Source organism: Micropterus salmoides, unplaced genomic scaffold (assembly GCF_014851395.1).
Source record: "Micropterus salmoides isolate LMB-PRFRI ecotype aquatic unplaced genomic scaffold, ASM1485139v1 Ms_hic_scaffold_3, whole genome shotgun sequence".
Taxonomy (NCBI): Eukaryota; Metazoa; Chordata; class Actinopteri; order Centrarchiformes; family Centrarchidae; genus Micropterus; species Micropterus salmoides.
Genome location: NW_024042261.1, coordinates 8,499,695 through 8,557,761, shown reverse-complemented (window position 1 = coordinate 8,557,761; position 58,067 = coordinate 8,499,695). Strand labels below are relative to the sequence as shown.

The 58,067-nt window shown below is 40.5% G+C and overlaps 2 protein-coding genes across 6 annotated transcripts; both read right to left on the bottom strand.

Annotated features, from left to right (window-relative positions):
* Nucleotides 1-633: 633 nt before the first annotated feature.
* Nucleotides 634-19,226, bottom strand: LOC119882664 (tubulin-specific chaperone cofactor E-like protein). Of its 5 annotated transcripts, XM_038692817.1 has the most exons (13): nt 19,135-19,226; nt 17,592-17,718; nt 17,350-17,420; nt 15,158-15,338; nt 12,709-12,848; nt 12,201-12,382; nt 10,833-11,089; nt 8,454-8,580; nt 7,560-7,676; nt 7,341-7,452; nt 6,974-7,060; nt 6,505-6,609; nt 634-5,713 (listed from the first exon to the last, which is right to left on the bottom strand). In XM_038692817.1, exons 4-13 carry the CDS (start codon nt 15,303-15,305, stop codon nt 5,507-5,509), a joined length of 1,482 nt encoding a protein of 493 aa, XP_038548745.1. In that variant the 5' UTR covers nt 15,306-15,338; nt 17,350-17,420; nt 17,592-17,718; nt 19,135-19,226; the 3' UTR covers nt 634-5,506. The 5 variants fall into 5 exon arrangements, with proteins under 5 accessions (XP_038548745.1, XP_038548746.1, XP_038548747.1 ...); XM_038692818.1 differs by lacking the exon at nt 6,505-6,609; XM_038692819.1 differs by lacking the exon at nt 15,158-15,338.
* Nucleotides 19,227-26,538: 7,312 nt separating this feature from the next.
* Nucleotides 26,539-50,551, bottom strand: LOC119882653 (alpha-2-macroglobulin-like). Its single transcript, XM_038692799.1, has 35 exons — nt 50,451-50,551; nt 49,922-50,102; nt 49,666-49,822; nt 49,255-49,307; nt 47,806-47,826; nt 47,035-47,197; nt 46,876-46,960; nt 46,421-46,562; nt 45,226-45,343; nt 45,019-45,128; nt 44,766-44,933; nt 44,380-44,607; nt 43,596-43,659; nt 43,336-43,481; nt 42,567-42,716; nt 42,107-42,247; nt 41,929-42,019; nt 41,673-41,823; nt 39,669-39,894; nt 38,565-38,691; nt 38,284-38,405; nt 38,122-38,173; nt 37,714-37,797; nt 34,999-35,175; nt 32,924-32,999; nt 31,669-31,825; nt 31,325-31,399; nt 30,842-31,004; nt 28,602-28,789; nt 27,826-28,038; nt 27,463-27,581; nt 27,103-27,193; nt 26,951-27,019; nt 26,763-26,868; nt 26,539-26,628 (listed from the first exon to the last, which is right to left on the bottom strand). The coding sequence occupies exons 1-35, from the start codon at nt 50,534-50,536 to the stop codon at nt 26,585-26,587; spliced, it is 4,344 nt and encodes a 1,447-aa protein (XP_038548727.1). The 5' UTR covers nt 50,537-50,551; the 3' UTR covers nt 26,539-26,584.
* Between the last annotated feature and the right edge of the window lie 7,516 nt (nt 50,552-58,067).

Genomic DNA, 58,067 nt, shown 5'->3' with positions numbered 1-58,067 from the left:
CTGGGACTGTCACCAAATACTGTGATATTGATATCTGCTGGGTATAAATACAGATGACATCGTGATCTTTTTCCTGTTTCGTAGTTTATGACCCCCGGGAAAGTATTGCTATTAATAATTTAACAGTAGTATACGGTGGGTAGTAGTACTAACAGTAATGGATTTAAGTAAGTCAATACAAATAAATAGTTAATATGGGATAAGTACCCTCTAGCACAGAGAGAATTGCCGTTTATCTTTTGCCATCACAGTGCAATGATACTTGTTTTATATGGGCTATTTTGCCACTAATATGTTATATACAAATCAATTTTTAGAAGAAATTATTAAAGCTCACTGTTTTTTGTGACGCTCTGAATGTCTAAAAATTAAAGAAGTACGAAAGAAAAATGCTGTTAAATGAATACATTTTATATTAGTTCTAATTCAATCTCCTAATAGCCTATATCATATTTGTTTTCTTTTAAGCTCTCCAAGTTCCAGCACTCAAGTAGTTATTCAAGCTGGAGTGTGCGAGCATCTGCATCAAAGCGAATGAGTCATAAAATCATACTGCAGTATAACCATCTGTGTATGAAACACACCCGGACCCCTGACATGCTGCTGCTGTGAATGAAACAAAGTGTCACACACTGAGGAGGGAAACTGTCGTTTATTACCATTCAGTGACGCGTCTTTCTCCACTTATACTTATACAAGAAAGATGATTCATTCTGTTCCATTTAATACTTCATATAGATTCCTACAAAAAATGATTATGCTTTAATTGCCACAGATTATGAACAGTCCCGTGTTACATATAGTTGAGTGAATTGATTAGCTTAAATACTGGTGTGTAAATCTGAGCGGGATAAAATCTGCACATTTAGTCCAACCAAAAATCTATAACACTATAATTAAAGACAAATACAGCCTTCTGAAATCCATGTGAGCTCTGGTGCACTACTTTTAGCGGCAGATGATGACTCAAGCAGTGTATTTACTGATATACCCAGTAGCAAGTATCTATTTAGTTCCACAGGTTTCCTTTCAAACAGGATGTGCTGTGTTGAAGCTGCCAGATGTCTAGCATTATGTGTCGAGTATTTATCTAAGCAGAGGAAATATGGAGCTTTTCAATGTATAAATGATCTCCATTTCAGCAGGCAAGCCCTAATCTAACAGAAGAGTTTTTCTGTTTTTGAAACAGGTCTTCGGCTTCTCATTTGCTTAGTTGTTTCTTACAATACAAACAGACCGCGCTGGTTTTGAGGAGTAGAGAGGGAGGTAATGGGTTATACTGGATCACCCTCAGTTACTCATCAGGAGGTGTTCGACTACTTCAATTAATTATTTCATTCATAAAAAAAAACTCGACTCATTTGAAGCAACAGTGATATTTTTGGAAATATGCTTATTTGCTGTCTGGCAGTGAGTTAGAAGATTAACACCACTCTTATGTCTGCAGGCTAAATATGAAGCTACAGCTTGGTTAGCTGAACACAACAACTTGAAACAGGAAAACAACTAGCCTGGTCCAATACAAAGGTATCACAATCCACATGCTCCTCCAAAGCTCATAAGTGTATACAGTACATGACTAGTTGTGGTTTTACTTATGGGGGTTATGTGGTAAACTATTTAAAAGTGTAGACTCCAGAAAGTGCGCCAGGCCAGGCCAGGCCAGGCCAGAAATAGTCCAGCAAATAAACCCCTGTTAAATCGCAACCATATTTACACTTGAGTTTTTGAAAGGATTAAACAAACATGGTATAACATGTTTATTAATCAGTTTTAGCCAGCCAGATTTAGTTACCTTTAGAGCCAGGCTAGCTGTTTGCCCACTGTTTTCACCCAGACTTAATGCTAAGCTAAGTGTCCCCCAGCTTCATATTTGGCATTATTTTGGCATATTATTACAGACATCGACCTTTTTATCTAATTCTCTCCAAGAAAGCACATAAGCCTATTTTACAAAATGTGAAAGTACAGCATCGCTTTAAATGTCATATTTATCTCTGGATTATGCGTGAAAGTGGAGAAAGCAATTAGAGTGATGGTGATGGTGGCAGCAGAGCGGCAGTTTAACAAAAAGCGATTCACTTCTTACTCAAAACTACAATCACCACACGTCCGGTGGTTGTAATGCATTCTGGTCTATTGAGGCTACTGCTGGTGGAATTATTATCTCTTCCTATCTGATGATGTCTCCCTGTAAAACTGTTGACAAATAAAAGGCGACTCACAAAGGCCTCACAGTATGATTCTGTGGGACTGATAGCAAAACCAGATGTTTTAACAATTAAAACACAAAACAACACAATGACCAAATAAAATCTATACAGGGCCAATATGTGTTAAAGGGTGTTGGGGTGGAATTTTAACCTTGTTTTCAGCTTGTTACTATGAGCAATGAGGTTTTGTTTACACGCATCACTGTCTTCCAAAGTTAGAACAATTATCATCATGTTATTTCACATGAGAAGTCTCTGTATTCTTGGTTTATTTTGGTTCTTCTCACTGTTCTGAATGGGCGGGTTTCTGTTGGAAAAAGGTGATGCTAGCCCACTGTCAATCAAATCCAATCAAACCACACACTCCTGATGCGTTTTTTGTTAAACTTCTAATAACTAATCTAATAATGTTCCAGAGGAAATTAACAGACACAACAAATAACATGAAAACATACTACTCTTAAAAAAAACAAAATCTAGATGGTAACAATAAATTTACAAATATTTTCCTTGGGCTTAATGTAAAATAAATTTCCATCAAGTTCATATTCCATACATCTAAGCAGGCATAGTGACCACTGTCCTTGCAAACACATAGTCAATTAATAACATGCATACCAAAAAACCACCCACCCTGCAAACAATTACACACCACACTTCAAACAAATCTCACACTGATCAGCACAGATACTATAACTTAAGTAGGTGTCAGCACTGCTGCCTCTCTCCGTGCTGGTTGCTATGGCTGTGGTTCATGCTACTCTAACATTTAATCAGCACTACTGTGATAAAACGGGGGAGACAGGTCCCTGTAACTCTTTTCATCTAACCTGCTGAGTGTCATTGCTACACCTCCTTACTCCTTGGTCTTATTATACCACACCTTCAAATATTCAAGTATAGCAGTTGTGTTATGAAATAAAACTGGTAAATTATAACATTAAGGAGGGATATAATGTTGCATTTACACACTTAAGATATTGATATCTGGGATGTAAAATCAGAAAAGCTGAGTTTTCTATCAGCAGTGGATGAACTGAGGGTACACACGTTTGTTTCCAAACTACCCCTACATGTGAATATTTAATTTTGTGGCTTGAAAATCAACAGTGTCTATAGCCATAACATTGGGCACTGTCGGGAATCCCCTATTCTGCTAAATTGCTTGCTATAGAACAAGTCAAAACCATCAAACATCAATGCTCCTCTCATACAAGATGGAGGCTGTATAATAAAATCAATACATATTGTATATATTCCACATAATAATAATACTCTAATGAGCTATCTTTGGTGGAAGTATTTCTGTGCAGGATAGAGTGAAATGACTACACTAATGTGGAGCAGATGAAACACTGATGTAGGCATAAAGGAATGTTTCACTGAATAACGGGCAGTTCAACGGTGCGTTCACATGCACCGTTGAACTGAGATCAGTGCCTGTTCAAGGAAAATTACTAATTATATTAATCTTGGAAAATAAATATGATTAAACATTTAAAGGTCCGTAAAACAAGAGCAAAAAAATGGAGCACTGAAAAAATGGAATGCTAACCTCTTAAAAGCATAAATAATTATCTGAAATAGATAACAGCAAAAACTACTACAATCACATAGCCATGTAAGCTAAATGAGGGACCACAATAGGCTAGTCCAACGCCAGCATTACTGCTGACACAGCAATAATCCGCCTGTCCATCTAATGCCTCCATTTCACCCTCATGCATGAACAAGACCCCGAGATACCTGATCTCCTTTGATTGGGGCAGCAACTCACTCTTAAGCTGTAGGGCGCAATCCACCGTTTTCTGCTGGAGAACCATGGCCTCAGACTCGCGACCACTTCACATTCGACTGCAAACTGCCCCAGTGCGTGTTAAAGGTCACAGTCTGATGAAGCAAACAGAATCACATCATCTGCAAAGAGCAGGTCCACAAATCGGACACTCTCCTCCACCCCGGCTGCACCTAGACATACTATCCACAAACAGAATGGGTGAAAAGGGACCACCCTGACGGACACCCACTGAAAATGTGACTTCCTGCCAAGAATACTGACACAGCTCTCACTCTGGTTATATAGGGAACGGTACCGGTACCCCATACAGGATGAGGAAAACATCAGAAAGTTTACACTGTTAGATATCATCAATTTAGGATCATTGCACTCCTAAAGACATATTATCATCAACTGGGTGTAATTTTACTTTTTGATTTTTTCTTAACCTGCCTCACCTATTTCCACTTTCTTTAAAGTCCCCATCCAGCCAAAAATGATGTGGATGTGACGTGGAAACTCCAGCAGTTGACCGTTAATGTAATGAATGTAATGAACAATATTAGCACATTCATAGATTCTGGAATTTGAATGAGGGAGAAGGACGAAATATATTTAACCATTTCTAACTTGTTTGCGGAAAAAACATTTTAGACACAAATTATTCAAAGCGAGTACAGTAGTAGTAGTCTTAAAACCTCTGGAGGGATCTTTTAGGATTTAAAATCTGCAGTTTCTATAATAAATTTTGTAGAGATTGTTGATTGTCATTACGGCTCCAGAAAGAATCCCTTGCTTTTTGTTATTGGTATTTTGTAAAATGATCTCAATGTGATGTAGCATCTTCTAACTTTGACAATTATCCACAGAGATATGGAGAAAAAAACAAGAAAATGGACCCAAAAAATGCTAATTTCATCACCACCCCCTGCATTAACTGTTTTTTCCTATAACTGCTGCTGCTGCTGCTGTTGCTGATATTGTGCCCACTTTAAAAGAGCCATTAAACGTAGCAGTCCCTCTCCGCTCAGCAGCGCTGCCTCACTAATAACCAGGGTACTTTTGCGACAAGAGGTCAAGCCACTGGGGTTGGATGCTTGCCTATGCAGGTACTATTACATGCCGTGTACTAAAAGACAGAGCTGCTCCGCCTGTACAGCAGTGCCCTCTCCTCTGTTTAAGCTTCTAGCTGACTGAGAGTTGCTCTCTCCAGTGTGACAGATCCAGTGGATGCCCCTCAAAAAAAACCTTGAAACAAATTAAGACAAAATTCACTCCAGACTGGCTGCATTTCCAGCCAGAGCCTCCCAGTGACCCACTGTAGTCCACCATGCAGTCTTCATGAAGGTGTTCCCATCACTTTCTTGTTTTACTCTCTCCATTCCAAGTGGGCCGCTGATTCTGTTCCATATGCATTTCACAGTTATTTTGTGATGTCAGTTAACCAATCAACAAATAATCCTATAAATCAATCAATTAATAAGTCACTCTAATCAGCCAGTAGGACACCAGCTGTTCACTTGGTCTTGGGCACCACCAGTATTTCATCACCGTCTTGGATGCTGTAGGAGTGGAGAGCCCGGGTGTTGTACTTCATTTCCTCCGGACCGAAGGCGCTGAACTTGTCGATGTAATAGATCCTCATGTTGCTGGTGGACAGCTGGACCACTGTTGTCAGCTGCTTCTTCAGCTCAGCAACTGTCTGGTCCAAACGGATGTTTAGCTGACACAAAGACAAACAGTTTCTACAATTTAGGCATTAAACTGACATCAGACATTTAATTCAAAAGTGCAAAAATACAAAAAAACAACGTCCGGATGTTTTTAAAATTCTGCAAATAGTGGCTTTAGGACATAGCTACGTTTATACTGATAAACACAAGATAACCCTGGCACAGGGTGCACACCATTTCATTTTAACCTGCTTCCCAGTCTTAGTATTTTTCCTCTAAATGTGCATAGTTTGTTATTAAAAGTGAATTTGTTTACACTCTTGGAATGTCCAGAAGGGGCAGAGACTGGATTACCTGAACGCAGACACTGTATCTTGTTGAGAGAAATTGTGTCTACAATTTTGAGAATGGACTGGTTAATAAAATGTCATGCAAACCTTGAACAAAACAATGACAATGCTATAAAAATAGAGCTGTCCGGTCCTCATAAACACTACCGTTCTCTAATAAGATTTATACTAAACTTTTAGTATTACTTAAAATTGCACAAAGGGCCCAGTGGAAGAACTACACTACTACTTTTACTGATTGGGAATACGTAGGAAATGTTAGGGACAACATGTTTACTGTTGCATTGTTTTTGGTCTTGTGACTTAACTAACGACTGTTAGCAACAATTTGGCGCTCCAAATGTTAGCTTTTACAAGATATATAAGCTAAAAATCAGAAATGTTAATGAGAGACTACATTCCGCTGTAAGCGAGCTAACAAACTGGCATAAATCAGAAACTCCATCAGTGGCAAAATCATCACTTCAGGACAAAAACAAGGCAAAAAGTACAGTTAAGCCTTCGTTCGTTGATCTTGAATTGGTGGCAACAGGAAGTCTGGCTCTGTCAGGTGAGTGGAGCTGGAGCTTCTTTGGTCCGAGAGGATGCTGCACAAACTGCGGAGCATTATAGACAATGACCCTCATCCTCTCCACGATGTACTGTTCATGAGCACCAACATCAACAGCAGACTGACCAACACAAACCATCACAGATGTCTCTCTTTCTTTTTTACCGTCTCTCATGGATTACAATTAAGACTCTCTGATTTACGGTACATGTTGGGACATTACGTGCAATGACCTGGAAATAATCATTATCATTCTGAATTAACTATATACACTTACCAGTGCTTCAGATTTGATATTGAACATTCATAGTTATATGCCACCTCCCATGCACAACTCACAATATGAGCAACTTACTATTCTTACTGCTAATCGTTATTACATTTTTTGACATTGTGTATTTTGGATTTACATGTGGAATCCCATGATGTGTTTGATCGATTAGTCTTTCACAGCGGAAGGTTTCACAGAAGTTGCAGTCCTCATTGTGAGCCTCTGACTGTGCAGAACATAGAAAAGGCTACATTTATTTATTTAAACGTTTCAAACAAGTTCATCGTGTCTCCAAGCACAAGTCAACACAGAAAGAGGGTGCTCATGACACATCTACGTCATTTATATTTGACCGTGCCGTAACTAACAACCTATCTGATTTAAGTACATACTTAGTACATATCATGAAAGTATAACTGGACAGCTTGATGTGTTGAGTAACTGAGACAAGCTTTTCTACATTTGTACACTATTCAGAACCATACCTCATTACATGCTTAACGCACCTGTTCCACTTTTCCCTCACAGTGAACCTCCACCTGGGCACGGCAGCGAGGTCGGAGGTCAATCTCAGCAAGTGGTTCCAGCTTCCCGTACTTGGTTACCAGGCAATGGTATCTGTGGAGGAAAAGAGCAGGTTGTGCTGTCAGTCAGAACACACACACACACACACATGAGACAAACATACTATTGTAGTCAGGGTAGAAACAGAGAGTGCAGCATACCTGTAAGGCAGCTCCTCCTCAGGGTAGTCTAAGTGGTAACGAATGAAGAACCTCTCTGCGTCCTCTCTCTCACTATCAGTCACAACACTGCCATTTAGCAGTGATATTGAAGGGAGACTAAGGGGAAGCACATACTGTATTATGCATTTGGGTAGCAGGTATTTATGACTCTGAATATGAAATGTACCAGATTATTGCCTTCTGTTGTTCAGATGCAAAACAAAACATTTGATCAACTATTAAGCGATACAGAAGCCCTGAGAGGCAAGTGAGAAAAATTAATTCTGGTGATCTATTTCTCTCCTATGTTGTACTTAAGAACAAGTGAAAAAAAAGTTCTGCCAGGATAATCTTTCTAAGTTACTGTTTTAGTATTTGTTGTTTTAAGTTCTAAGCTTAGCCTATTTATAATGTAATTTTTTACTAAGTTGTGATTTATGCATTACTAAAATAAAAGCATTTTTACTACAGTGGTAAGTTACAATATAACTCTCAATAACAACTAAATAGTTACACATAGTTACACATGCCCCAGGTTAGGTGTAAAATTACACTCACTAATGATGAAACAGCTGTTTCTGCCCCACAGTATAATATTTCATAAAATGCACCAGTGCAGAGCTAATTCACAGGGGCCGACGTGATGCCTCCCTTCACTTTTTAGATATAGACATTCAGCTCTTCCTTAGATCTTAATAAAACTCTGTTTCAACACATTCATTTCTAATAATATATATATATATATCTCATATATATATTCACAGATGAAAAAAGGAATTTAGAGATATTATCCAGGCAAATAACTTTTTTAACCTGTTCTTAAGCCATAAAGGAAATGGATCACTGGATTTTGTCTCACTTGCCTCTCAGGGCTTCTATGCTTCCTTCACTTACTGTGCTATCATGAGGCTGCGTCGCTCTACGTTGGTGTAGGTCTGCAGTAAGGGAATGCCCTGCAGTCGCACTTCCTCCAACTTAGGGAAGAAGTTCAGCTTCTCAATGTCGGCCCATCGGTTGAGACCTGGCAACACACACAGACATGTTAAGATGAAGAAATAGCGACAGTAGACAAGTATTGGCTAAAGCTGTATGGTGTCTTCTGTCAATAACTCTGTCCAAGCTATTTGCTAAAGCTTTACTGTATAGTATGTTAAGTAATAGCAGATGGGAGCATGTATATATATATATACACACACACACACACACACACACACACACACACACAACCTGATCAAATGACACCCACACTGTCCACTAATGATTAGTGATAAATTCCACGACCCAGGCATCCACAATGGCTTTTCCCTCGAATGTACAGTTGTTGTTGAACTTGACACACTGACTCATGCACACTGACGCATGACATGTCATGTGTGCTTACAGTAGTCAAAACCTAGTCTGAGCACTGCTTCCTAGCCTAAATCGTCCTAAGTTAGCACCCCACAACATAGACATTTGGATGCCACATACTGAATCCATCTCACATTTGGTCCTTTGATATGGAAACACAACAAACTTTACTGATAATCAGCCTCAAAAGAGAGGACCCAGCTGGCTACCTGGCTGGTGACGTAAAATTACATTTGTTTTCAGAAGCTGTGACTATGCTGGCCATAAAATAAATAAATAACACAGATTTTAGATGCTTAGCTTTTCATCTGACAGAGACACCAGTCCCAGTCCTTCAACTGGCTGACAGTTTCTGCAAAGGGCAAGATAAGTAAGGTAAACAAGCACTGCTAAAATGTGAAAAGTATGCCTCTGCTTACAGAATAATAAGGTGATATTCTTTATTTGTCATGAAATGCCATGAAAAGACCAAAACTCATAATGAATGTATTTCAACAAGTATTGTGTGTGTATCGAAAGCTTGATATTTCTCATTCCTCTGTGTCATAGAGCTCCACTGAGCCGCACTAGGGTTGGGCGATCCATTCTATTTTCTATTTGCACAGTACGGTGTTTCCCACATAATTACCGTGTAACTGTGGCACCACGCACGCGCAGCAGGGAGAAGGAGGGTGCAATCGATAGCAGCAATGTCAACCTTGACGACCCAGCTGTATTCTAACGTTAACATATCCGTCTCCGACGGTGTTGTGTTAAGAAAATAGATAGACTAACTTCTCAGAAATGACTTCAATGCATTAGTTTTTCTTTAAACACACGACTCCGTTTCAATGTGTTTGTGAGAGAGAGGGAGTGAGAGAGCGAGCAAATGGAGGTACTGCATGCAGCTCCACAGTGAGTTATGATTTTACTCATATTAAACAGTATATGTGGCGGTGATATTGTGGCGTGTCCCGTCACCACAAATAAATGGGAAACACTGCAGTGTGGTGCAGATTCTAGAGACTGTTTTTATGCCATCTTACTTCTGATAGTGAGTTAGTTAAAATCGCCTTAATATCGGCGCATGAAAAACCAATCGCTGATCATCCTTTCAATCGTCACACACACACACACACACACACACACACACACACACTGTAGTTTATTTTGACTCAATTCCACATACTGTTGCTGGAAATATCCCCTACAAATTTACTTTGGTTTGTTATAAACTATAATGCTCAGCAAATTTTGGAAATTATGGATTCTTTTAAAAACTAAATCTTCAGTAGGAAGTAATGGGTTTTGAGGCTGAGAAACATAGACAGGGTGGGAAAGTCGATATATCAAACTATGGACTTATTTTTGGTTCTGGTCTTTTCATGGAATTTGTTGACAATTAAAAGTAAGTATGTTAAATCTTGATCTTTTTGCCACCAGCAATCTTTGCTGCCTTATAATCTCTTGTTTCAACAGTGCACTGGTAACCAGTGAAATGAGCTCAGCCTGTGGGCAGAATATGTTTTCGTTTTAAGAAAAATAAGCCTTGATGGCTGAATCAGAAACACACCACTTGCAAGAAGGATGTTTTTCTGCCTTAGGTAAAAGAGATATGACAAAGTGATGTGTTGTCGTCAATTTGAACACGTCTTTGGATACTGTTTTTGTCTCATCCACTCTCAAAAGAACTCTAAAAATAGATTCACTGCTGATACCCCCTCAAAATAGAAACAATCCCTGAGATAAAAGCTGATGTAGTGAAGAATCTAATGTAATACTCTACAAATAACTCTGAGCTTTTAGCATACAGTGACAGCTTGTGCTAATTCTATCAGCTGTTACTTTACATTACATACTGAACCATTACATACTGAAGCTGATACTCATTCTGGAAAATCTAAATTAGAAGCGCCCAACAAGTCAACACTCGGATCCACTGACCTGAGTTGTGCAGGTTGATGCTGCGTAGGTTTGGGAAGAGCCGCTGCAGGATGTCCTTGCCGTCCTGAATGGAGGCCAAGTTGTTGTTGGCCATGACCAGAGTGTCCAGGCCGGGGAACATGGAGCCAAACTTGCGGACTTCGGCCCAGTCCTGGAGGCTGTTGTCGGTGATATGAAGCAGGCGCAAGGAGGGGCAGGCCACACTGGAGGTACTCACACTACTGTACTCGTTAAGGCACAGGAACAACTCCTCCAGCCTGCAGGACAACACAGGAGAAAACAGGGTGGGGGAGGATGAAGAGGACTGTTGTGCTGTGTACAATGGAAGAGACTGAAGAAGTGGCCCTTCTGAAGACAATGGAAGGACTCTCTCTTCAGCAGAAAGCAGCTCCTTAACAACTCATGAAACTTGCCCCTAGTTTGTATCATATTATTACTCTTACTTCTACTTACAGTACTCTTACATTTGAATATGAATACAATATTACAATAAAATGAATATAATATCTCATATGTGATTTTCCATCATACTACATTTGGTGTCTAATATACTACACATATATAACACCAATATTTCATTTTGCTAAGAGACGGAACTACACTGTTAGGGTACTATAAGTAAATCGCATTGCTTTGTAATTTTTATTACTGCTTCTAAATTGCTGTTGTATAGTTTTTATTTGTATTCTTTTTTAAATTATTATTTTACTTTGTATTTCTTCTTTAATTATTTTTTCTCTATTTAATTGTACTTCTCTTCCTTTGTGCTGCTGCACCCCCCACATTTCCCCTGTGGGGATCAAGAAAGGCTTATGTGTGTCCGTTATATATGATGGGTCTAAAATCTTCAGAGTCGGATGGTTACTTTACAGAGGGTAGATGGTATCAAAAAGAGGCAAAAACAAAAACACAAACAAGAAAGTAGTTTTAAAGACAGTTTTCACAGCGTGTTCTGTGGATAACCAGGGTCTTTTGGATAGATTTCATTCACTTCCAATAAATTGGGTCGGTGACAGAAATGTCAGAGGCACATATGTCAAAACCTGGACAAATAAAACAAACTATTTGCATGGATAGATCCCACTAGTCTTTGAGCAAACCGACCCTCTAAGGCCAGCAGCCCACTTTAGTACTGAATTACAGTAACTTCCAGTGTCACTCTCAAGAATAGGCAGACTTTTGTGTCACACAATTGTTAAACCAGCTCAAAGTGGGCAAGCCAGTGAAATGAAGTGCAATGTCTACTCTTCATTCTCAAAAGCACAGCAGTGAAAACTTGTCCCCATGCTCGGCTTCTGCGAGACACCCCAAAATCACCTCACAAGCCTGTGGAGAAATGAAGAAGCAGTTAGAAAATATTCTTCTTACTCAGGTATCTCCCTGGTGAGTCGCACCACGGTGTCCCAAGACACTTGGGTGTTGTTGAGGACGAGGCGTCGGACCCGGGAAAAGGCCTCAGCACACTGCGGCTCAAGGGTCATTCCTGCCAGGGGGTTGGAGCTCAGGTTCAGGAACTCCAGGTTGGGGATGTTGGACACGATTTTACTGATCTGAAAATAAAAAATTAAAAACACATAATTGTCTTGTCTGCTGTATAGTCAAAAAATGTTGAACCTACATATTTTAAACAGAAAACTAGAAGACTGATTTCACTTTTTTGGATGACAGTGAGGCCGCAGAATAGTTACTGGTCATTAGAATTTGTACCTCATTATCACAAATACATGATTTTAGTTAATGGTATGACATATATGAGGCATTGAATACACACAAAATACTCGTTAGTATGAGACATCAGTTGTCAGTAAAATATAGAATATCACCAGCCTTATCCTTAAATGGAAATGATCTACTGTAATAAACCCAGAGACAGCACCTCATGCCAGTTCTGCAGATTGTTATGTGACAGGTCCAGCTCAATGACATGGGCACAGAAGGCAGCAATCTCAGCCTGGTCTCCTGCCCTACGGATCCCACAGCTATTCAACACCAGCATACTGGGTAGGTTCAGACGGTCTGGAGGTGAGGCGGGAGAGGATGGAAGGAAATCACAATAAGGATGAGTCAGACAGGGGGAAAGTTCATTGAGAAAAAGATTTTCAAGGATTTCTTTATTTGGGTAAAGCAGCCTTGAGATTAAATGTAATGAGCCAAAAGAAAGCTGTAAAATGTCAGCTAATATTTCAGTATAACAGTTAAATGGAGAACTCGTACTCTGTTAGACAAAGCCAGTTTGTAAAGGCCAATGCATTTTGGGATCAACTGTGATTCACAAATGTTAAATAATACAGTTGTGCTGACGCTGCAAACAAGAAGGAGATGAGAACCAACCACTGGGACATGATAACAGAAGTTCCAAGAATAAATAGCAACAAGTGTAACTATTGTAAAGCTTTACTGAAAACAAGCTTAACAACACTGTTTAACACTGTGCCTCTGTCAAAAGCCCTGGTTCATTATTCTTCTACCTGAAGTAAAAGAACAAAAGGATGGATCTTGCATTTATGGGTCCACCAAAATGCCTCAAAAGACAAGAATGCAATGCAGCAACAAGACATGGGCTGAATTCAAATGTCTAGATTAGGCACTGGTCAAATACACAAGGGGCCTCAATCTGACTTTCTGCAGACTTCCATAGAGTCCGCTTGGTGTGCAGATTTCACCAGACTTGAGCAGAACAACCAGTCTACTGCCTACACACAATTTATAAGCTTTAATATTTATTTTTAAAGACATAATGATGAGGTTTATAAATGCATAAATTGTGAATACCAGTACTATTAAAAACCATTCAAAATTTGTTTTTGAAATAGGTTACAGGGTCAAGAATTTTGATTTATCACAACGGAAGTGAGTGAAGTCTTCAGTCCATCTAATTGCACACTTCAAGCGTCCTTAAAGACTTGAACACGACACGGTTAATGAGACAGAAGTTCACCGGGGCTCAGTCAGCAAATTCGGAGGGTGCACATTTGAATTCAGCCTTGCTGTATTTTTAAGTAATGGTAACTGGCAATCACTCACAACTGCTGCCCTTTCTACCAACATATACACTCACCGGCCACTTTATTAGCTACACCTGTTCAATTGCCAAACAGCCAATCACATGGCAGCAACTCAATGCATTTAGACATGTAGATGTGGTCAGAACAACTTGCCAAAGTTCAAACCGTGCATCAGACGGGGGAGGAAAGGGGATTTAAGTGACTCTGAACGTGGCATGGTTGTTGGTGCCAGACGGGCTGGTCTTTCAGAAACTGCTGGTCTACTGGGATTTTCTCGCACAACCATCTCTAGGGTTTACAGAGAATGGTCCAATAAGGAGAAAATATCCGGGCGGCAGTTGTGTGGACGAAAATGCCTTGTTGATGTCAGAGGTCAGAGGAGAATGGGCAGACTGGTTCAAGATGACAGAAAGGCAACAGTAACTCAAATAACCACTTGTTACCACCAGGGTATGTAGAATACCATCTCTGAACGCACAACTCGTCCAACCTTGAAGCAGATGGGCTACAGCGGCAGAAGACCACACCGGGTGCCACTCCTGTCAGCTAATAACAGGAAACTGAGGCTACAGTTCACACAGTCTCACCAAAATTGGACAATAGAAGATTGGAAAAACGTTGCCTGGTCTGATGAGTCTCGATTCAGATGGTAGAGTCAGAATTTGGCATTAACAACATGAAAGCATGGATCCATCCTGCCTTGTATCAACAGTTCAGGCTGGTGGCGGTGGTGTAATGGTGTGGGGGATATTTTCTTGGCACACTTTGGGCCCCTTGGTACAAATAGAGCATCATGTAAACGTACCAGCCTACCTGAGTATTGTTGCTGACCATGTCCATCCCTTTATGACCACAGTGTTCCCATCTTCTGATGGCTACTTCCAGCAGGATAATGCTCCATGTCACAAAGCTCAGATCATCTCAAACTGGTTTCTTGAACATGACAATGAGTTCACTGTACTCCAATGGCCTCCACAGTCACCAGATCTCAATCCAAGCGAGCCCCGTTGGGATGTGGTGGAACGGGAGATTCACATCATGGTTGTGCAGCTGACAAATTTGCAGCAACTGCGTGATGTTATCATGTCGATATGGACCAAAGTCTCTGAGGAATGTTTCCAACACCTTGTTGCAAGTATGCCAGGCAGTTCTGAAGGCAAAAGAGGGTCCAACCCGGTACTAGGAAGTTGTACCTAATAAAGTGGCCGGTGAGTAAATAAGATAAATGTAACAAGCCTCGGCCCATTCTACAGAGGCGCTAGTGATGTAAGAAAGTGAGATCAACAATCATTAGCCAATCACTATTCACCTCCAGCTCACCTTTCATAGGGGAACCCTGAGGACCTGTGGTGGGCACCACCACCACCCCCATACCAGGCCCTCTCCGGTACGGAAAGTTCTCTGGGCTGTACTTTTCACTCATCACCTCCACAAAGGAACGGCCCTCCGTCTCCTCTGGAGGCTGCATGGCTCCGTCCCGTTGAACAGCCCCCCCCCTCAGCTGGTCAGCAGTGTAGGAGACAGACATCCATGCTTTAACCATGCAATCCAAGCCCATTTGCTACTATATACATTATACACTACTGCCAATAGTGATAGGGTATGACAAAAATGGCTAGAATCATAAAAGATAAATTATTTAAAATGATTAATTAGTTGTCAAAATAGTTGTAGTCCAGACTGGTTTATACTACTATGTATAATCTAAGATGTAAAGACCGGCTGAAAGCTGGAGTGAAAGCTTGGTTCCCACAGTTTCCGTGCATTACGGCCCATGGTGTCTTTTAAAAGAGTGATCTGCACAAAAACGACCACATTCAACATAAAACAAAACCTTTGCTGCTATGATTCTCCATCATGTATTGTAATGATGTTCACTGCAGTCACATGTTTCTCTACTGCAATTAAAAACACATTTAACAGCGCTACTTTTGCCAAATCAGATAATTTTTGATTATTTAATAAAACGTTGTTGAGTGAGAAATTGCATTCACAGGTGGTGTCTTCCAATTGCTTCTTTTTTACAGGAATCCACACTAAGGCCCAATCCCAACCTCCACCCTAAAACCTAAACCCTGAACCTTCACAGACTTACATGACGTCACCGGGTAAGTGCTTGAGTGTGAGAGGCTGCAAGGGCCCAAAATGGTATAGTGGGACAGCACTTTGCGACATATCACATTACCCTGACGACGCCAAAACATGTTAGGTACAATTGTGGGTTTGGGACTATTTATTTTACATGTTCTACATTCTTCATGGCCGAGGCACTAAAGGGAACGACTGCCTGATTTGAACGTTTTCCAGGTCATTATAAAATACAAACTTAATTTCACTTTACAACCTGTTGTAATGTGTCAAATAAACCTACCTTCTACCCTCTAAATAATCAATTGATCTTTTTTAACAAAACAGCATCATACACTTACACATGAACTTATTTTCCTTGTGGTTGAGCCATGTTAGTTTACTTTCTAACGCTTCCAGGCTTCACAAGGTAGCCCATGTTTAACGTCACAATGCTATAAACTGTGAGTTATTTCCTCAGGCAAAGTCTGCAGAGATGCGGACCTACGGAAAGTGTGCATTAAAGGAGAGAGCCCTCATGCACTTTGCCATTTGAGTCTGAGAAGTCTATGAGTCCATGAGTGTGGAAACTGGGATTCATATCTCAATAATCAGTAGGGCCCAGCATTTGGACTTCATTATGCAGTTCATTTGCTGGTTTCACACAGCAAAACATTAGTCTAAAATGTCAAACACTAGTGTCCCGTTGAAGACAGCAATCAGTCCATTCATTTCAGTCATTCACTTGCAGTTTTACAACAACTCTTCATTCCATCATGAAGCTTTAACCTGTATAGATCAGCCATCCATACAGAAAAACAAGGATGGCGAGGTCTGATAAAGGACTGCATTTCTTTTTAAGAGAGGTATGAATAATGATGGGAGACACGAGGAGGCGTCCTCAGCTCTTTATCAGCAAACAACAGAGACACATTTAAATATCCCTGACTTTGCCCAGAGGAGAGAAACAAGAAATCTGATCTTCATGTTGAGCCTTTAAAAATAAAAATAGATTTGTGAAGAAACCCCTTTTTGACCTAACTTATAACTTCAGTTGCTATAATTAAAATGACAAGCATGGGTGTTTTAAAACGCGTGGCCTCGCTGTGGAATCTGCTGCAGGGAAGCATAAATTATGTAGTGGTTTTGCTGGAATAAAAAAATAAAAGGATCTTGTTACAATATACTATTTGACAAGAATGGGCGGCAATAAATTCTGGTAATGTATGAAAGCACATTGTTACTCTTTAGCTAATAAATCAAGTTATTTCAAATAACGTCATAGTTATCTTTACAGACATATAAAACACAGAACCAATACAACACACATTTTAAGTGTTTGACCCAGTATCCTGTTTAAGCGAAATCACACCTATTTCTAAACCTTTTCTTTCCTCTCTAACTGTATATGTTTATAGTAGAAGATATGGCAGAAGGCGTCTTACCTGAAGAGACGTTTCCCTTGATTTGACCACTATCACTACTCGCTGTCTTCTTCTGTGGTTGTACTGATGGCCTGTTAAAGAAATCAAGAGTTACCTGATTCATTTCGTATCCACTAACATATGTATTTGTTCTTTCGCTGCAACTGAAACTAATTAACATTTTCATTAACTTTTACACAAGACAAAGCTGTTTATTTGGAAGATGAAAGACAGGCCCTATGTTATTGTCAGTAGCGTCTTACTCCAGAGTGGCTGGTGGGGCTGACAGATGTGTCCAGAAGAAATGCTGGTCAATCTTTGGTCAGTTGCCAGGATTTGCTCTGGACAGGCCCGAAAACAGAGGACTTGGAGGGCGTTCACCACATGACACTAGAGAACAAACAAAGTCAAAGATCATTTTCCGCCTTGTTTTTCACTAACCAATATCAATATAATCAAAAGAACGTGGAAGCACATTTAGATTTCTTAGAAGAACAGCAGAGTGCCATTGTGAGCAGCCCAACGGCTTTCACAGTGCGAATATACAAAGGGTTAACAAGATAAAACATCTGTCAGTGACAATATCCTAATGACTGATGATTGTGCAGTAAGATAGTCACTTTAGTGTAGTGTAGAAAATAAGTTATTAGACATAAATATTGTTCTGACTTGCTTTCTTAAGTGGTAAGTCTGCTAAGCCGGTCCTTTATAATTCTGACAATTGTATGTATCTCTGCCTGTCTGTAAAGGCACACATCTTTCATAAAACATAATAGCATTGATTAAGCACTAAGTTCTAGTTCTTCCGCAAAATCTTTTTGACAAAGCAATAATTATTTGAACGAAATTTCGACAAACAAGACATGTTTCATACAATAAAAGTTGATATTTTACTGCAATATTGTGTTACTTATTCTACTAGATTTAAATTTCCGACCTGATATGTAACGCTTGGTGATACGTAAAATGATCTTAAATGGTGTTGTCACGTTTTACATCGGCCGATAAAGTGATTTTTTAACGGAATTCGGCTCTTCTGTTTTCTGGCAAGCCCGCTATGCCAAATGCCCTTTAAAAGTATCCTAACTGTATTCTTCTTTGCTTATCGGTAATTGTACACATCTAACAGTTCTTAAAACATGACGGCCTGCGATTCAACACGGAATTCTTGTAAATTCGGTATATACCCTTTTGAAGAGGCCATAGTTATTTTGACAAGATTTTAACTTTTATACGTGCTTTATTAGCTACAGCCCCTCACCAAGTAACATCTATCTGTGTTACTTGGTGAGAAGTGGCCCTAGCAACCACAGGCAGACCGATTATAAAAGTAGATTTTTTTTATTGTTGTCAGTGACACTTCTTCTATGAGATCTACGCCGAACTGATATATATCTGTTTGTGATTAGTAAAACACTTACAGTGGTGTTGTTACGTTATAGGTAGGCCAACAAGGCACAGACAACTAAAAATTGACAGGTTTTTGAATGGGGTTTGGCTATCTTCCTAAAAAGTGTATAGCTAACCCTCTACAGAGAATAACAACACATTTTCCCAGTATATCTCTGGCTAAAGGAAACATTTCACTGGTGAATAATAAGGTCAAACTGCCAGTTGTTGAGTAACAGACAGTGTCCAGTCCAGACTCAGCATAGTCTGACCCCCAGCAGCAGCTCGATGGAGCCCGAGACGGATTACAGATGGTTACGATATAAATATAGTATCAATAATCACTAGTTGATGACACTTTGCTAACAGAACGTCTAAAAAAAACCGCATAAAATACAAGGTCGTCGTTTTACATACCTTTAATGTCTACTTTGAATTTTCCTTGTGATAAAAACAAACCAGCTGTCATTTTGCTCTACCATACATCCCGGAAGTGACGTACTTGTGAGCTGAAAACGATTAAAAAAAAAAAAAAAATTTATTAACTTCCTTTCAAGTAGCAGCATTTTTAGGTAACACTATATGTAGTTTTGTAGCATATTTATATGGGATGCTATCAAATTGTTTAGAAATAAAAAACACTAAAAACTGAGGTACCCCGGAGAAGGCGTCCAATATGATGTCATTGTGTTACTGCTGATAATGATATCTGTCTTGTCCCGTTTCATCTGTAGCTGGCCTGACACTGCAGATGCCCTCGTTATGTTGATAGCAGTGGTGGAGCAAGTGTTACTTCCGCAGTAAATACTTTACAGCAGGTCAAAGTTCTACTCAACCACCTCAGTGAAGTAAAAGTTTGTTGGTAGTATCACCAAATGTACTTAAAGTATCAAAAGTAAAAGTAGCCTAGTCGTTGTGCAGTACTGTTTTACTATTTGATGTTTTGTGATTAATATCGCTGCTGCATGAATATGTTGCATTTAACTGCTGTAGATGTTTAAGGTTAAGCAAATTGTAGCTACTTTGTATAGTGAAGGCTAGTTTAATCTACAGCAATAATCATATTCTGTAAGATCATCGCGTTTGCAGCGTTGTTGTCCTGTGAGAATCACCTATCTATGAAAAAGTTTTCATGAGCTCAGAGAAACAGGCCTGGTAACTAGTAACTAAAGCTGTGATGGGTAAAAAGTATAATTTATTGTAGAGGACTTGAAATGTAAAGTGGTCCTGTTGTTGGGCATGCAAGCTCCCTGGGATGGCTTGCTGTGACACTTATAGAGCCATTGTTAATTTTATTAGTAATACTGGTTAGCATCCTGCTATGACAAGTCAAAAGGTTTGCTATGAAAAAGACCTCATTTTGAATAGCGTAATGTGGTACTAAACAAATGACTATAGGGGAATTATTTTGAAACTAGTATTTGTGTTTCTTCTTAAAGCTGCAATATTTAGACAAGGCCATCATTGGAGAATGAACACATAGATAAAGGTCATAGAAGTGGTATTAAAAAAATCACAGGAGACAGAATAGTCAGTGTCAACAATAGAACACATTCAAGAAACAACATATGATATACATAGAATAAAATGAAACTATAATTCAACTTTAGTACCCCCAAATGTTGATTGATACAAGGCAGTTAGTGTAAGTCACATTTCTTGCCTGTGATGACCAATATATTGTCTATGGGACAGTTTAAGAGGATGACGGCATGTAATATAACTACTCACATACCATGGGTGACCTTTACTCTTTTCACTTGTGTAAACCCCAGAAATTAGATCTATACAACAGGCCGCTTGGAGATTTTAAAGCACCGTTCCTTATCTTAAACATATGCATTAAAACAAGTGTCATGTTTGTATATAGTTGACCACAACTAATATCTGAATTTGTCAGGAGAGGAGTGAGTGGTGAGTTTTCTGTTTGGAGTAAACAGGGTGATGACCAAAAGACAACAGCGCCACCTTCAGAAAATCAAACTGCATCAACAGTAAATCCGGGGGGGGGGGGGGGGGGGGATGTAGATACAGTAAAAACAAGATGGACGATCTGAATTTAATTTAACAAACAGCAAAGAGGCACAGGTTCCATCACACTGAGCCCATCCCTGCTCTTTTACAAAAATAGCCCTTCAGCCACTCTCAGGATCTGAGCTAGAACTTCATCACTGTGCACTAGCGCCCTCAAGTGGTTGTGTGTTGAATTGAAAGATATTTTACTGATCTGATATACCATTGTCTTGAAAGTGCAGACCATTATTTAGATTCACTTGCTGGCAGGAAGCTGCTTTGAGGCGGCTTTGTCATTGTGTTGGTTAACCTTACTGTCCAGTTTTATTTCAGTTCACTGAATTCAAGTGTGGATACTATAAATGACTGATCTTCAATGTGTCAGTGTTGATTTTGTAGATGATCCTCTTTGTTAATTTGGTCTGTCCTTTTACTGACAAACTATGCTGATAAATGCCATCATAGCAGGGGTTGGCGTCTTCATTTTCAAACATGGTGTCACAGAGTGTATTCATGAATGTGGACCAGTTAACTATTTAGCTTAATATCACTGCTAACATTTGGTCTACAGACTTACTATTCAATAAAATCAGACTGAATTGTTAGTGGGAAGATCTCCAGCTTGAATAATGGGCCTTGTTATTCTGTGCAATACATACAGAGAGAACTGTGCATTAATGTGAAGGAAAAAGTATGTGAACCCTTTGGAATTACCTGGATTTCTGCATAAATTGATCTTCATCTAAGTTACAATAGACAAATACAGTCTGCTTAAACTAACTCCACACAAACAAGTATATCTTTCCATGTTTTTGTTGAACACAGTGGAAACAGTCACAGTGCAGGGTGGGAAAAGTATGTGAATCCTTGGACATAATAACTGGTTGACCCTTGGCAGCAATAACCTCAACCAAATGTTTTCTGTAGTTGCAGATAAGTCCTGAACAATGGTCAGGAAGAATTTTGGATTATTCTTGGGGTGTGTGGTGTGAATCGCTCTCTTGAGGTCATGCCACAGCAACTCAGTTGGGTTGAGGTCAGGATTCTGACTGGGTCACTGCAGAAGGTGTATTTTCTTCTGCTGAAACAATTCTGTTGTTGATTTACTTCTGTGCATTGGGTTGTTGTCCTGTTGAGCTTTAACTGGGAGACAGATGGCATAAAATTCTCCTGCAAAATGTCTTGATAAACTTTGGAATAAATTTTTCAGTAGATGATAGCAATCCTTCCAAATCATGATGTCCCCTCCACCATACCTCACAGATTGTATGAGGTTTTGATGTTGGTGTGCTGCACCTTTTTTCCTCCACACATTGGGTTGTGTGCTCCTTCCAAACGACTCAACTTTGGTTTCATCTGTCCACAGAATATTTTGCCAGTAGTGCTGTGGAACATCCAGGTGTTTTTTTGTAAACTTCAGACAGCAGTGGCTTCCCCTGTAGGGTCCTCCCATGAACTCCATTCTTGTTCAGTGTTATGTATTGTAGAGTCGTCAACAGAGATGTTAGCATGTTCCAGAGATTTCTGTGAGTCTTCAGCTGACACTAGGATTCTTTTTAACCCCATTCAGAATTCTGATGGTGCTCGTGCAGACATCTTTGCAGGACGGCCACTCCTAGGGAGAGTAGCAACAGTGCTGAACTTTTCCCATTTATAGACAGTCTGCTTACTGTGGACTGATGGACATCAGTGCTTTTAGAGATACTTCTGTAACCATTTTCAGCTTTATGCAAGTCAACAATTAATCTTAGGTCTTCTGAGAGCTTTTTTGGTCGAGGCACGGTACACATCATGCAATGCTTCATGGGAATAGCAAAATGAAAAAATTTTTATAGGGCAGGGCAGCTCCAACCAGCACCTCTAATCTTGTCTCATTGATTGGACTTCTGGTTGGCTGATTTCTGACTCCAGTTAGCTTTTGGAGAAGTCATTAGCCTAGAGGTTCACATACTTTTTCAATCTGCACTGTGAAGGCTTACTCAATGTGTTCAATAAAAACATAATTTTGTGTGTGGTATTAGTTTAAGCAGACTGTGTTTGTCTATTGTTGTGACTTCGATGAAAATCAGATGACGTTTTATAACCAATTTATGCAGAATTCCAGGTAATCCCAAAGGGTTCACATACCTTTTCCTGTAACTGTATATGGTCAATACTTAGGCCTAAACTTTAATAATGTTGTTGCAATCCAGTTTACACTAATATTTTAAGTGTTTAGGTTCGCAAAAGGGGATGCAGATGCACCCCTGAAAAACCTTTCCACGAGTGACATTTGTGTTAAAACTGCAAACAAGTCATATCACTTCATGTCGTCATGTCAAAACTACCTGGGGGTCAAGAGCTGGGGGATGATGGACCTGGGACATCAAAGTGACTGTCATGACCAGATTCTTGTTGGTCTGCATGAGACTTGCACAGTTTAATCTCGGCTCCATCTTCAAGAACTGCAACTTACAGTCCCAGACATACACACAGTACATTATGTGTATGTATATATTTTCATACCTACCTAATGTTGATAGTTAGGAGTTTATACTTTGCTGTCCTTGTTTTAGCTGTGTGTATGTATCTTAATGTACAATTGTTTGTGGCCACTGCGTGCTTCTACATTCCTGCTACCACCTGGGCATCCAGAACAACTTTGGCTGTCGCAGCTTCCTAAAGTTTGCCAGGTTGTGCGAGGTGGACGAGCAGAAGCACATCTGCACCGGAGACAATGTTCTGACAGTGTTAAGTCTGCTTTTTGATCAGCTTCCCGTTCATCTGATTAGTTAGTGATTAAAATAAAGCTAACTCTTAACAGGAGGTGGGCAATCTGTATGACATGTTCCACACAAGGAACTGTCTCCACAGAAGAGCCTATCAGTAGTGGTCTTGGCTAGTCTTGGAATTAAATCCTGAGTCCTCAATGTCCAAGACCAGACCGAGTACAAATGCGGTCGAGTCAGAGACAAGACCATAAAAAAGTGGTCTTGAGACCAAGACCGGTCTCGAGTACTACAACACTTCTTGTCACGTTGAGAATGCTTGCTCACACTCATCCTCCTACCCACCCATATTTATCAACATGAATCCCAATTATTATAGGTAAACAGTGTTTCCCACTGAATGACAGCGTAACTGTGGCGAGAGACACCGAGCGAGAGGTGGTGCTGGGCGGATATGTGCTGTGCGCAGCTCTGTAATCTTATAACCTACGATTTAACCCATAGCCTAGCAAAAAGAAAACGATAATTGGAAATCAACATGTGGCAGGTCACCACAAATAAATCAATGTGTGGGAGACACTGAAAAACACATTACATTTAGTGCAGAGGTCATCCAGCTTGATTATCCCCCTTATTAAGGCAAGTGTGTCAGCATCTGTGACTGAAGTAAAATTAATGATATTGCTGTAGGCTGCTGATAAATAACGTGAGCCTACACGCTGCAACATTATCCTCACTTTGATCATTTCACAAGACTAGTAACAGCTTGCATGACCGTTCAAGACAGACTACGCATATTAGCAAGTTATGGCATGAGAGAAAAGGCTTAATAGCCAATGATAACTTGGTCAACATTTTGCTAAATGTGGCTGATGGATTTTATTGTTTGAGTTTAAGAACGTGCGTCGCTTTAAAAGTTGCTGCCTCAAGGAATTGTAGGACGGCATCATCTCCTTTCCTTTCTATTAAAATGGTCCGGTGTACCCTATGCTAAACTCCTGGCCCTTTTATCACATCATCCTTTCATGCAAGTTTTGACATTAGCTTCAATAAACGTTAGAGTCCGTTATTGACAGATACAGAATTTTTGGGAACAGCAGTCAGGTAAACTTGTGTTCTTGCCTCTCAAAGTCTGATGTCAGCAGATAACAGTAAGTTAATGTATTAGCCACAGTGAATCTGGTTGTCCTGCTAACCCAGCTGGGAAGTGCGCTCTGTCTGTGTTTTGGTTGCTAGACAGACTTTGTCTCTGAACAATGTTAGACTGAAATACAACTTATTACGTTTGATAACCCCCGACCGGCCATGGTGTTTATAAGCTGCACATCAACTTGGGTTCACACGCACCTGCATGAAACTAAACTCGCCCATTCTAGCAGCAATATAAGTGGGACTAGTCCAGACAAGACAGGCGTGATGGCACAAATTTATTAAAGGAGGGGCCCTGATGGAGCTGATAATTTATATCCAACACTTGCTAGATATTAAGTGCTATGCCGAAGTTCTTCAGTAGATCCAGGCTCCCCCAAGCTTTTTCCAGAAGAGCAATAAATGGAGAAAAAAAAAAAAAAATAAAAAAAAATTAGGACCACAAAGAAATTGAGCACCGTGAAAAATGTTCAGTTTAATCATTTTATCTAATGTTATTACACAATTTTTTCCTTGCACAAGTATTGAATGAAAACTCAAATATGAAACTTCTGTTTTGTCCAAGTGGAATTACTATTATACCTCTGGTGGGCTATGAGGCTATACTATTAGGCCTACATAAAATTACAACTAACAGTATGCCATTAGATTAAAACTTTATTGAATTACACTAACATTAAAGTAGTTTCTCTTCAATGTATATGCAAATTTCTACAGCACAGGATGCCGTTGTGCCAGAATAAGCTCCTTCTAGCCCCCTCCAGAGTGTAATATGTTCCCCTTTACTAAAGTTATTGTAATGTTGTTCAGTAGTCTTGACTGTACCAGTGGAGCTTTATGTCTAGCAACACCCATGGTTTAGGACATTAATTCAAGAGGCTTTTTGTAGGTCTGGACAAGATAAATCTGCCACAAATTTTGCACATTGAAAGAAAACGTGGCTCGGGGCTGATCTTTAGGGGACACTAGCATGCCATTTTGCGACAATGTTTGACCTGGAAGTTTCCCAGGACTTTAATTTTGTGCAAAGCTTCGTGAGTTCAATGTTATTACAAAGAAATCAGAGCAAGTTCAAGCTGAGTGAAGAATTTAAGACGACTGCAGATGGCCAAAACACCACCCTTGAGATTACCTTGTGCTTGTTAAAAATTCAACAATCTACACCTAGTCCAGTACCCAGGTAACTAGTGCCTCGTTTAAATTTCAGTCAAATCTTTCACTCTTGAACACAGCAAGAGGCACGGTGGCAAGCTGTTCAAAGAATTACAGCTGTGCTGACTGTCAAGATGGCCAAGCATTTATATGGTCCTAACAAGTGTTTGTTATAGCTTAAACCCTTTTAACAGGTCAGGGAGAAAAGCAAAGTGAGGAAAATGGGGTCCCAACTAATTTTCAAAAGAAAAAGGTGAGTACAATCAACTATACTGGACCAAGAGGGCCCTCAGGCTACTTTTTATGTAGGGCCCAGAATTGTGCTATGCCCCTGCACTGAGGTATAGTAGACAAAAGTATCATATTTGTACTCTGTCAGGCTCATCTTTTAATCAGCAAAAACTGAGTTGTGCATCTAACCTTACTTGAATGAATCCTATGAAAGCCATCACACTATGCTTTTTGTATGCAGTTCCACTTCCTACATTAATCTGCTCTGCAGATGAAATTATATGATAAACTGCAGAAAGGCACAAGACCAATTTTAAGTGGAATATTTTTATCACTATTTTATGTCCATTGTGCATGAATGTCACTTTAGAGACAGTTAAAGTACGGTACAGTGGCTGCATGCCAACAGGCAAACATTCATGTTTGCGTATGTCTACACAAAGCGACATCGAGTTACACGTCACATTCTATAATAAAATGCAGGCCTTTCATTTATACTGGAATCAGATGACTTGACTGACTACTGCAAGAGAAGAGACTAGAATTCACTATGAAGACAGACAAGACATTTTGCTTAATTTTGTTTAATTATTCCTCTTGAATTTTTGGTGATTTTAAGAACGACAAGGGTAGATGTATTTTGTCTCAGCCTGGTCACCTGAGGGGGAAGAGAGAAACAAAGAGTCAAACTTTTTATTCAGGTTAACATAGTACTCAAAATTAGTATTCAGATACGTTTGTCAGTGTGGTCTCTGTAAATGAGCATTAGAGAGGACTGAGTATCTGACTTACTTGGCTGGTAGTAGTCATAGATCTTGACCACGGCTGGCTTCAGGTTCTGCACTGGGAGCTCCTGTAGGAGGTCTAAGCTGTGGTTGATAGGTATGTCCTTTGTTAACTGTTGGAATAAAAACAGACGACACGTCAGTCACAAATCTGGAGAGCATCATCTATTGTTCCTCACTGTGAATCCCTCTCACCTCCGTTATGTACACCAGAACGTGATCTTCCTTTTCTTCAACACGATCCACCAGCAGGGCACCTTTGAGCTGTGAGGAGACCACATTCAGCTGGGTCGTTTATTGAACACTATTCATTTCCTACTCAGGTTAAAGTCACTGTAATAACTCACCCTCCTCAAAGACTCTGGGTCTGGGACAAAGCCAGAGAGCATTTTGATGTCCAGGATCACCATGTTTGTAGTGCTTGCTGTTCCACTATATCTGCAATGCAACCAGAAAAATGTGATGTTAGACTTCATCCTTTTCTTCATAGTTCTAGTAGTTGAATGCAGAGACAGAAAGCCTTCATTTACAGTAGAGATATGTAAAGAGATCTATCTATATATCTTTACATATACAAATATACCAGTAATCATTTCTCACAGTCTGTCCCCCAACAGTCAGTAGCTGGTAGATTCAGAGGATTGTCATAAATTACAGTATTCTTCAATCATTGCTGTAACATGGATCTAGTGTTGTTGATTACTTACAGGGACTTTAGCTTCAGAGTGAGTTTGGGTCTGAGAGATGTGCAGTTGGCCTCTGGTTTGACCTCCACACTGAGAGTGGTGACAGCAGCAGGAGTTGGGATGTTATAGTGAAGAGAGATCTGGGACACAGGGACATGTGTAATGTTCATTTAAAGTGAGCGGTGTTAATAGTTAGATTTGACCCTTTATTTGGAGCAAGAAAGCACATGGGAACAAACTATACCACCCATTAAACTGGAGACATTGGTGGGTCTAAAGTTTGTATTAGTACTGGGATGCTAACATTTGGACATGGTTATGTTTGCAGTGTTGTGTTTGTGTAGGTCAGAAACAGGAAGTGCTGCAGTGACAGTGATCACTGACCTGCACTGAAGCACATGCAGAGCCCTTCACCTCCAGGCTGTACTTTCCTGTAACTTGCTGCAGCAGCTTTTCCTGGTAGAGCAGTTTGTTGTTCTGATTCACATCAAATGTCAGCTGGCCACTGGGAGACTGGACTGTCACTGTGCTGGAACCCTTTGTACTGAACACTGCAGTGGCGTAGAGAGCCAGAGCCTGGAGAGCCACCACCGTGTCCTACAACACACAACAGTTACTTTATGGGCTTAGAACCAAATGGAAACTGACTTTGAATTCCTGCATATGCTAAACTAAGTGGATGAACCATTTATAAATTTCAATGCTGATTTTAGTACAGGAACAAATACTAGCCATCTCTAAAGGTAATATTACAATTTAAAATGTGACAGTATGCTTAGTTTTAGTTAATGGGCTATAACACTGAGAATATGTTATGTCATATGGTGAAATCATGTATGTTGCAAGTGTTATTTTGAACTTAAGGATTTAGTTCTAATAGATTGAGAAAATTATCCTACTTAATCAGCTGACCACCACATTTAAAAAGCTAGTTATGCTGAAAAATGTGTTTTGACAAAGATGAAAGTAGGGCTGTTTACCTAGCCAATGCAAGTTGGCCTTTTGAAGTTGCACTGCTTTCACAAGAGTGAATTCAGTATTAAGTCACAGCTAAGACACAGACATTTCAAATAACTGCTCCTACCTTGATCATATTCAGATGAACAGGCCAGAAGAGAATACTGTACATTTACTGTGAAGTCCAGCTGTCTGGGCTGTACCTGTGTGGAGGAGAAGCCTCCATAATAGTTCTGCTGGCCCGTCAGCCATCTGACGATGCTGGTGGCGGCGCCCAGGTCTTCAGCAGTGGGAGAGCCGCTGAGTTTGGCCAGCAGCACATAGGAGCTGATCTCCACAGACAGAGAGGCTGACGTTTCTGTCGCTGTCTGAGACCAGTAGAGGAAACCTCCTGAAAACAGCCATCCACAAACAGACAAACAGGCACAGGGTGAGCCACATTCACAGCAAGAGTGTCACTGTTGAAAAGTAGTGGGGATATAAGCACTCAGACTAGGGGTGTGATGATGATACACAAGAGCAAGATTATATTTTAAAGAAACATGAAATGCCAATATACACTGAACAAAATTATAGACACTTGTTTTTGCCCCCATTCATCATCATGAGCTGAACTTAAAGATCTCTGTACACAAAGGGCTATTTCTCAAGTATTGTTCATGAGTCTGTCAAATCTGTTAGTGAGCATTTCTTTTGCCGAGAATCCATTCACGTCACTGTGGCATATCAGGATGCTGATCAGACCGCATGGGTATTTGCACAGGTGTGCCTTAGGCTGGCCACAATAAAAGGCCACTTGAAAATGTGCAGTTTCACTGTATGGGGGGGGTGGAAACCAGTCAGGATCTGGTGTGACCACCATGTGCCTCACAGTGCAACATCTCCTTCGCATAGAGTTGATCAGGTTGTTGATTGTGACCTGTGGAATGCTGGTCCACTTCTCTTTAATGGCTGTGCAAAATTGCATTGAGGTTGAGACCCCGATGAGGACGAGCATGCAGATTAGCATCCCTGAAACAGCTCCTGACAGAAATTCTGTTATGCAAACAGATTGTTGCAGCAGCTGTCCAGGTGGCGGATCTCAAATCACAAAGATGCTGGATAATTTTGTTCAGTGTACAAGCAGGGTTATTGAGGTCCTACCCAGAAAAATTAGAGCACTAGACACTTCATTTCCTGCATTCTGGCAGGTGTGGACTTGAGTCACAAAAATGACTCCTTTAGACTTGACAAAAATCAAAGACTTGCAATTTGACAGTGACTTCACCCTTTTGAGTTGAGCTTACTTGACACTCCATGCCCAAATATAAAATGTTAAGAAAAAACACTGCGCAGCGCATCAACATAGCACGGATCTCAGACTGGAGCGTGTGGCTTCCTCCATCAAGGAGGACCAATCACCGACCGTCACGGCTGCCTGCTCCACGATCTCTTGTCCCTGGCCTTGTACACCCCATAGACAGTATATTAATGGATGAAGCCACCCTGCTGGTTTGAATGGAGAGCAGTGAACACATTTGACCAATACTACAGGGTTACTTCTGTTGGCACCAGTGTACTGCGCATAATTGTGCAGCATAACGTGGTTTAATGACAACAGCAGAAGTGCTGTAATTCTGCTACATGGAACTATCCATGCAGGCTTTGGTTGGCTTCACCATTTCAACTGGCTTAACCCTTTGTGTACACCCCAGTACCCAACAATGGGTTGTGTAGTAAGCTGAAACCGATAGCGCCAGATGCTGTTTCACACCACCACTTTATAAATCCAGCACACCCCTTTCACAGCTGAGGCGCTTGTCCCTCCCTAAGGTGTGTTTAGTGTTGTTTTACCGGATCGGTGCTCGTAAGATATCCATTGTTTTTTGCATCTTCTAACATAGCAATTTATAGTTTTGTCACTGCATCTCCTGACAACACACCATGGTTGTATTTCAGCGTTCTGTAACGCAACTTCGTCAACTCGAGTAATTCACTGTCACGTGCTCCCCTCCTCCCACGCAGGCTAATGCTTCAATCCATTTTATTTTTAGCTTGTAAAAACTTTTGAAATTTGGTGAAGAGCGCATTGTGACCGGAGACTTGTAAAATTATTACTTAGTCCCACATCTGCATTCTGGAGACACTTTCTGCTCTAATTTATGGCAGAAATGTCTATATGAAATTAAAGAAATTCAGCTGGTGACAACTTAATATAATGCAGTAATCTGCTGCAATTTGGAAGATGCACATTTGTTTTACATTTAAGTTGCATTGCATGTTTCATTGTGCAAATAAAACCATCTCAAAGCACTCCAACACCTCTTGTTGACATTTATACAAATGCTTAAAAATTGAGACGAAATATGCCATTCCAAAGTGTGGTGGGGACATCCCAGCATAAATGACAGCTGTGATTCACAGGAATGAAGCCAGAAGGATTTCCTTCAGGAGGATGACTCACCTTGGTTTGATGAAACAGTGTCCAGGTGCTTCAGAAGGTGAGCACGGGTCTCCGTTTCTCCTGCCAGGGTGAAGACGTACGCCAGCAGAGCTGTAGTGTAGGTGTTGCTAAAGTCACTGATGGACTCCCTGAGACAAGACAGGCTCTTGTTCACCACAGGATCCTATAACAGATTCAAAGAACACATTATAATAAATGAGCTCAGGACTAAACTGATTTAAGCAAGTTTATTCTATGACAATACCCTAACCCAATTCCCATGCTAAATATAAAATGACCACCATCTCCAGCCAGGGAGAATTCAGTGTATGAAACAAATAACCACAAGATTTGAGACAAATGCTAGAAAATGTATTTTACAAAACACATTGTATAAAAGTACATGAACTATTCTAATATGTATGTTGGCTTGTGTCTTGTAAAGGAAATTTCAAGTTTACAGTCATAACAGCATGAGATTTGTGGCATGTTTAGTCTACTCACATTCAGGGGCACATTCATCTCCAAGTAGGCAGCAGTGATGTAAGCACTGAGAGTCACTTCATCAGACACACCACCCTGTAGAGAGGAAGCATCATGCAGACGTTATCACTGTAGCTCCAAAACACAGGCGCCAGATTCAAGTGATTTTCAGCACAGCTTTACATGCAGATTGCAAATGGTGGCGTGTCCTGTTTCACAAAAGATTCAGAGTCCAGAGCTCTCGCATGCTCATGCAAGAATGTTAAATGTCAGCCGTGAAGTCTCATGTTGCAAATCACTGCCCCAGGTTAGCATTAGTTACAACTGATAGATATTGAGGGGAGCATTTTCATACAGAGACTGACCTTCATTCTGTTGTTGAAGAGTTTTCCCAGCTGCTGGAAACAGCCATTTTCTCGTTGTTTACCATCCAGCCAAGACTTAGACTCAGCAAGCTTTGTTGGGTCAATGTAGATGAAAGACTGTGCTTTGGCAAAAGATCTCAGCACAAAAGCAGTCAGCCTGAGGATATTAAAACAAGGTCAAACAATAACTGATACAATGAAGTGAAGAGGAAGCACTTGATCTGTGTAATGTCAGTGTAGTAGCCACTTAAGCATATGTATTTTTAATGAATGAGGTAAGGCAAAGACCTGAAGCATTGTGTTCACAACACATCGGTGGTATGTCAAGTCATCCTATTATCCAAAAAAGTTTTGCAGGATTGTGCTCAGAGTGAAGCTACAAACACCAAATTTTGCAAATACAAAACATTCCTAATGAATACAACCGTTTAACGCATCATGCTTTAGAAACATTAGCATGTCTTCCAAAACCCTACAATACGTTTTGTTCATATAGCCATTATTTTGTCTGATTTACGCTGGTCTTGCATACCTAGACAGAACACCATCCTCTTGTGCAAGATGCTGCTTTCATCTGCTCTGTTTAACCTGCCCAGTATTATGTACCTGCAGTACTGAGGCTGCAGTTTCAGGACCCCCCCAATCCTGGGACTGCAGTTCTAGGACTGTAGTTCTTTTGTGACAGTACCATCTAGTGGATGGGTGGTAATGCACAGCAACACAAGGTTAACCCCGTCTGCCAGCATGTGTGCAACTGTAGGGTTATCCGGTCATCATGCATCATTAACTTCGGTTTAGGCAAACGCCCTGTGATTGTTAGGGTAAGGCTTCGGGGGGTGTCAACATTGCTAGCCAGCCTCACAGTAAACAAGGGTCCTAGAAATGCAGTTCTGGTCCTAGGATTGTGGTCCTGAAACTGCAGCTACTTACTACTCAGCCTGTTTGTGCTTTTAAATGGATTCATACCACCTGCTGTGGTGGAGGGCAAATTTCTCAGGACATTTGCAAGAAATTACATACAATCACAGCAGAAAGTCAGTTTCTATAGTATTGTCCTTGTAAGACATGCTGTCTTCAAGATGTGTTGTGCATTTGTTTGATGCCATGTTTTGTAGTTGCAAGACAAAATTCAGTTTGTTCATGGTGTTTTGTATTTGCAATTTACACCATTAGTGAATCAGGTCATTTTAGTGCAACTTTAGAGGTTGCACACTTTGAACGTATTTATTCTTTGTGGATGATCAGGTGTTCTTACCAAGTGTTCCCTGTTCCTGTTCCAAATGTGCTGTAAGCACCCTCGCCATTTTTGTAGTTCAGTTGTCTCTGGTAGCCTGTAAAATAGAAACCTGTTTATTAGGACATTAACACTCATAGGATTTTAAGTGTTGGGAAACGATTGCCATTAATCGCAGTTAAGCGTAAAATTATGAGTTTTAAAGTAGTGAATTCACTCTCAGTTTAAATATATCGCTACACACACACACGCCACAATGTTTTTAAACAAGGTGCCCTTTACCAGCAGTACTGCCTTTACACAATAGCAATGAAAGGCTACAGGTTGCTTTGTTCATCTACTTCTCCCACATGCTACATCCAGTGTAGTCTGCTGCAGCCTCCCTCTGCTGCTTGTTGGGTGGCTGATCAACATCCCACCTGTTCTGTGACCCATGGTTTGACTGTATTCAGAGCTAGTGAGCAATGGACTTAATAGTAAACGGTTACTATTGGCGTTAATTAGGCCTACTTAATGCGTTCACATTAACAACAATTACTTAACTTGCCAGCCGATTGTTTAATGATTCACTTTCCAAATCTTTGCAACACATGTGCAAAAGCAACTGATGTACAACCTGGTCATAGCAGTGAGTAATGAATACATAAGTGGGATAAGCAGCAAGAAAAAAAAAAAAATTCAGTTGCAACTTCACTACAGTCTGACATACAGGTGTAAAGGGGAACGCATTGCACTAACCCAGGGAATGAATATAGGCAAGTGCCTTCTTTGGATCAAATTCACGGTGACCCTCCAGTGTCTGAATGATGACCACAGCAGGATATAACAAGGAGAACCTCACATGATGATCGTGGAGTAAGCTCTTGCATTCGTTGAAGCGGACTTTTGTCAGTGACACCATGATATTGTGCCCATTCCAGGAAACCTTGTGTGCTGCTTCCACGATGGGTTCTGTCCTGGAATCTCAGAAGTCTAGCAATGAGAGCCCTTGGCCTCCGTGTGACTGACGTCTTGTGCCAGTCTGTGTGCTCTGTTGAGCTCTAGCCTCCCAAAAAATAAAACTAAACCCACTCACACCGATCTATGTTTTTGGAATATCAGGGGAAAGCCTGAGCATCACCCCCCTCACACTCCTCTGGAAAGCCAACAAAATGTAGGCGTTTCTCCCGTTTAATAGCCAGTTTACATCTAAGCAGCACAACCTCCTCCAGTTTCAGGTGGCTTCTCCTGTAACTCCTGGTTAGCTTCCTCAAGGAAGGTCAGCCGGCCTCAATGTGATTAGAAGCTCGAGATCGCCCTCTGCTCATTTTCCACTGCAAATGGGGACCTCTTAATCTCTGAGTTTCCAGTCTTGTACTTCGGAGGCATCTTTGATCAGCCTAGACATGTCAGTAGCTGTGGGGGCGGTGCTGGCGGCTAGCTCCTGCTGGGTGAATATGTCTGCATTGGCACCATTACCTTGTCATTTGTTAGCCTTTGTGCTAGCCTTGGTAAAATGCAAGAGCAACTTCTGGTTACCACATTTGTGCTACTTTGGGGTATCCTGGCCTCTTCTGTCCCGGAGTACAGAGTGGTCCAACAAAATGCAACTTTTGCAATGTCTTAAGTTACATTGTCAGTGCAGGCAGAGCTAGTCCTCTGCCATCATCATGTGTCTCCAACCCAGCCCTAGATTTAAGGTTAATTTGCTGATGTCAAGTTTGAATGAAACATTTTGGGGAAATTCTGTGCCTTCATTGGACAGCTGACAGGATATAAAAGGGTAGAGAACGAGGAAATGCACAACCAAGTTCAGCTAGATGCTATGTTGGGGATGCTAAAGAGCAAATTCATTGAATGGAAGTCATGAAAGTTAAGTTCACAAGCCAATAGCCACAAAGTTCCTCCACCAAGTCAAACTTGGACAATTTGAATTTAACACGAGGCAGTTAATTTGGATCTGAACTTTGAGCAGACCCTGACCTCTAGTGGCAAAGATGAGCACCATCAAGCAGTGACTCAGATCTGCTTATATTGTGACTAAGCAGCACTGACTATTAGGTGGGAGATTTGTCATGTTTAAAGATCAAATGTTTATGAAGTTAGCAGAGACTCACCACTGGTCAGGAAGTTGGTAGCCTTCTCCTTGATGGCTGCGGTCAGCTGCTTTGTGTTTTCCAGGTACTGGAGGATGTAAATGTTGGGGGCCAGGAGCGCCATGTTCTGCTCTCCACATCCATACGGCATCTGCAGCAGCCCATCCAGGTTCTTCAGGGCTCGGCCCAGAATGTCACCTGCACAAGAACACTGACTCACTAAGACCCTGCAATCAGTTAGACACTCACATGCTGCAAATCCACAAGACAATGGAAGGGTTCCTAGAGGGTACTAAAAATGGCTTGGGCACACATGCTTCTTGCTGTGGTTTGTAACTCATGAGATTAGGTCAGTGTATTGTCCTGTGGGTTAACTTCTCTGCTCATGCACTGAAAGTGACCATTGCACAAACCATACACTACCTTGCAGAGCAGAAACAGTCAATACTGTTGCGAACACTAACACTTAGAAATGAACTTGTCATCCTATACCAGTGTTCATCAATGGTCTCCTTCAGTAGGTCATGCAGTAATTCTCAGATAAGCTGCTTTATGATTGAGGCCACAAGATGCCTCTGTATGAGGAGAGCATATCAAATAGAGCGTTGTCATCTGCTCTCGTAGTGCAGCACAAGATAAAGCGCAGATCAGCCAGCTAAATTTACTGCTGTGGGGGGGAACACACCTCTTAAGTTGGATTGTAATTTAATGTAGTTCTACAAGACTGTTATGGCTTTTCAACAGGACAGAAATGTGCCGTTACCTTCCTGAGAAAAACACTGACTGGCAATAAAACTAACAATGTTAGTCCAGATGAGCCATCCCTCCCAAGATGTAACAAAAAGTATTACAGTAAAATGAGACATGTAACACTTCATTTCTTGGTGTGGCTGTTTAATATTCACATATGGTTTTACTGAATCAAGTAAACAATTTCTTAATGTAAATAACCTGATTTGACTGGCAACTCTGCCATCTTGTCCTCCCAGGCACTGTAGCTACAAGTTTCTTGGATGGGGGGTGGGGTTAATATTTAGTACAAAAAAAAAAACCATTGCATTAAAGAGGTGGTATTAAGCTCATTTTCAGGTTCAAAATCTTAATTAGGGGTTGTACCAGAACAGGTTTACATGCTTTAATTTTCAATAAAACATTTCCTCATACTGCACATTGCTGCAGCGCCTCTTTTCACCCTGTGTGTTGTACACTCTGCTCTTGAGCTACAGAGTGATACATCTTGTACAAGATCTTTGCTGGGAGTTGCGCATGCGCAGTTCCCAGGTAAGGACTACTAGCCAATCAGAAGCAGAGAAGGTTGGGTCGTAAGAAACAAGGTAGTGTGATCCAAATCAAAGCCGCTTCAGACTGAGACTGTAACCTAGCAGATGGTATAAGTTACTCTCAAGTCCACAACCACACGTCATTGTTCCACATCTTACCATAAACTACAAAATAACCATTTTTCAACTCATTTACATAAAAATTGGCCAAACAATTTGAACGTTTGCTCAGTAGCTTTCACATCAGGTGTAATGTTAGCATTATAGTTATAACTTTAGCCATGTTAGCCAACATTTAACAACTCTGCACTTGAACAGTCTGAAGTTAGATTGCCGTTTTTTAAATAAAATTCAGCCAATAAAGCATACTTACAGGTTGTGATTGTGAATTTCCAGGCCCAAACAGAGTCGGAGTTACATCGTCTTTTTAGGACTAAATGTTGAACTGTTGCCAGTGTTCTGATGATCTATGCTGCCTTGCCGAAAAATGCTACCATAGCGCAAATCCATAGACTCTACTCCGTTTTCCACTGCAGACAGTACACAGAGATAGGACGTAGCTTGTCGCCATAGCGACGCCACACACAGCAATGTAATGTTCAATGCGACACACGTGATCCACACAGCTTTATCTTTTTAAAGTTAACATTCCTCAGAATGTAAAGACAGATAAGCGGTATGAAAACCTTCCAGCTGTGTTTTCCTCTGCCGTTGTTGCTGCAGCGGTCTGTGTGACGGTGGGAGCAGAGGGCTCTGTGAGCGGGCGGCTGGCCGGCCTCACACGCTCCTCCTGCGGGTTGGCGCAGGCTTCCCCGCAGCCACTTGCTGAGCTCCTCAACTCCGAAAATATTTAAGCAAATTCTTCTGCCATCACTTCTCAAAACAAATTTGAAATCTACACAGCTGTTCTCACCTCAAAACGTCTCAAGTTGATTTAGTGATGAAATTCCATACGAAAACTATAATATAAAACTGTTGCTGGCCTCTGTCTGGTGCAAGCAATGATGCAGTGAAGATTCTGACCATCAGCAGTCTGTCGTATTTTCACGTTACATTTTAGTATCCCCAGCTCACTTGGAAACTCGACAGAGGTGATAAACATTTCTACAATGGAAAACCAAACAAAGGCAAGTCGAGCTGGTACTGTGCAGTGGAAAAGGGGCTTACCTAAAATCAAAGGGTCTCTGCTCAGACTAGCTTGGTTTGAGGGTGTGCCTGATGTGGCGGCGGTGATCCAGAGTATTATTTATACATCTTCAAACATGTCTGGAGAGGGATCTTTAGATTTGCTTCATGTTTACATGAACAGTTTAACAATGGATAAAGCAAAACATGATCTTTAAAAGGATCCATTCAAGTCCGTTTTGTTATTGATGCCTTTGAGGCTTCAGGGGAGGGAAGCCTGTTAACTTACCAAAATGTGTTAGTATAAAGCAAAAGTTAAAATGAACCTTACCCAGGACTGATAGTGAAGCACGGGCAGATCCATCAATCATGTTCTTAGGGAGTGTTATTTGTATTTGCTCGGTCACAGCTTTCCCTGTGTATAGACAGAATACACACTTGAGAGAAACTCCGTACTAGAACTAAGATGTAATTTTAGTTGAATGGATGTCAGTGGATTAAAACAAAATCAGGAAAAAGATGAATTGGGGTTCTTTGGGTATGAGCAGCTCTTCATTTGGTAAATATAAAAGTAGTGACATTAAAATAATCTGAGACACCTGCGCTAAACATGCCACTATGAATTTAATTTCTACCTGCGAGTACTGAATGTGCATTGTATTTTGACATGTTTAGTTTCTTAACAGCATTTGGCTCTCCTTTATGTAAATGTGCCATGCCTGGTGTAAACCATACTGACCTTTTGGGCAGAGCAGAAAGTTGTAGGTCTTGGTGATCTCAGTTCCCTCAGCCTGAGAGGAAGAAATAATGTGACTTCCAAAGTTTCCAGCTTGTATTAAATGCAAAAAATAATGGTTAATGGATAAACTTGTCTTTGTCATCTTGTTTTTAAGGTACCAACCTTTACTATGAGAGATCGTGTGACCACGTCGATACGTCCTCTCTCTGGAACACTCACAATCTTATTGTCACATAAAGCGCGGGATGCCACAGCCTTTGCAGTAACGGACACATTCACAACCCCTAAAAAACAACAAGCAGAGTGAAACTTGAGTAACAATTTCTTCAGATCCTGTGTCAAAGTGTCACTGAGGTGTATTTCACTGATTTCATAGAGATGAAAAGGAAAGACAGCAACCCTTTAACATTTGACACCAGTGTGGATAAAAGCTTGATCCTCACCCAAGACTGAGGGGGCCATGGTCCAGCTGAGGGTCTTGCGCTCACTGCCACACAAACAGGATGTGTACTGGTCACCAGAGAGCGGAGTGAGGGTGTAGTCTAAAGAGGGTGCTGGAGTCACAGTGACCTGTTCAACAGAAACAACATTTTATAACTGGATTTATGGCAAATACAATATAACATGCTGAAGAGGAATGTCAATTACAAGTTTCAATACTTGTATGTAAAGTGCCTTTGAAACATTAACTCCACCTTGAAGGGATTTGATAATCATAATCTGTTTAATGGGGAAAAAAGCAGACTTGTCTTTTACTTCAACTCATAACCCAACAAATTAAGTTCTGTTGTACATCCATGTTTGGATTCATCGAAGTCTGAAATAAAGGGAGATCAGCAAATATGACAAATTGAGAATCTGTATTTATCACTTTAGCCCTCTGAAAGTAGTGATAGTTGCGTTGAGGAATAAGGGACCAAGGATAGTCTGGCCTGGTTCCTCTATAGAGAGGGAGGTGTTTAGACTCAATGTACATGTACAAAAAGCCAGATGTTCAAGGATTACAACCCTATAGCTATCACTAGTGTCTAGTCTATTTTGATTTAAAAAAAAAAAAAAATGTTCCAGATAATCCAAGTGTCCCTGAAAAGAAACAATTGCATTTTAGGACTATGCAATTTAAACACAAGACGACAATGGCAGTAATGCATGTGTGCAGTTTGATTAAAATGTTGAAGGGCTTCCCACGGACCAGAAAAGTATGGGTTAGTCACAAATCAGTAGTGTGGGATTATAAGACCATAACCTGCATACATAGGATCAGTTATACAATTTGGTATGAAAATTTCCACCAGAGGATGAATTGCAATACATTTGCTGATCCTTCAACTTTTAATCTAGCACCATCAGATCAAGTCTGCCCAATTCTTTGTAATATACCTACAAAACTAATGATATTCCAGTCTCAGCTGTACTTTGTGTTTGCCAGTTAGCAACTGTTAGCATACTAACAAACTCAAATAAAATGGTGGATATGGTAAATATACCTGCTAAACATCAGCATGTTAGCATGCATATCTTCTAGGTCATGTAAAAGCATTGGTTACCATGATACAGCTGGACAGGTAGTTGAAGGTGGTTGCCTTCAGTTCAAAGTGCTCCCCCCGGATGATGGAGTAAGGCAGGCTGAGCTCCAGGAAGAAGGGCTGGAAGACGGTGATCTCTTTACGAGGAGCCAAGCCAAACCCCTGAGGGGACAAACAGAAAGCCTCCGTCTCCCAGGTGGTGATGGTGTCTGGGACAGTGTGGGACACATCCTTTGTTCCAGACACTCTGAACCAGCAGATACACACAGACACGTTCAGTGAGCTGGAAACATGCTGACATAACTCAGATTAGACAAAGAAAAACAATGTGAGAAGATGATTAATGTGTAGGATTAACTGCACTAACCAAATTAGTGATCCAAAATATCCTGCCTACCAATAAGTAATTGGGCTCCCAATGCCACAACATCTGCAGTAAAATCAAAGTGTTCCAGAGCAAAACTGCAAGAAAGTCTGAAATTTTTATCATCAAGTTCTCCTCTTTAGCAAATATTTCCTTTCGCTCATGTTGACTGGATGAAATGTGTCTGCATTTAACACTGTTGGGGGAATTAGGTAAATTGTTTGATCTCTGTAAATAGTGTTGTAGTACTTGAGACCAAGACCAGTTTTCAGACCACTTTGGTCTTTGTCTCGTCCTCAACTGCATTTGTACTTAAACCAATTGATATTCCCAAAGTTATGATCTTGATAACATCCTAACTTTGGGTGTAAAAATGCATTGCTTCAAATGCAACTGAAAAACCCTAATTAAAGATGTATTGTTCCTGTTAAGGACAGTCACTCCTAACTGCGATGTAAGCATGGAAAAGGAATGTCAAATAATGTTTGTTGATTTCAGCTCTTAGTGTTGGTATGTGGGTGTTCTAATGAGAATGATCTTTCAGATCAATTTGAGAAGTGCCTATTGTTAATATTTCTTAGGTGTCTTATGGGATCAGTTAAATTGCACTAAGATAGACCTGTCTTACCTTGCCACATCAATTAAGTGTTTGACATAGCTTTTAGGCATTTCTCACATGTACTTGTCAAGACAGACTGATTAGTTAGACAGTAGCTCAGGCATCAGCCTGTTCCATCTGAAAAATGGATTGACATGACTTGTTATGAATTGGTGCAATGTAAATAAAACTGAAAATAGGCTACATTTGAAACAAACCTGAGTTTTGACATTTACCAAACCAGGCAAGACTACTGAATTCCAGAGTGAAAAATGCTATGCTTATTGTGAAAAGTTGTCATGACTTTTAGTGAAATAGACTATTGATGGACCTCCGCAATAACCAATCCTTAATTTCACTGCTCATGTCTAAGCACCAGTGTTTGCCAATAGCAATTACATGATAAAATAAAAATGTAATGTGCTGAACTTACAGGGTGGACCATCCAGCTAGCTAACATTAAATAGCTCATTTTAAGTTCAAGAAAGCCAATTACTAGACTCTGAAGGTAGGAAAATTGGGTGTATTAAAGAAGCTAGATATTCAACTACTGACATTAACCTGCAGTATCTATTTGCATGTGATGCACTGGACTGGAGCAGCTGTGCTGTGGCAGACATTCAACTAACGTCAACGTTAGGAAATAGCATGGTCCATTTTAGGGTGTCAGAAACTATTTAAAGAATTATAAAAGGCATCAAATGGCAAATACTGTAATGTTTACAATTAGTCAAGATAGATGCCCTGAACCATTTGCTACTTTTGGGGGGTCCAAGCCTCAAGACACCCCCAGTAATGTGAACCATGCTTGAGCATGATGCGCACTAGCCCAAAAGGCTTTCCCCTGATAATTGTCCCAAGTGTCAAAACATCCTTAAGACAAAAAGAGACCAAATTTGTTTTAACATACCAAAAATTGGTTTCAATGAACAGTAGCAGATTTTAGGACGTTCACATGTGCAGCAAGACAAAGTGAGAGAATCACTTTACTGCACAGTCTATGGGCCCAAATCTACTCAAATGTTGCCAATTTACATCCATCAAAACTCTTGTGACAGCTCACCCAACTACCACCAGGTCCCAAATCCAGGTCTCAGGGAAGAAAGTGCGAACTGTCTCTATTGGTGGTGGAGGAGGAGATTCACCAACTGCGCCAGGTGCGAATGCTACTTCATTCATTGCGGCTACCAGAGGAACACCTTTATATCTGATACCTATACCGAAAGAACCAGAAAACATTCCATTAGAAGGGGAACACAGCAACGACTGAGTCGTTTAAGTGCTGGTAAATCTGAGGTGCTTGATAGAGCAAAAGTTACCATAAGGTTGATTGAAATATTCTCTTGCTTTGTACTTGAGGCATGAAGGCACTTTAATAGCCAGGTTTGTTGCCATCTTCAGCCCTACATTCTAGATAAACATACAGGCATTTGAGAGGTTAACATTCATAAGTGTTTAAATTTAGCCTTTATATATTGTATATTTTTGCACAAGTACCTGGAAAACAGAATTCGCATCATCCTCGACCCCAGTGGGGTATGGCACAGATCTCTTTGGTCTCACAGACAAGCATTCATCAGGATCTTGAACCTCATATGGGATATAGGATGCTTGTTTGACAGGCAACAAGTCAAATATCTGTGAAGAAAGGCATCATTCAAAGCTGCCATGTTTTATGAAGATGTGACAAGGCTTACTCTTTCATCTTGAAATGTGGCTTTAAAGGGTCTGTCAAAACAGTACATTTATACATATGTTAAACTTGAGGGACACAGCACATTAGGTTGGAACTTATTTGTACAGCAGTTTTATAACTGGTCAAAACAGCTGTATTATACAGTTAACTGGAAGAAAATTGAATCATCTCTTGGTGACTGATGTTGACTGTCAGGTTATGCAGTGGGCACTTAAATGGTATCAATAAGAATCCATTAGTTCAGTTGATTCTAGCAGTTACCTTGTCTGCATTCAGAATGTTTCCTGGCTCCTTGATGAGGACGCTCTGGTCGACAGCACTCACACCACACAGAGAGTCTGGCTGGGCCGTCACCCGCAGTATGGTTCCTTCTCCTGGGACAGCTGAGGACGGAGAAAACTCCAGCGACACCTGACATACAAAACACATCACGCCATCTGGACTTCAGTATAACAGAACCTATGATCTCAGTGTTTACACCAAGAGGTATTCAGAATTTTAGTTGCATCACTGACGGTGATGGTCAAGTTTAAATGCTACATATATTTACATACCCATAAAACTTCAAATAGCTGCCTATCCTGTTTACTGGCCTGGCAACATGTTGCCACAGATGCCTGTCTGGTTTTTCATAGATGTTCTTTGGGTGTATAAAACCTTAAACCCTGTGGGATCGGCTGCTTTAGGCAGGGTCAATTCAGTGACTTTTAGCAAATAGAAGCTGCCATTATTCAAAGTTTTACAGTAATCTATTCCCTGTGAATTGGCTGACTGAATGCAACTTATTTGTATGCTGTGGCTTCAGACAAGGGACATGCTTTACCCACTTGAATTAACTAGCAGACAACTGTCTAGATCAGTGTAGAACTAAGCACTGTCACAGCACACAGATTACACCACCATTTGTGGAATTGGGTCAAAGTCATTCATTTGATAGTGTTTATTCACTCTGACCTTTTGTAGCAGACACTTTGATTCTACACCTACATCTGACAAGCACAGTCACTGCCACGCGTCTTCTCTCACTGACCTTGTGACTGAAGCATTTCTCGGTGGAGAAGTCAGCACTGTGGGCGATCACAGTCTCACTGGGGAGGACGGCGTAAGCTACAACCTGGACGCCTGGTGCCATCTCTGCAGACACTGTCAACTTGAAGGACACCTCGCCCTCAGTCACTGAAACAACATACCAACTGTCATCATTCACATGCCTCCATAGGTCAAGAAAATGCAGCTCAAAGGTGATCAGGTCATGCTAATTTAAAAGGGTGATTTTAATGTGTCATCCACCTGATTTAGCTTGCACTTCAACCCGTTTAACTCCTTGCATGAGAATGGCTCCTCTGGATAAGACCTGGAGAATCAGAACACGATAGAATGAGTATGAAACAGTAAAACCTCATTTCCTTTGGTCCTTGTCAAAAGGTCTGCTCTAAGTTCAGTATGTAGGACATTAATAAGTGGTTGCTTGGCTAAAATACAGTTGCACTATGAACAGATATGAGGTCAGTCTCAAAGCAAGTGAGTTACTCTGTTAAGCCTCAAGTAAACCTTGCCAGTTAACTGCCAAACCACCATGTTTGTGAAAGGAGAGGTTTGTAACACAGCCAATCATTTGCAACATATCCAGAGGGGCATCTTTAATGAAAAATGATATCTAGTCCTGCTGCATTAGTTTCAATCCTATTGTTAAACAGTACATTGAGTCTTGAATGGCTAAATTAGTAAGACATTTGTTAATTTGATACTTTATTTTGAAGGAACAAGTAGCCTGGGAACAGGTGAATCTACATTTTTGGGGTAGGCAGGTACCTTGCAGACATGGAAGGATTCATGTTTTGTTTTTCCAGAAGGGCAAGAGAGGCTGCAGATGCTATCAAACTGCATAACACATTATACCCCAAAAGTCATATGGACTGTTGGTGTCCCCAGTCTCATTAGCTAAATCAATGGTATTAAGAGTGTTCCTTTAGGCCAGGTATTAATATAACGTAGGAGGTCATTTTAAAAGCATCTTCCTATGTCCATGTCTCTGGAAGAGAAGCGGTGACCAGCTGAGAAATACTTCACCCACCAGATACATCACATCCACAGGGCCCCGGTTCTCTCCAACTACAGTGTATTTGATGGAAATGTCTTCTTCTCTGTCACAGAGAAGTAGCTGATCCTTCTTCTTCACCTCCAGGGAGCTGATTGTTTTAGAATCAGGAGAAGAAGGTTCGGCTGCAGACAACACTTGATCTCCAACCTCATAGTATGGCATTCTATAACCAACGTAGTCCAGCGTCGGTTTGTTGCCAACCTAGATTGCAGAAGAGAAACACCACAAATGTGCTCATGGTCTAGAAATAGTCAACAGTTCCAATATGACAAGCATAGGTTAGGTTTCAGCTTTTCAGTTACAAAAAAAAAAAAAACAACAAGTGACTGACAGATGTCTTAGTGCTACCCATTACTTACGTAGAGGTGGATGTCTCCTTTAAAGTTTGCGGTGCTGAATGAGAAGGTGGCAATCCCATCACTGTCAGTTGTGAGGTTCTGTACCAGACGTGCTGACCACCTTTCACCCTCAAACAGGTACACTGGCATGTCAGGAATGGGTGTATTATTGTAGTGAACTGCTTTAACCTGTTAGAAGCACAAAGTTGTATCATGGTTTCATTTGCACTGTGAATAGAATCAGACTGAAGAAGTGGAGACCACATGCACTTACTTTTCCCTCCACATTTGATCCTTGGTCATAAATCTTGGGTGTGTCAATGAAGGACAGCTTTCCAACAACATATGAAATCCCTATTCTCTTCCCCTGTGGTTGTGAAATACCTGTACAAGAAACCTCCATGTTACAACAACGTGTATGGCATGTGGTTTAAACACCTTGTATTTTTTAATACACCAACTCTTGAAACCGTATACTTGCCCGTCCCCTCCTCTTCCACTTTGGTGCTGAGTTCCAGCACATCTTGCAGCACCTTTTGGTCCAGTTTTGTGAAAGTTGACATCTTGAAGAAAAAAGTGGCACAGCCTCTCTTGTCCATCTACAAAATAAAATTCAAAGCATGGATGGTAGGACATTTTAACACCTACAAAAATTGCTGCTGGAAGCTGCACATATAAAATGAAGGTCAGGTTTCATTTACAGTCTACAGTGTGGAGACTGTCCATAGCAGATACACTGTTTCACATTGTCAAATTTTAATACCAGGTGTAAATGGGACACGAGACCCCCACAAAGCTCAGATTATAACTAACCCCGTTTGTTGCGGAGTGATATGGATCTGTATGAAGGAATGTGACCCAATACCAGTTGTACATGCTCATCACTAATCAGATTGCTTAATTTGACCTACCCGTTTTGAAGCTTGAGTTTCACACCTTTCCAGGTCAGTTGCTATGTGCTGGTGTTCAATTAAGTGAGTGAGGATAAACAGTTGCTGGTAGGATATTCAGTCCATAAAGTACTTATACTTAGTACTCATACTTATGACCTTTGTGCATAGCAGGAACAATGCACTTACAAAACTTGTAATTCCAAGGATTACCATTTAATACACCCTACTTCAATCTTTAAAATTTGGGGCTAGGCATTACTCATTCCAACAGACGCTTAGTTCATTAGTTTAAAAGTTAAATGTAACACGCTTCATTTTAGATTCAAAATGAAGAATCAGAAAACTGACATGAAGGAAGAGGGGAAGGTGGAGGAAAGAGCCCAAGGGAGAAGAACACAAGTGTTTGAGGTTGCCCCTGTCCAGTTTTTCCTGCATCCAAGCCTTTTGGAAATGAAAAACCCCTAATTTTTAACATTTAGTTTTTGCAGCTCATGTGCAAGGTCTAGCAAAGCAACTCTAACACCCTTGCTTTACACTCAACCCCCCCACAGCCAGCTGTCTTGGACTATCAAACTACCATGATAGCTGTAGCCAGCTTAGAGTAACAAAAAGTAGCTTACAGACTATGCCAAAGAAAGCACAGAAAGTAAAATGGTATGAATGACAGGCATTTGTTGCTATCCTTGTGATAAGCAGACTGCACCATTTGTACTCCTGCCTCTAAGGTCTACCTTTATTTGCACCTTGTTTCAGCACAAAAATTAGTTGCCACAGCAACTGTACCTGCTTTGTCTCCTTGTAGCATGGGGCAGTTATGTCAGGGACTCCTTGTGGATGTTCAGGGGTGATTCCAAGAACATACTGATCAAGAGGTCGGCACACCTGAACTTCAGCACTGCCTGGCACAGGCTGTCTGTATGTATACCTGATTAGAGACCAATATATATATATATATATATATATATATATATATATATATATAATATATATATATATATATATATATATATATATATATATATATATATATATATATATATATATATATATATATATATATATATATATATATATATATATATATATATATATATATATATATATATATATATATATATATATATATATATATATATATATATATATATATATACATATACACACACACACACCACGTTGTGTTGAGTAATTCACACCAACTGGAACTGAACTTTAATGAGTAAGAGGGCTTTACTTACTTTGCACATACTTCAGCTTTGATTTCCTTCTGCTCAATACTTGCTTCATCAGACGCATTTATTTTTACATCAAATTTTGGCAAAACTGGGGAACATGACTGTTAGCATTCATGCTTCATTGATGCATTGAAATGGAAGGTTAAGAAAAACCAAACTTACCATATTTCTCCACCTTGAAGCTCTGATACACTTTATTTTCACCAATTGACACAATGACTTGGTAGGTTCCTTCACGGGCCTCAGAGTTCAGGGAGTAAGAAAGCTGCAGTATTTTACCGTTTGACGTTTCATTCAGCCACTGCCCAATCCTGTTGTTAGCATCCTGTGCAATAAGGCAAACGGAACAGTAAGTATTTGACAGGATAATGATTACATTATCAGAAATTCACTGCTAAAAATGCAGCTTATTGATTATTTTCTTCAAGATGGCAGATGAAATTGAGACATGCATTTTGATAAGTGTGTGAAAATCATGTTTACTTTAAAGAAACCTTGAGACATTAACATTTTAGACACTAAAACAGATCAACCAATGCATCAAGCTAGTAGTGTTAGTTACATTTGCGCATTTTAAATTACAGTTTAATATAGTTTGACAAGATCTTATGGTCCACTTGTTAGCTCTATTAGCTAGCCAACTCACCAACAGTGGCGTTTGTGCAGTGCAACAAAAGATTTAATGAAGCAGACAAACTGAACAAATAAATGCAGCTATTAAGACATTTTAGGTTAAGCTTTGTTTCCAAGGTCAAGAATTAGTTTAGCTTACCTTTACTGTAGTTCTGTATATTATGACATAAGTTACCAAAATATAAATTTCCATAGGTTGGTTTAAAACCCTGAAATGCTGACCTCATAGGAAGCTTAACCTTGTGATGTGTATAAGAGGTAAACATGCAAAGTTTACATAATAAGCGTAGATAGTCTTACCTCAATTTCGATGATATTGTACTGCAAAAAAAAAAAAAAGGTTTAAGGACAAGTATTAGGATACTGTGAGAACAGTATAAACCTAAGTTTTATTTAAGAGACTAGAATATGGGGGGGTGAGGTTCAATTCTCTGATATTTACATTTTTGTGTACAGGTATGTGTATCACATTAAGAAAAGGGCCTTTCCAAAGGGTTCCTGGCAAAGTGAGAAACTGGTTCAGCACTGGCAAGTTTACCTATGCCCCCCCCCCCAGAGGCCTATGCTACAAAATGAGGTAACTGGCTTATCAGAGTAACTTCAGGAGTATCTTGTGATGTCAAGTATGAGATGCCATTTAATCTGCACAACAAAAGGTGGATAGATTAGATTTCATCCTGACTGGCTCTCATGTGCACTTTCCACTGGGGTTGCATCCAAGTGAAGATATTCTTAACACAATAGAATTACGTTCATATAGCCCTGCAGCCTAAGTTATTTATAGAGTACATCTGATTTTATTAGTGTGCAAATTTCTGTGGTGTTGTCCATTTGCATATTTTAGATGAACAGGGAGCCTGGGGAGAGGTAATAACTGACCACATTGAGACCCCACCAACCCAGTCACATTTGAGGGAAGAAAAGCCTCACTGTCGAGTTCTTCTGAAAAGGCTCAAGGCTCACAGCAGTGCCTCAAATACTGAGCCATATGATGTTGATTGCGGGCTTAGATCACAACAGTTCCATCACTGGTGAAAGCCAATTGTGAAGCATAATTTAATATTCCACTGCATGTATACTACACAGCATGTGATGTTGCAGTCTTGCCAAGTTTAGTTATTGAGTTCCTTAAAAAAAAAAAAATTCTCAAATGACTGACGAGAGTCAGAAAGTGTATACTTGTAGATTTGTGACCATCAGTCAACCCTCTCATGCTGGCGGCTTATTGTTCCCTAAACCTACAATGCCCCCAATATGCAGTTGAACCTTTTAAACTCAATTACCAATATGTCCATAAGATAATTAGACACACTTTAAGTTATTTACTCAATGTGCTGCCAACAAGTCTCCAAGGCTTTGTTGGCCACTGTAGTGTTAGATTTAGCCGTTAGTGTCTTTAAACTCCTCATCCTGGCACAAACGTGCATTCTTCTGGGGGAAATATAGATCGCGCGTCCAAAAAAAAAAAAAGGAAATTCTGCCTGACATTTAACCCTTAACTAGAAGGTTAGTAATGACACAGCTGATAATTACACTGTACATAGTTACAAAACAACAAAAAGGCATCCATGATTGAAGACAAGTTTTAGTTTGGACTGCCATTTAGTTACTTTGACAACGACAGTACTTCAGTATTAGATTCATGGCTGGATTGGCAATACTGAGCTTTATGATTGGCTTGGGACATCTCTTAATGAGATGTTTAAAAAAAAAAATTTATATATATATAGTAAGGGTTTGAGCACTCACCAGTTGCCTGGCAGGTCTCAACTTGGTGTCAAGTGTAACGACTCTGAAATATACTGAGAGAAAAGCAAAAAGATCATATGAAGCTGTTACAGCTAATCTACACCAGGGTAAACATTCTTGATTTGTCAACTCAGAAGTTACATTGAAGTTACATTATTGTGAAACTTGAAAGTTAAGGTCACAACAACAGATAAGTTTACATCGGCTTTACATCACTGCCTTTGTTTGGCATTCATTAACATTAGAACTGTACAGTTTGTCAGGGCCTCTAAAGCCAGCTAAAGGGAGTTTTGAGACCACAATTTCTCATTACCTAGCCAAATTTCCAAATGGGTCAACAAGATCCTAAATTGTAAAGAGGAAACCTGTCTATATATGGTACCATATTGTTACATCACAGCTCAACGTTACCCGTTTGTCCAGGGAGGTAGATCGGTTTATCCGTTTGGACGAAAGTCATTGGTTGATAGACTTTGATCATGACTTTCCTGACTTCTTTTGAGTAAAATTTGTTACCTCGCAATTCTACCTTCAAGTCCTGCACAACCTCATTCTGCACTAAAGGAACCTGCAACAGAAAGATCTTTTAAGGTTCAATATAGAGGGTGTTTTTAATTACAACATTTTTAAAGTACACTGTGGAAATTAATCCAAGTTGAGGGCTGACCTGAAACCGAACACAAATATGAAAGTCTTTACGGGACGTCTTCTTGAGAAGGGTTTTATTCTGCTCTTGGGACATCAAAGTGACGGTCATGTCCAGACTCTCGTTGGGCTGCAGGAGACTCGCACAGACTTTGGTCTCAGCTCCAGCTTCAAGAACTGCAGAAATGGCCACCATGTACTGCCTGCAGATACAAACAATACAAACACGTGTGTTTTGTTCCTCTTTTAAACAAAACCTTGTAGATATGCATGCTTGTTTCTTTAACTTTGCAGAAGAGCGAATATATCCCCCTCATCAATGTAGACTTCCAAATACAACCAATGAGCTTTTAGTAGTTATCTGTTTAATTATTATTCAGCCATCCAAATTGATAAAGTTCAGCATTTTATGAAACCAAATTAGTTAACTGGTCATCGATTGTCTCTTCAAAGTGTGGTGCAGATAAATTTAATAAAGCCATTTAATCTTTATTTAACCCATTCAAACCCTAATTCACAATGTATACTGAAGACAAAACAAGTAAACTCACGGTCCTGCCACTGCCTGGCCCACACACATCCAGCTCACAAAGACGCACAGCGTCCATATCCACATCTGAAAACCGGGAAGACCCATGACTGACTGACTGACATGCACCTCAGCGTCAGCGCCTGTTAAATAGCCTGTGATAGCCTCTGCCCCCTGACAAGGAAACAACACTGAATTCAATATACCAGAGATAGGGGAGGACAACGAGGGACAGGTGAAACTCATTAAGGCGGAGCAGACAGTCAGCGGGAATATTCCCAGTGGTGGTGTGTTTGAGGTTTAGACAAGCGCCACTGTTTTTTCCCGTTGAGTAGGTCTCCTCCCTGCAGACAGAGATGTTTCATCTAAACATGAAGGAGCTCTTGGTGTCACAGCTTTTGGAAAAAAATATAGGCTACATTGTTGCATTTTAGTTCTGGTTCAGATTCACACTGACTTTTTACAAACAAACCAAGGGGAACTCACAAAATAACTGATTACAAGCATTATTAGTATTTTTAGACTGCAAATCTGCTGGAGGATATTTTAGTGATGTAGACCAAAAGGGGATCTAAGTTAGATTCAGGGCTTATTACTGCATGATCGCTGTCACACAGTTTTTAATAATAATAATGATAATAATAATAATAATCCTTATTTGTAGAGCACTTTTCAAAAACAAGTTACAAAGTGCTTTAACAAGTGTAAAGAATAATACAAACAAAAAACAAAACAAAAAAAAACATGAGCATGAAAATTTTATATAAAATTTGTAAAATACAATAAAATAAAAGGGATAAAATAAAGTCAAATAAGATCGGGAAAAGCTCTCCTATAAAAGTATGTTTTAAGAAGGGACTTAAAAGAGTTCACTGACTCAGCCGACCTGATTTCCTCGGGCAGGCTGTTCCAGAGCCTCGGGGCCCTGACAGCAAACGCTCTGTCCCCTTTAGTTTTCAGTCGAGACTCTGGAACAGACAACAGACCTCTGCCCGAGGATCTCAAGGTACGTGCTGGTGCGTATGGGACTAAAAGGTCAGAAATATAACAAGGCGAGAGGCCATGAAGAGCTTTAAAAGTGATCAATAGAATTTTAAAGTCAATTCTAAAACATACTGGGAGCCAGTGTAATGAAGCTAAAATAGGAGTAATGTGGTCATATTTCTTTGTTCTGGTTAAAAGCCTGGCAGCTGAGTTCTGGACAGTCTGGAGTCGATCAATAGATTTTTGGGTTAAACAGGTGAAAAGGCTGTTGCAATAATCCAGGCGTGATGAGATGAAGGCGCGTAAAATGGTCTCGGTGTCCTTAAAAGTTAACATAGATCGAATTTTAGCTATATTTCTAAGTTGATAAAAACATGATTGAACAAGCTTTGTGGTGTGCTGCTCGAAATTTAAATTACTATCAAACCAAACACCAAGGTTCTTTGCCACAGGCTTAATGTGATTTACTAGGGAACCAGCAGATGGCAGTATTTGATTTGCCATCTGCTGAGACCCGATGACCAGGATTTCTGTTTTGTCTGAGTTCAGCTGGAGGAAATTATTTGACATCCATTTTTTAACTTCACAAAGGCAGTTATTAAGTGAACTCCAGGGTCTGTGGATCTGACGGGCAAGTATATTTGTGTGTCATCAGCATAAATATGACAAGAAATGCCATGTTTATGGATAATATGTCCAAGGGGAAGCAGATACAAGGAAAACAAAATGGGTCCTAAGACCGACCCCTGAGGCACACCATATTTAACTGGACAGAACGAGGAGACATAGTTGTTTACAGACACGCAAAACTTCCTATTTGACAGGTAGGATGAAAACCATTCTAGGGCAGTACCAGAGATCCCCACCCAGTGCCTCAGTCTGTCTAACATGATGTTGTGATCAATGGTGTCAAAAGCAGCGCTAAGGTCCAGGAGTACCAGGACTGAGCACATGCCTTCATCAGCAGACATTAAAAGGTCATTGGTGACTTTAAGCAGGGCAGTCTCAGTGCTGTGGTACTTCCTAAAACCAGACTGAAACTTTTCAAATAATTTGTTATTTTCCAGGACAGTGAGCAGCTGTTTGGACACAATTCTTTCTAGAATCTTTGCAATAAAAGGCAGTTTTGAAATTGGTCTAAAATTATGTGGGAGGGAGGGATCTAAACCAGGTTTCTTTAAAAGTGGGTTCACGCAAGCCGTTTTAAAATAATCAGGGACACAACCAGTAGATAGGGAGCTGTTGAAAATAGAGATCAAATGGGGCCCAACAGAATCTATTACTTTCAGTAAAAACTTTGTAGGTATTATATCAAGTGGGCTGGAGGACACTCTCATTTGTGATACTGTTTTTAAAAGCTCAGACAAGTCGATGGGATAAAACTGGTTAAAACTCTCTTGTTGCTGGTGAGGGACCTCTGAGTAAGAGGCCACGGGGGTAATAGAGGCTCTGATTGACACCACCTTATTGGTAAAATAAGATAAAAACAATTCACAGTCATCATTACTTCCAGCTGAGGCACAAGGAGGGGTTGGGTTTACCAGCTGATCCCCAGTCTTAAACAGAAACCTGGGATTGTGTTTATGTGTAGTAATGAGTTCAGAAAAATAGTGTGTTCTCGCATCCTTAACCATGTTATTGTAGTTAATTAATAAATCATTCAGACTGAGGTAATGGACTTGGAGACTGGATTTTTTCCATCTGCGCTCTGCTTTCCTGCATTCCCTTTTGAGGCTGCGAATGCTGTCATAATCTACACAGAGTGCAAGCACAAAGTGCACAACTGCTTAATTGCTGATGTCCCTGTGTTTGTATGTTTACAGCAGTCATACAGAGTATGCTTAACACCTTGCCAAAATGATAGCTTAAGTCAGTGGGGAGATCATTTGAAGATTGAGTTTTAATGTTGGTTTTTCGGTTGGGCTGCATCATGAGGACTGATGAGCGATTATGGGAGAGCTGTCCTTGGCTTTATTTCAAGACATTTTTAATTTACACAGTCCATATGTGCAGGGGGTGAAGATGTGCCGGATGAGTCGAGGTGAGAATGCAGATCTGTTTGCGCGCCACCGGGGCGTCTCAGTGCGCTCTGTGCGCCTGGCAGTACAGTCTGTGTTCGAAAACTAAACTGAAATATGATCATAACTCCATCAGTTAGCTGAGTCTGAGAAAGACTCAGTAGCTAAATTCACGTCTAATATCGTGGGAAAGGCGATCCTGCATCCTGCCACCTAACATTATCCTGGCTTTAGCCTTGCAGGTTCACAGCTGACCATGAGTGTCCGTGACCACACTCAGGCCTGATGAAATATTTTATTTATTTAAGAATTGGCACTAATTTGGCTTATTTTATTTCTTTTACAATTGAAAGGTGCAGTATGGAATAGTTATGGGTCACTAGCGCGAGCACAAATAACGCTGCTGGTTTGAATGTTTATATGATAAAGTGATAAGGTGTGAAGTGAATTAAATATGTGAGAGCCATCATTATTTATTCCTCACAAATTAAATTTTATTTTAAAATAAAACCACTACATACATGATCAAACTTGTATTGTGTATTTATGGACATAATTAGGTTTTTGATTGACTACTTCACTGACATCTGCACAGTAACTGGAGTGGAAACGCTATTTTGAAACATTTGGTGAGTTTCTGCACTTCACTGACAGCTGGACAAAAGTTTGCATGCACACATTCAGTTGGTACATATTTTGTAAACTTTCATTATTATGCACACTATTATTCAATTCAATTCAATTCAATTTTATTTATATAGCGCCAAATCACAACAACAGTTATCTCACAGCGTTTTTCATAAAAGAGCAGGTCTAGACCGTACTCTGTGATGTTATTTACAGAAGCCCAACAGTTCCCACCAAGAGCAAGCACTAGGCGACAGAGGCAAGGAAAAGCTTCCTTTTAAGAGGCAGAAACCTCCAGCAGAACCATGGCTCAGGGTGGGCGGCCATCTGCCTCGACCGGTTGGGGGTGAAGGAGAGAGAGGGAGAGAGAGAGAGAGAAAGAGAGAGCAGGAGAGGAAAAGAGAGAAAAAGAGAGGGAGAGAGAGAGAGAGAGGGGAGGGAGGCAGCCTACACAATATACACACAGAGGTACAGACAGTAAAGGTGATGTTGCTATAGTCTAAATGAAAAATGGTACAGATATTTACAGTAGTGTTAATGGTAACAGTGGTAATGTTAATGATTGTAATAACAATAATAACAATAAGACTAGCAGAGGGTGCAGCAGAGGGTGTCGAGCCAACTCTTAAATGTGGAGATGGTGTCTGCCTCCTGAACCCAAACTGGAACCTGGTTCCACAGGAGAGGAGCTTGATGGCTGAACGCTCTGGCTCCCATTCTACTTTTGGAGACTCTAGGAACCACAAGTAACCCTGCAATCTGGGAGCGCAGTGCTCTGGTGGGGTAGTAAGGTACTATGATCTCTTTAAGATAAGATGGTGCCTGACCATTAAGAGCTTTCTATGTGAGAAGAATGATTTTAAATTCTATTCTGGATTTTACTGGAAGCCAATGCAGAGAAGCTAAGACAGGAGAAATGTGATCTCTTTTCCTGGTTCCTGTCAGAACACGTACTGCAGCATTCTGGATCAGCTGAAGAGTCTTAATGGACTTTTTCGAGCAGCCTGATAATAGGGAATTGCAGTAATCCAGCCTAGAAGTAACAAATGCATGGACTAGTTTTTCTGCATCATTTTTAGACAGTATGTTCCTGATTTTCGCAATATTACGTCGGTGACAAAAAGGCGGCCCTTGAAATTTGCTCAATGTGAGACTTAAACGACATGTCCTGATCAAAGATAACTCCAAGATTCCTCACAGTGGTGCTGGAGGCCAGGGCAATGCCATCAATGGAAACTATATCTTTAGATAATGCATCACGGAGGTGCTTGGGCCCCAGAACAATAACTTCAGTTTTATCTGAGTTTAACATTAGAAAATTACAGGTCATCCAGGTTTTAATATCCTGAAGGCACATTTGAAGTATAGCTAACTGATTAGTTTCATCTGGCTTGATCGATAGTGTCAAGCTGAGCTGCAGACCACGCCCTTTTTTCCCTGGTTGTGGTGCCTAGCTGCAGTCAGCTAGTTAGTCACCAGGTGGGAAGGATCTGGTAATTAGGAGATTTGGAGTCATTCACAGGATAGAAAGCAGGCTGGGAAGATGTGTTGAGGAACTGGAAAAAAATGAGACTGCAGGACTAAAGCTTGTCTGAACGAGGAAGGAGTCGGTGAGCGTTTGTTTGTTTGTGAAATGTGGTGGATTTTAATATTAAAGTGAATCATGTAATTATATTTAGGGAAAAAATGTTTGTATAAAACCATGTGTTTGAATTGTAAACTAAAGTGTTGTACATTTAACATCATGGAGATTTGAAGCATGGTTAAAAGTAATGTATTGTAAAGTTTAAAAGGGAAAAACTGTAAGTGTAGGATTGTAGAGGGTTAAAGTTGTTAGGATTTAAAGTTAAATTATGTGAGCAGTGATTTAAAATAAGTATTTTGATGTTGGATGGTGATGGTTATTATGGTTACCTGAGTTTATTATGTGTTTCATTGATTTACTTGTGTTTGTATTTAAGGTTTTTTACCTGCTTATGGCTACGACAACTTTCAAATAAAAGAAGGAAAAGAAAGAATTGATTCCTGGTCATTGAGTAAAATCCAGTCCAAACCTTCAGAGGCAAGCATACCCTATCAAGTGGGGGAAACTGCAGGGTTGAACTTCACTAAAGTGAATGCACTTGACAGTAAAAAACCGTTGTGAAGACTGGAGCAGAGAATCCTGAACAGCAACCAGCCTGGCCTGATAAAACGGGAAATCATCTCACCCAATCCTGCGGAAAAGAAGATGGCTGACTCAAAGACACTGGAGCAGCTTAAAGCTAACAGGACATCTGCAAAGCGGCAATTCTCACGACTGGCTAACAACGTAGTCCGGATGCATGGCATCACACCTGAAGAGGAGCTCAGGGACAGTTTCAAAAAGCTCGTAATTGAGGCCAACAAGGTCATGGAAGCCAACGATGATGTAGAGGCCCAATACCTTGTAGAGGCAAAGCTGGATACTGATTCCGAAGAGGTTCCCAGGTTGAATGAGCAGCAAAAGGCCGACATCGAGAAAACTACAAGTGAGTGTGAGACGAGACTGAACGAGCTCGAGGAGCTAATCCAAAAGACACTCTGGGCAAACTTTGGAGAAGAGGAACTGTCGATGGCAGTAAAGGTTGCAGAGGAGAAAGTAGAGTGTGTGGTGTCCTTTGGACCTGATGGGAGTAAAGAGAGTTTTGACTTCATGTTTGATTACATGGAAAAACTGGTTAAGAGGGCAAAAGAGCTGCATACACAGTGGAAGTGTTGGGTTCCCCCTGCTGAACGGAAAGATTTTCAGCTGCGGGTCAGAAATCTTGAGCAGATCATCCCTAAGTTAATGTCAAGAAAAGCAGAGTTCATTCAAGCAAAAGCTAAAGAAGACGCCGAAAGAGTTGTGAGTGCAGCTACTATCAACTATCCAACAGCAGCAGTTAGACTGAAGCCTACTTCCCTCCCTAAGTTTACTGGCATCAGGCGAGACTTTCATCGCTGGAAAAGGGACTGGGAGGCCCTCCAGAGGCAAGGAGAACCCACTGGTTCAAAGGAAGTCAAAAAGTTCCAGCTTCTTGACAGTTTGGATGAGAAAGTAATGAGAGATCTTCGATTGATGAATTATAACACCGCAGGAGACATCTTTCGTGTGCTAGAGAATCGGTTCGGAAGCCAAACTGCGATCGCTGTTGAGATAGTTGAGGAGCTCCAGAGACTTCCAGCTGCCAGAGGGCACCAGCCCAGGAAAATTGTTGAGCTCATCCAAGCTGTGGAGAAAGCCCTTGAAGATCTGAGTGATCTTGGTGACACTGGCGCTTTAAGGAACCCTCTGGTGACAAAGTCAATCGAGAGCAAGCTGCCGGATGCACTAAAGAAAGAGTGGCTTCTCTATGCAGCTGAGAGAAGCAGTACTGACCCAGAAAAGCGCTTTGACTATCTTCTGGCCTTTCTCAAGAGTCAAGAGAGCATCTACGAACAGCTGGATCAATTGAGGGATGAAGAGCCGCTGAGGAAAGAAAACCGACCGGAGCAAAGGCAAGCTAGAACCAGAGCCTCAAACCAGTTAAGTAGCAATCTCTCTGGATGTGTTGTCTGTGGGGACATCAAGCATAAGAAGAAGCTGTACTTCTGCAAAAGGTTCCGTGTGCTCAAGCTCACAGAGAAGAAGGACGCAGTGCGGAAGCTGGGAGCCTGCTGGAAATGTCTGGAGGTCCATGACGAGGGTAATCACTGCAAAACTTTGTTTTTGTGCAGAAATCCCGATTGTGGGAAGCAGGGAGTCACAGACCATCACTACTATCTGTGTCCCAGTGCTGAGGCACCCAGAGACAGTATGGCTCAGAGGAGGAGAAAACACAGCACAGTGGGAGGTGAGAGCTGGAGGAATTACACCGAGGCTCAGGAAAAATTCTTCGGAAAACTTTCACCTGAATTAGCTCAACAATGCCGGGACGCATTCTGTAATACAGCAGTGAGCACTTCACATATTGCAAAGAGTCATTCAAGTCTTCTGGTAGAGAGCGGGCTAGCGGAGTGGCCAGTCATCA

Excerpts from the sequence above, each read along its gene's own strand:
- LOC119882664 (XM_038692817.1), bottom strand. The coding sequence starts at position 15,305 with ATGCAGCCTCCAGAGGAGACGGAGGGCCGTTCCTTTGTGGAGGTGATG. Across the intron at positions 7,453-7,559 it reads GAGGAGGAGCTGCCTTACAG|ATACCATTGCCTGGTAACCA; the intron begins GTATGCTGCACT and ends TTTCCTCCACAG. Across the intron at positions 7,061-7,340 it reads GTGAGGGAAAAGTGGAACAG|TCAGAGGCTCACAATGAGGA; the intron begins GTGCGTTAAGCA and ends TGTTCTGCACAG.
- LOC119882653 (XM_038692799.1), bottom strand. The coding sequence starts at position 50,536 with ATGGGTCTTCCCGGTTTTCAGATGTGGATATGGACGCTGTGCGTCTTT. Across the intron at positions 43,660-44,379 it reads CTGTGGATGTGATGTATCTG|GTCTTATCCAGAGGAGCCAT; the intron begins GTGGGTGAAGTA and ends CTGATTCTCCAG. Across the intron at positions 38,406-38,564 it reads CATGGCCCCCTCAGTCTTGG|GGGTTGTGAATGTGTCCGTT; the intron begins GTGAGGATCAAG and ends GTTGTTTTTTAG.